Source organism: Gastrolobium bilobum, unplaced genomic scaffold (assembly GCF_033153095.1).
Source record: "Gastrolobium bilobum isolate Gb01-03AN ecotype WA unplaced genomic scaffold, APGP_CSIRO_Gbil_v1 utg1030, whole genome shotgun sequence".
NCBI classification, from domain to species: domain Eukaryota; kingdom Viridiplantae; phylum Streptophyta; class Magnoliopsida; order Fabales; family Fabaceae; genus Gastrolobium; species Gastrolobium bilobum.
Genome location: NW_026898359.1, coordinates 178,638 through 250,726, shown reverse-complemented (window position 1 = coordinate 250,726; position 72,089 = coordinate 178,638). Strand labels below are relative to the sequence as shown.

At 34.8% G+C, this 72,089-nt stretch overlaps 4 protein-coding genes and 1 pseudogene across 5 annotated transcripts; 4 read left to right on the top strand and 1 right to left on the bottom strand.

The window, feature by feature from the left end:
* The first annotated feature begins 930 nt into the window (after positions 1–930).
* Positions 931–4,652, top strand: LOC133315309 (uncharacterized). Of its 2 annotated transcripts, XM_061516907.1 has the most exons (5): positions 931–1,289; positions 1,367–1,627; positions 2,116–2,275; positions 2,472–2,652; positions 4,513–4,652. In XM_061516907.1, the coding sequence occupies exons 1-4, from the start codon at positions 1,074–1,076 to the stop codon at positions 2,648–2,650; spliced, it is 816 nt and encodes a 271-aa protein (XP_061372891.1). In that variant the 5' UTR covers positions 931–1,073; the 3' UTR covers positions 2,651–2,652; positions 4,513–4,652. The 2 variants fall into 2 exon arrangements, with proteins under 2 accessions (XP_061372891.1, XP_061372890.1); XM_061516906.1 differs by lacking the exon at positions 4,513–4,652 and having other exon boundaries at positions 932–1,289; positions 2,472–2,829.
* Positions 4,653–6,238: 1,586 nt separating this feature from the next.
* On the top strand, positions 6,239–8,087 carry LOC133315316 (leucine-rich repeat extensin-like protein 1). Its single transcript, XM_061516914.1, has one exon. The coding sequence runs from the start codon at positions 6,636–6,638 to the stop codon at positions 7,791–7,793; it is 1,158 nt and encodes a 385-aa protein (XP_061372898.1). The 5' UTR covers positions 6,239–6,635; the 3' UTR covers positions 7,794–8,087.
* Positions 8,088–25,954: 17,867 nt separating this feature from the next.
* On the top strand, positions 25,955–26,996 carry LOC133315322 (protein TILLER ANGLE CONTROL 1-like; annotated as a pseudogene).
* An 8,889-nt stretch (positions 26,997–35,885) lies between these two features.
* On the top strand, positions 35,886–43,187 carry LOC133315308 (cytochrome b5-like). The gene is made up of 4 exons (XM_061516904.1): positions 35,886–35,960; positions 36,109–36,203; positions 42,339–42,405; positions 42,525–43,187. Exons 2-4 carry the CDS (start codon positions 36,117–36,119, stop codon positions 42,800–42,802), a joined length of 432 nt encoding a protein of 143 aa, XP_061372888.1. The 5' UTR covers positions 35,886–35,960; positions 36,109–36,116; the 3' UTR covers positions 42,803–43,187.
* Positions 43,188–51,422: 8,235 nt separating this feature from the next.
* LOC133315299 (cytochrome P450 78A3-like) lies at positions 51,423–53,324 on the bottom strand. The gene is made up of 2 exons (XM_061516897.1): positions 52,266–53,324; positions 51,423–52,046 (listed from the first exon to the last, which is right to left on the bottom strand). Exons 1-2 carry the CDS (start codon positions 53,322–53,324, stop codon positions 51,423–51,425), a joined length of 1,683 nt encoding a protein of 560 aa, XP_061372881.1.
* Between the last annotated feature and the right edge of the window lie 18,765 nt (positions 53,325–72,089).

The window sequence follows — 72,089 nt, the reverse complement described above, 5'->3', positions numbered from 1 at the left end:
ACAAAAGAAAAAAAAAGGTGACTCGAAAGAATTCCATTTAATTAATCCTTTACATGTTACTTTTACTTTCTTTCTTTAAAAGGAGATATATTTACTATCAATTACTACCATTTAATTATCTATTTAATCATCATTGGAGATCAACATTTTTTCTTTTTCTAAATTTTTTTTTAACATTCTCTTTCTTTGGTTCAATGGTAATTAGATAGGTAGTGAGTTGGTAGTAAATTTTTTAGTAGTAAGAATATTACCCTCGTAAACTTAAGCTTATGAAAAAATCTATACATGTCAATATATTTATTATTAACTTTAATAATACGTAAATATTTATAATTTTAAATTATATTTTAAACTATTGATATGTAATCACTAATAAGATAATATATTTATATATTTAGTGAATATATAGTTTATAACTGATTTTAACAAGAAATTTTTTGTTTAAAAAAATGCTAACAGTACATTCTTTGACATTTTCTAAATAATTTCTATTATTAAATAATGCATTAAAAATATAGTATTAAAGAGTTTCTTATGATTAAGCGCACTTAAATTCTTTAGAATAACAGACCCAAATAAACTTAGAAAAGTAGAGATGTTTGAAATCTGTTGTTGAAAATAATTTTTTAATTTTCAGAACTAAAAAACAAAAAAAAACTTGTTTAAAGTTTGTAACTGTTTTTTTTATTTTTAGAATTAAATTTATAAAACATATTCGAGTTATTTTTAATTTATATTTTAATTTTAAATTTTTTTTTAAAAAAAAAATACTTATTTCATTAACTATTTTATAAATTTTAAGAAGAAGAAAAAAAAACAGAACACAATCCAAATATCCTACAACTCGACTTGACCTGGCCCAAATTTTTGGGGCATTGGGTGAGGTCATGTATGTTGTACGGTAAAGCAAAGAAAGCTCAGTGAACGGATTGTAACATCTGAAGGACAAGTTCCTTATCTTTTACTGTATAGGCTCTTCATCTTCAACCTCAACCTCAACCTCAACCCTGTCTTGCTTGCAGTACCTAATTTCTTCTCCTGATCCTGAGTGCTGCTGTCTCCTTCTAAATTCTATGCAGAGTATGGCCACCACGCTCTGTCTTCTAAAGCTTCCAATTCTTCCTAACAAGCCACGCCAATTATCCTCAAAAGTTGTTCCACTTCCTTCCATCTCTGCAAAATTGAATACCCCAAAAGAACACAAGTTCTTGGGTCATAATATCAATGCTCTCAAACCCGCTTCTCTTTCTCTCACAGCAATCACATTTCCATTCTTATTTGAACCCAAGGCAAGCATCTACCTCCCATTCTTTTCTTACATATTGCTGGGTTTTCTTTCTATCTCACAAAGCTGTTATTGGCACAGGATGCACTTGCTGTTGGTGGAGAGTTTGGGATATTGGAAGGAAGAACATTTGCTCTCATACACCCCATTGTGCTTGGATCTTTGTTCTTCTATACCTTGTGGGCAGGGTATTTGGGGTGGCAATGGCGGCGAGTAAGGACTATTCAGAACGAGATTAACGAACTCAAGAAACAAGTTAAACCTACACCAGTTACCCCAGACGGGAAACAAGTAGAAGCACCACCTTCACCGGTTGAACTCAAAATACAACAACTTACTGAGGTAGATTACCTTTCTGCATTAATCCATGCATGGTAGGAATGAAATTGACAAGGTGTGTGGAAACAATTTATGTCTTCATAGCCCTTCTCTGATTTCACTTCAACCAATGCGCACCCTTAAAATGAAAGCTACTTGAATTTGCAGAAGCAGAATGAGTGATGACCTCTCTTGTAAGTCTGCTTTATGCATTTGCAATGAGAGATTGAGAGCCTTTTTTAAAACATACAGAAATAATGTGATAGTCTGATGGGATGAAATTGATTTTTCCAATTATGAAATAGACCCTGGTTTATATCATTTGATGAGCAACTTAGCAGGTTTGTGATTTTATTTATTTATTTTTTCTAATCTTAGCACAAGCTTTCTGATCTGTGGTTTGTTCATTGATGCTGGATTATAATTGTAACCAAATAAAATACATGAAGCTACTCATCGAATGCTGAATTCTAATCTGACGAGTACCTAATTTATTAGCTAATCATATTCAGGATAGGAAAGAGCTGCTCAAAGGTTCATACAGGGATAGACATTTCAATGCAGGATCCTTGCTTCTAGGATTTGGGGTGCTTGAGGCAGTTGGTGGAGGGTTGAACACATGGTTTAGGACAGGAAAGCTATTTCCTGGTCCACATTTATTTGCTGGAGCAGGTAAAGATTATATTTGCATTTGATGAAGCAAAAATAAAGAGGGTAAAGTTAAAAGAATGTTCAATTTGAAGAACTTGGGAATATTTGTAGCTTTTGTAACAGGTTGAAAAAAACACTATAGCTTAAACAATGTAGCTTTGTGAATTAAATAGGAGGTATAGAAAATGATAATTCTTGTGTAATTTTTGCCCTCCAGCTATTACGGTCTTGTGGGCACTGGCAGCAGCTCTAGTACCACCAATGCAGAGAGGGAGTGAAACAGCCAGAAATCTCCACATTGCGCTGAATGCATTAAATGTTTTGCTCTTTGTGTGGCAGATTCCCACTGGAATTGAAATTGTATTCAAAGTGTTTGAGTTCACAAAATGGCCTTGAATGTAATATTCCCATCTCTAAGTTCCCTAGAATTTTGCTTTCAATTTAGCTTTCTGCTAACATCAAATAAAGCAAAATTTGGCATTTTCCATTTTCATTTGGCCATGTACCATATTTTTGTGCCAGTCAAGCTTTGCATGATTGTATTACACGATTCTTTTAGTATAATTTAGCATATAAATGATGTTCTTGCATTCAGATTATTTGAATGAGTGCTTGCAGCTTGTTATTTGGTGGGAAATATTTTAGAACTAGTGTTTGAAGTAATTAACAAAAACTGCAACTCCTCAAATTTCTGAAAATACAGGGTCCCTGATTTTATATGTTGAATAAGAATTTATGATGATTATATCCACTTCCTTCTTTCAGTGATTGTGTATCTTTACAAACAGATTGTTTATATTTTTATTTTTTGCTGAAGAAGTGTATAATATTATATAGAGGTAAGTACATGTTGACCAAGTATAACAGGTATTTGTATAAGCTTTCATATCTCTTGTAATGGGAACAGTGATCAAAATGTCATTGTTGATCAAGATTTTTACCCAAATGCCACGTGAACAGTGTTATTTTCCAATATGTCACGCAGGCAAGTTTGCTATAGTGCCCAGCAAACTCAGTTTGCTGATGTGGCACGTTTCTGGTTAACACCAAATTCGCTACTCCACGTAGCGAACTTGGTTGCAATTAATGCACCTGCACGCGCCCACCTGTCACGCCATGTGGCAGACATACAACGAAGTTCGCTGTAGTGGGCAGTGAACTATGTGTAACGGTTAGGAGGCCACGTGGCAGACATGCACCAAGTTCGTTCCAACGAACTTGGTGCAACGACTACATTTCCCAACCTATATAAACCCCCTCCCTCCCCCCCCCCCCCCTTCCCCTACCCCAACTCCTCTCCCTCTCACTCTCTCTCACTCTAACTCTTTCTCTTTCCTTTTTCCCTCTCATTCTCTATCTCTCGCTACCTTCAAAGTTATTTTTTTACAATTTTTTAGTGTTAGTTATTTGATATTACTTATTTATAGGATGAAATCTTAGGTTAGAAGATTAATTGTGACAATAGGATAGAATATGTATGTTAATGTTATTAGGTTTAGTATTTTATATTAATGCATTATTTAATAATTTTAGTTGTTTGATATTATTTATAGGTAGAAAACTTAGGTTTTAAAATTTTATATTAATGTTGTTAAATTTAGCATTTAACAATTTTTTTAGTTATACATTATTTAGTAATATTAATTGTCCATATTGTTTAGTTATAGGTTGAAAACTTAGGTTAGAAGAATTTTATATTAATGTTGTTAAAGTTTGTGTTTAATAAATTGTTGATTATGCATTATTTAGTTATAGGTTAGAAAATAGGTTAGAAATTTTTTATATTAATGTTGTTAAATTTTGTATTTAATAATTTTTTGATTATGCATTATTTAATAATATTAATTGCAATGACATTATTTAGTTATAGGTTGAAAACATAGGTTAGAAATTTTTTATATTAATGTTGTTAAAATTTGTATTTAATAACTTTGGGAAAAATGTGTATCATTTTAAATGATGTAAAATTGTGTCATTTTAAGTGAGAGAAAAAGATAGATAAAGGAGGAGAGAGAGTGAACAAAAAAATATAAAAGTGTGAGTTCCACTTCTTTGTGAGAGTGAAATGACAGAAGTTGTGTCATTTAAAAGGATAAACACTTTTCCCAATAACTTTTTGATTATGCATTATTTAATAATTTTAATTGCAATGACATTATTTAGTTATAGGTTGAAAACATAGGTTAGAAAATTTTTATATTAATGTTGTTAAAGTTTGTATTTAATAATTTTAATTTCTTGTATATTATTTTCTTCAGGTCATTATATTTGCAATGGGGCTCATGCGAAACATCTTCTTATCTCCTTCAACCATTTGATCGTTCGATTCGAAATATCTCCTCCCATTGTAATATAAAATGGCGATTAAATCATTGCTACTTTTACTCATTATGTCGTGAAATATGAAGTACAAATTATAAAGAACAAGCAGAAAAAACTAGGGTTCTTTGGGAAAAAATGCACCAGAATAACAAATTGCATGTGGGAGGGGGAAAGGGGTATAAATAGCACTGAGTTCGCTATACAGGCCAGCGAACTGTAACTGTCGACAGATAGTTCGCTGTCCCATGCAGCGAACTAGCAGCCAGCTGCCACGTGGCACATAGTTCGCTTGGACCCTCAACGAATTAGGTGCATGTCAGACACGTGGCACACCTAGTTCGCTGCATGTGGCAACGAACTTCTCCAATGTGTCAGCATTAATTGCAACCAAGTTCGCTACGTGGAATAGTGAATTTGGTTTCCACAAAAAACGTGCCACATCAGCAAACCGAATTCGCTGGGCACTATAGCAAACTTGTCTGCATGGTATATTGAGAAATAACACTGTTCGCATGACATTTAAGTAAAAAACTTGGTGAACAGTGACATTTTGGTCACTGTTCCTTGGTAATGTCATATTGTAATGTGACTAAGAAGAAAGTCCCGAGATTCTTTCCCTCTTTGCTCCGCTCTTACTTTTATCTTTAGATCTTTGTCGTTGATTCAAACTTGATGCTATGATCTCCTTTATATTTATGAAAATATTTATTTCCTGAATTTAAAACTTTATCAATCACAATAAAAAAATGCATAGAAATATATATGCAAGCATAATATATGAATAAATTTTGGGTTTATTTTTTCTGGAGTCAATGTAGTTAAATTATCTATATTGTGTCCAAAACGACGTCGTTTTGGGACGGAAATCGATGTGTTTTTGTAATTAAAATTTATTTCAGGTTTATAATAGTTCTTCTCATTATAATTTTTTAATTTTTCAGTCGAAAACTATAATTTGAAGAGAAATTTAATGAATGTAGATAATTTTTGTATATTCATTATAAAAATAGTAAAGGCATCAATTTTTGGTAGTTCTCCCAATTAAAAAAATATTAATGTTGACTTTCATGAGTTTTACGAATATTATATTTGCCGAGTTTCTCTAGAACGAATAAAAACGGCGTTTTTTTAATCATCGAATATGAAGACAGGGCTTCAGAAAAGTTTTGAATTGGAAGACACGACGACCTTGATTGAACATTTTCTGTCGAAAGTATTTTATATGGCGGGAACAAAGAATAATTCTACGCACTGGTTTGAAGCATTCTTAACGAAGGCTAATTAAAGAAAGAGAAGCAATGAACGATTGAAACTTTTGTGTATGTAGTCACCAATAAAGGACCCAACTCTGGTTAATAGATAAGTTCTTTTCTTCCCTATCGTTGAAATAGGATAGTTTCCAACACGGATAAAGGAAGCCCCATGAAGCATCTTGAAAAAGAACGAAGAGGAGGTAAAGGAAAGGCAGAAGAGAGCATCGCTACCTCACTACCTCAGCAAGCAAAGTAAGACACAAGACAAAGATAGTAAATGAAGGTGAGATGCACACGATGGGGCATATGATACTATATTGCCGCTCTTGATATACATACGCATGGTATAGTAGTAGATCAAGTTATTAACCGTAATGAATGCACTACAACTCTTTAAGGTAATGTCCCATTGAGTTTTCAGGTGAGCTCCGTAAATTTGATTCTCAAACAGGCAATTCTAAAAGTAAATTCTAAATTACTCTTCAATGGATACCAACCTTGCTCGTGTCAGCTGGAGGTGCCTATTGAATCTGATGCTTTCCCCATTTTGTTTTGTTCTCTTTATTTGCTTTACTGCTGGTCATGTTTCGCATGGTCTAATCAGAATTCCTTTTTTGTTTCAACCTGGTACAAGTTGTATTTTTCATATTTTGCTTTTTTGGCCATGCAACTAGGGATGAGATGAGATGAGATGAGAGGGATTTATAAATAACATTGCATCTATCATATATTTGTGTGTTCATTGTTGTTCTCCTCATCCTTATTTTCTCTACTTGTCTTCAAGGTTTGAGCAGTTCCCATAAACCATGTCAAACCCACCCCCAGTTCGTCCATGGTTCCGCTTAGCCTCCATTCGCACTGTCCCTGCTCCTGCCCCTGCACCTGCACCTGCCCCAGCTCCTGCTCCAGAGCCACGCCCTACTTTGGCTCTACCCGCATTTAGGACTGCTTCAGCACCACCATCACCTGAGTCTCAACGTCGAGAAGCCACAACAGAAACTAGTGCTCCTCCTCCACCACGCCCTACTTTGGCTCTACCCACATTTAGGACTGCTTCAGCACCACCATCACCTCAGTCTCAACCTCGAGAAGCCACAACAGAAACTAGTGCTCCTCCTCCACCACGCCTTGCCGCGGCTGAAAGATCATCTGCTCCTCCATCTCCTCCTCCTCCTCCTCAAAAAGTTCCTGCATCACTTCCAACTTCTCCACTCCAAAAAGAAGCAGTTTCATCTTCTCCCACTCTCAAACCAACCACTGCTACCTCCCCAGAAAAGAGTGTTCCAACCACCCAATCTCCAAAAACAATAAAACAAGCTGTTAGGAGCCCAATGAGCTCGCCAAAGATCAAACCCACTGCTCCACCTCCCTCTCCCTTGACCCTTCCACCTTCCCAGTTGAAGACTGAACCAAAGATACCAATGGAGGCAGAGCCAAAAAACGTGGTTGTTCAGAAGACCATCGAAAAGCCTATGCAGTGGCTCAATCGCAGTAGTGAAATCCAAAGTCATGGAAAACACGTTACCAGCAAAGAAAGTGAAACAACCAAGGAGAAAGGTACTCTTCACAGAAAGCTTTCGGATTCTGAGGACTCTGGCATGAGAGTTATAACAATTGCAGGGGAAAACAGAGGAGCTTATATGGAACTAATCCATAACCCAAAGAAAAATGAACCCAACTATCTTCACAAGAAGGGAAATTCAAATATCAAAGCATCAGATACTTCAAGTACTGATGAAGAAGGGAATACAAACAAGAAGGATAAGAATCACAAAGGTAGAACAACATCTTCGCTCCCAATGGCTGCGTATATGAACAGCAACGTACAGTGTGTCAACAACTCTCTATTGTACAACACTTCTTGCTCCCATCATGATCCAGGAGTGCGCCTCTCTCTCTCAAAGAAACCATTTGGTACAGGTTACCATCTCAAGGAACATGTTGATGGCCAGAAGAACAATTGATTCAAAGACAGTGTTTGAATTGAAGTTAGTTCTTTTGTGTTTCGGGCTTATGGTGTAGTAATATGGTATATCTATCGTATGGGGAGAAAATAAAAGGGGGCAGGGATTCTAATTCTTGTGCTTCACTTTTTTGTGGACCAAAGTTTAAGATTCTCCACTGCCCTTTTGGTGGAAAATAAATTGTATGGGTAATAATTACGCATAGCTTTAATTTAACCAAACACTACGTTTAGTTTTTGTATGAAAGAGATCCCGAATCAATCTTTTAGGATGGGGACTGGGGGGTTTGTGTAATGCTGATAGTACATTTTTATTTGCTCATTGACTCGGTGCTGTTTTGCAATACGTTTGTATCTCCAATGATGTTGTCTTGTTCGGATAAAAATTGTGTTTTGTTCAGCTTGATGTGATACTCAGAATGTAGCACTTCTATTCTTGACCTTTCATTTTGATCGCATTATTCTATTATCTTTTGCCAATTTTTGCAATCTCCCAGTGTTGGAAAGACAATACTTAAATTGGTTCTTGAAAAATACATAGAATAATATGTTGATACCCTAAAGATTTTTAGTATTAATTTAGTCTCTCAATTCATCTTCTAAAATTAATTCAGCTAAATTAATACTCTGAGTATGATTGATTAAATTAATGTTTGAAGTTTTAAAAAACCTACTTGATGTTGCCTATATGTTTCAAAGATCTATTTAAATATTTAATTAATCAAAATATGAACAGAGATTAGATTAAAAATTTAATTGCACAACAAAATTGGAAACGTAACTTACAAGCCAATGAGGCTAGATAACATTTTTTTTTTTTGACAAATATTGGACACACAAATCAACATGTTGAGGCTCAAGAATGGCTAAACTAAAATGGTGAACTTATAGATATCCACATGTGTTTGATATCCTAAAGTGGTGAAATGAACCCAGTGTTCTTTGAGTTGGTTAAATTCTGGAGTCTAACTCAGCTGCCACTAGACCAACAATTTCAAAATGGCGAGCAATTTAAAATTAAGCGATTAATAGACTGAAGAGACGCTTTTGATACTATTCTTACACACCCAAAAAAAAAAAAGTGGGATAAGATAAAAAAAAATCAGGCCAAGCTTGATCCAAACAAAAGTTGGATTGTGGAATGGGCCATTTTGTACAAAACTACATTATTTTCTTTTCTCGAAGCCCAAATTCGCTTGAGTTATAAAAAAATTGTAACCCGTCTAGGTTGGATTTTAGGGCCCGTTTGGTAGGAGGATTTTTTTTGTTTTCACGGAATTCCTTGGTTGGGTAAATAAGAATGCATCGTTTGGTACAGGCTTTTTAAAATTTTCCCGGGAATCTGATTTTCCGGTATTTTATTTTGTGTGTAAATTTTTTTAAAAAAACCATCCAGGAATACCATTCAAATGGTGGTATTCTAAGATTGCTATGGTAAGGGAAAATTTAATACAACTAAACATAGTATCAAGAAAATTAACCCAATATTCCCGAAAATATGTTAGTCTACCAAACAACTTTTTGATAACATTTCCAGAAAATTCATTTTCTCGTCATATTCTTGAAAATCGTGATTCCCGGATAAAAAAAAAATTCTCTTCTACCAAACGCCCCCTTAAGAATAAAACAATATCCTTCCCCTAAAACAATAGGGAGAAGAATTATTTTTATTATTTTCGGGTTCATATTATATTTGGTTACATATCTTTTGTTGCATGCACTTGAAACTCCAGGAATGAATTTCTTTTTCCAGTGAAAGTGAAAATAAAATTCTTGTCTTAAATCAATTATTTCAAAAATTTAAGTAAGCATTAATAATGCACAAATATATTTTACCTAATGAAACTTAATTTTATCTAGAAGAATCAAGAGATATTACAGTCAAACTCTACACCACTGATTAGTTCATACTTCATAATATTGAGTCATGACTTTAACTATTTTAGAAGGAAAAATTGTTTAAAGAAATTACGTGAATACTTTTATTTTCAACAAACCTAAAACCTGAGTTGCCGCGGGTTCTTATGCAGTCTTGTAGTTGTAGAGATATGCTAGCTAGTAGCTACATATAATGTTTGGATCACTCCTTACTGACTTTCTTATATTATTTTCTTACTTACATCTTGCTTACAGAGGTAAAACTTACACATGCATATTATTATTGTTGCAGCGGCCAGGAGAATTCAAATTAGAAGAGACTACCGTTCATATATTAATGGGCGACATTACGTCTTAATTAAAAAACGTACGAGTCTTTTCACTTATATATATGAGTAAACGTTTCTGCAATTACTATAAATAAGATTATCTACAACTACCATTTTATAACGATGTTCTTCCGAGAGAACATAGTTATAACATTAAAGTTATTTTCTTTTTTCTCTTCTCAGTTACTTTTCAGAACTTGTTTGCTGACGTGGAGAGAGAAAAAAAAACAACTTTAATGTTTTAACTATATTCTCCCGGGAGAACATAGTTATAAATGGTAGCTGTAGATAACCTTATCTAAAGTGGTTGTATAAATATTTTTTCCTATATATATATATATATATATATATATATATATATATATATATATATAACTAAGTAAAATTATTTCTGCAGCCGCTTTACGTACAACAACGACAGGTGTATGGTTACGATTCCTTATATTTAATGTTTTCATCCTTTATATGGTTATTATTTCTCGCATTTAATGCTTTTAAGTATATATATGACAAGTATTTGATTGCTCCACATACAACAATTGCAGAAATGTAAACTCTATATTATATATATATATATATATATATATATATATATATATATATATAGGGATGAGTTATTTTACCTATCATTTTTTGTTGTAAATAGTAATTATGTAGTCATTTATTAGTAATTATGTAGTCATTTATTTGTATTTATTTAGTCCGTTACTTGTATATTGGGCCAAGCCCATTAGGTCAAAATTAGGTCAAGAAGTCTCTATAAATAGAGACCCCTATGTACAGATTCAAATACAAATCAATAATATTTCATAACCCTTTTTCAAGTTGGTACCAGAGCTCTCGATCCTGAGGGCTCTGCTTCCGCGCCTATTGTCTTTTTTTTTTTACAAAACCCTAATTTCTTTGCCTCTTGCCGCCATCAGCCGCCACCGGAAAAAAATTTCCAGGGACCTTTTGGACCAAGGGGACCACTGTTGACCTTTTTTTTTTTTTTTGTTCTATCATTCTACGCAACGTTCCTCCGCCACAAACGACCCAAACACCTCTGACCGCCTTCAACCAGTTCTGTCTTCACCGTTTAGAACCCTTTCCGGTGACTTTTCAACCGCAACCACCCACAGACAGGTGCGCGCTCACCGGACGACCACATCGGAAAAATTTCAGCCGGAGAAGCCTTGCCACGCGCTCTCACGCGCCGCCTCTTTGTCCGAGAGTGAAGCCCACGCGCAGCTGCTTTCTCCGGCGCGTGGAGGTGCGTCCGGCGGTGTTTCTGGACCGGACCACCACCATTCTTCTCGTCTCCTTGTTCTCTTTCTGGATCTGTGTTGTTTTCTCCGATCGGACATCGTTTGGTATTTTTTCCGAATTTTTTGGCTTCTTAGAGCCTTTTTCGTTGACTGTTTTTTGTGCAGTATGGTCTCTTCTCAAAGGAGTTCCTTTACAAAGTTTTATGATGGTGCATCTTCTAAACCTAAGAGAGATGATCGATGGTGTTCTTATTGTAAAAGAATAGGTCATATCAAGGATTTATGCTTTCGCCTCCATGGAAAGCAAACTGTCTTAGAAAAGATGGCAAGGATGCGTGGTCAAGCGCATTTTACTTCCTTTGGAATAACTTCTGCACCTAATGAGACCCAACCTGCATTTCGTCTAGATGAGTTAGAACGGCTCCGAACCATCCTTGATTATCTGAGTAAGCCATCTGATACTAGTGCTTTGGCTTTGACTGGTATGAGCCCCAAAACTCATTCTTTTCTTTCTTCATGTAATGATTTTAAACATTCCTGGGTTGTTGATTCTGGTGCTACTGATCATATGGCTTGTTGTGCTGACTCCTTTGCTTCTTATCATCCTACCATTGGAACTCATACTATAGCCATAGCTGATGGCTCACATACATCAGTTGCGGGTTCTGGTGACATAAACTTACAACAGTCCTTACATCTTAAATATGCTCTTCATGTTCCTAAACTCTCCACAAATCTTCTTTCTATTCATAAAATTACAAAAGATCTGAATTGTATTGTAACCTTCTTCCCTACCCATTGTGTTTTTCAGGATCTCGCCACGGGGAAGACGATTGGTAATGCTAAAGAGCAAGGTGGGCTGTACTATCTGGTGTTACAATCTCCCGCAAATAAAGTAACAGATCACATCTTGATGTCTCATGGTCAATCAACTGCTGATTCTTTGATTTGGCTTCATCATAAGCGCTTGGGACATCCTCCATTTGGTTTACTCAAGTCTTTATTTCCGTCATTGTTTTTATCTAAGCCTGTTGAGTCTTTTCATTGTGATGTTTGTGAGTTTGCTAAGCATCATCGTGTGTCTTTTCCTTCTAGTAGTACTAAGAGTGTGGAACCTTTTGATCTTATTCATTCTGATGTTTGGGGTCCTTATAAAGTCCTTCATGCTTCTGGAAATAGATGGTTTGTTTCTTTTATTGATGATTGCACTCGTGTAACTTGGGTTTACTTAATGCATGAAAAGTCTGAGGCACCACATCTGTTCTTTCAATTTTATAAAATGGTTGAGACCCAATTTGGTAGAAAAATCAAGAGACTAAGAACAGATAATGGTACTGAATATGTTAATCACAGTTTTCCCAATTTATACGAAATCAAGGTATGATTCATGAACTTACTTGTGTAGACACCCCTCAACAAAATGAGGTTGTTGAAAGAAAAAATCGTCACCTTCTTGAAGTTGCTCGTGCCTTACTGTTTCAAACACATGTACCTAAATGCTATTGGGGAGATGCCATTCTTACTGCAACGTTCTTGATCAACCGTCTACCCACTCGGGTTCTCGATCATGTAAGTCCTATTCACTCCATGACTTCTTTTTTTCCTTCTGTTCCAACTTTGCAAAGTCTTCCTCCTCGAATGTTTGGGTGTGTTGTCTTTGTTCATATTCATAAACAGCATCGCAGTAAGTTGGATCCTAGGGCTCTTAAATGTGTCTTCCTTGGATATGCTCATGATAAGAAGGGCTACAAGTGTTATCACCCTGGTAGTCAGAATTTTTTTGTTTCTATGGATGTTACATTTCAGGAATCTGAGTCCTTTTTCCAAGGTCCTCATCTTCAGGGGAGAATAATTCACTAGAAGACTCATCACCTTCCTTCTTTGAATTTGAATCTTCAGTGTCTACTCCTTCACCTGAGTCAGTGTCTCTTCCTCTTGTTCCTGTTCCCAATGTGTCTATGTCTGATCCTCCTGTGACTGATCCTCCTATGACTGATACACAGCTCACATTGCCTCAGCAGCAACCTCAATCGTCTGAACCACTGGTAAGTCCTGAATCTCATATTTCTGATCATGATACTTCTGATGACTTACCCATTACTACTGATTCTGATGATTTACCCATTGCTCTTAGAAAACGAAAAAGATCATGTCCCAAGAAATCTTGTTCCTCTTGTACTCAATACCCTATCTCCCATTTTGTTTCCTCTGCTAATCTGTCTGTGCAGCACAAAAGCTTTGTTTCAGCACTAGACTCTATTGCAATCCCTAAATCAGTACATGAAGCCTTGAAAGATGGGAATTGGGCTCAAGCCATGTAAGAGGAGATGAATGCATTGGAGAAAAATAAAACATGGGAGGTTATTGATAGACCTACTGGAAAGAAAGCAGTAGGGTGCAGATGAGTTTATGCCCTTAAATATAATTCTGATGGAACTCTTGAGAGATACAAAGCTCGATTAGTTGCCAAAGGTTACTCTCAAACCTATGGCATTGATTATGAAGAAACATTTGCTCCAGTTGCAAAGATGAATACGGTGAGAGTTTTGTTATCCCTTTATGCCCATTACAATTGGGATATAAACCAATTTGATGTGAAAAATGCTTTCCTCAATGGTGAGTTAGAAGAAGAAGTCTACATGGAAATTTCGCCTGATTTTGATTCTGTGAAAGGAGAATATAAAGTTTGTAAATTAAAAAAGGCCTTGTATGAATTGAAGCAGTCACCTCGTGCCTGGTTTGGAAAGTTTACTAAGGTTATGATGACCTTAGGATATAAACAAAGTCAAGGAGATCACACTCTTTTTTTCAAGCACTCCCAAAATGGGAAGCTTACTGTGCTCCTTGTATATGTTGATGATATTATTATCACAGGTGATGATTTTGTGGAGAGACAGATTCTGCAAACACGGCTTGCCTCTGAGTTTGAAGTCAAAGACCTTGGGAAACTGAGATATTTCCTAGGGATAGAAGTAGCTCATTCGAGCAAAGGAATCTTTATCAGCCAGAGGAAATATGTTCTTGATCTTCTCAAAGAAACAGGAAAGCTCGGGTGTAAACCCTCTAATACTCCTATTGAGCAGAATCACAAGATGTGCTATGAAGAGGAGAGTCCTCCACTTGATAAAGGACAATATCAACGGCTAGTTGGGAAATTGATATATTTGGCCCATACTAGACCAGACTTAGCTTATGCTGTTAGTGTTGTCAGTCAGTTTATGCACGATCCAAAGGAGAAACATATGCAGGCAGTAGAGAGAATTCTTCAGTATCTGAAAGGTACTCCTGGTAAAGGGTTGTTATTCCGACGTGATGGCAATCTATCTTTAGAAGTCTACACAGATGTTGATTATGCTGGATCCGTGACTGACCGTCGTTCTACCACTGGTTATTGCATGTTTCTTTGTGGTAACTTGGTGACATGGAGAAGTAAGAAACAAGATGTGGTCGCCAGATCAAGTGCAGAAGCTGAATTTCGAGCTATGGCTCAAGGCATTTGTGAGTTACTGTGGCTGAAAATTGTACTTGATGATCTAAAAATAAAATGTGAGGGACCTATGAAGCTGCTATGTGATAATAAGTCTGCTATTTGTATAGCTCATAATCCAGTTCAACATGATCGGACTAAACATATTGAGGTCGACCGCCATTTCATCAAAGAGAAACTTGATAGCGGGTTGATTACCACTCCATACATTCCCACTGGGCGTCAATTAGCTGATCTATTGACAAAGGGGCTTCCTTCAGATAGATTTCAAGAACTTGCTAGCAAGCTGAGAATGATAAATATCTATTCCTCAGCTTGAGGGGGAGTGTTGTAAATAGTAATTATGTAGTCATTTATTAGTAATTATGTAGTCATTTATTTGTATTTATTTAGTCCGTTACTTGTATATTGGGCCAAGCCCATTAGGTCAAAATTAGGTCAAGAAGTCTCTATAAATAGAGACCCCTATGTACAGATTCAAATACAAATCAATAATATTTCATAACCCTTTTTCAAGTTTTTTTCTGCCTACCTTTGCCTACCACTGTAAAACACCATTAGATCAAAATCTTAACTAACATTTATCTTTCTCTCTCTTCTTAAGATTGTGATCTAACGGTGTTAGAGGGTGGTAGACAAAGGTAGACAGAAAAATGATAGATAGAATAACCTATCCCATATATATATATATATATATATAGGTAAAATCATTTCTACATCCGCTTTACGTACAGCAATGACAGATGTATGGTTATGATTCTCCACATTTAAAGCTTTCATCTTTTGTATGGTTATGATTTTCCGAATTTAATGCTTTCAAGTATATATATGGCTAGTATTTGATTGATGCACGTACAACAACTACAGAGATGTCAACCCCATATATATATATAGGGAAATGTTATATTTACAAACGTTTAATTTACAAACTCTTACAAACTATACTAAGTATGACCGGTCATACTTCAATCAAGAGTGTATGACCAGTCATAATTAGTGTAATTTGTAAAAAAATTTTGTAAAGGGATCCTTCCCCATATATATATATATATGTAGGAGAGAGATCATTTGACTGTAAAACTTATAAGTCTTACTCCTTATTCTAGCCATTGAGAAATATTTTTCCCATATATATATATATATATATATATATATATGTATATGAGCTTATCGTTTCTCAAGCTGTTTGAAATAATTTTATCTCCGGCTACTAAATTATAACCGTACAAAGATGGATCAATGGTGATAAAGGAAGAGAGAGAGAAAAGAATCATAACCATTCAAAGGTGAATTAATTAATTTAAGGAAATAAATAAATAAAACGACGTAATTTTTGGGTGGCCGGAGATAAACTTATCTCAAACTGTTTGAGAAATATTTTTCCCTATATATATATAGCTTTAATGTTTTTCTAAAGTGAATGTATACATTGACCGTAGAAAAAGCGAACCTTATATATATATATATATATATATATATATATATATATATATATATATATAACCGATTTAATCTGGATTAAATTTCAAGAATTTAATTTATTTAATTAGTTTAATAAGCCATTTGGTTTTAAAAATTTTGGTTCGAAAGATCGAACAATTTAAATGCATGGGTTGAAGTTGAATCGAAAGGAAAAGATAATTAGAGTCAGCATTTATCATCAAAGTGAAAACCAAGGAGGAAACAAAACACACAGAAGTACAGAACTAAGGCAAATCAAATATGTAAGTAACATTACCGCTATCATTTGGCTCTGCAATCAACCATATTAGAAGAGCATTGTCAAGGAAGAGCTCAACCACCAATTACAAACTTTATTAATAGCAGTTTGGGGAAAAGCACAACAGGTATAAGAATGAAGCTAAATAAATGCATTGGATTCCTTCAAAATGACTCCATTCCGCTTGTCTTCTACTTAAAAAATTAATGATTCCCCAGCAAAATTGCCTAAGCAGAGATCGGCCATTAAAAAGGAAATATTTCCTTATGTTTTCAAAGAGTAATAATAATTACATATACTTTTATTTGTGTGTGTGACTAATATGTATATATATATATATATATATATATATATATATATAGCTTTATTAATCTCATGTGACATAAGAGAAGCTCTCTTATGTCATAGAGATAGTTATGAGTGGGACCCACTCACTTAAAGAAAAAGAAAAAAAAGCAACACGGAAGTCGATGTATGTGTAGGAGAGAAAAATACTCTCCTACAGCATAAGATAATATTTTTCCATATATATATATATATATATATATATATATTTATATAATTGAATGACATTTGAGGTTTTATACTTTTATTGTTATTTTTCCAAACAAACTAAATTTAGCATATACATTCACGTATATATGTAACTGACATTTTTGCTTTTGAGATTAGGCCTGGAGCAATTATTTTCAAGCTTTCTGTGTGGGTCTTCCATGTTGTGAAAAGACTAGCATAAGCATTCGACAACATATTTGATACATCTATTTGATTGGGCTGATACATTCAAACTCCCTTTCATGTGGGTCTATAACAACTTCAAACTCTTTCATGTGGCTTTAACAAGAACAGATAATTGTTCTGAAACTTAAAATAATAATGCAGAATGGAGAAGGGGGGAATAAATGAGAGGGCAGGATTTTGCTTTTCAGTCTATGGCCACTGAGTCACCGACACCAACATAAACTGGATTCTTATGGACAATGAACCTAAATCTAATCAATGAAATAATCTATTGAGAAACATCAAGATGTTGTTCCTCCCCACTTGTTAATTTTCTAAACAGCAAGTCCTTAATCCTCACTCTTGGCTGACACGAATGCCGTGGTGAGGAAAAATGCAAAAACTTGGATCTGAATTCATCACTAGTCGACTAAATTAATTTCAGAATACTATGTTTGATTTTCTTGTGCATAGTCTTTAACTCGTTATTCAACTACTAGATTAGTAAAATTCATTTGTAAGCTGTGTTTGAATAAGCACTTCAACATTTATAACACATTGCATAACCCCAAAACAAAACTTACCGGTTAGAGGTCCAAACATATTAACATTAATTTATCTTTAACTTGGACTATGATGAGTGCACATGCTTAGGAATTTAGTTAGAACGAAGCAGAGGTACCCTATAAAGGGAAAGGGAAAGGAAAAGGTAAAAATGGATAATGAAAAAAAAAAGCTAGAAAGTGACACGGTACTTAATTTGGACAAACTCAACGATGGATGAACACTTGCTTGTGTACATTGTCTCTTTTACAAAATAGAGAATTGAACGATACTACATACATCAAAACATGGATGCAGGCAATCCTCTTTTCTGCAAAGCTGTTATAATAATTTCTCTATTTCAATACACTAATACTGCTCTCAGGGGTGGCCCTGCTCCTCCTTTATATATTAAACGGTTAAGTGTAGTTTGATGCATTTAGTCTACTACTATCTTTAAATTTCCATTAGATATTTTTTTCAATACACTGATAGCATCGAGGTTCGAACCTATAACTTTATGGTAATTATTCTGCCTCGAAGCATTAGCCCACTCCTGGCTCATACTTCACATGTTGATGATGGTCCTAGTTGTCGGAGTCAGCAGAAAGGCAACTGGGATCCCGCTCCCAGGTGAGCGGGCAGGGGGCAGCACCCTCAGGCCCGTAGAGGCTAGGTACTATCGTGGGCCTATGTTTTATTGTAATTTTCTTAGTAGTTTGGGTTTGGGCCCATGAATAGCTGTTGTTAGGGTTTTCTAATCCTATTTATATTTGCCTTGTAAACCGAGTGATTTGTAACGAGTGACAGTGGAGTGAATATAGTATAGACAAGCTGGACGTAGCCTAAATTGAGTGAACCAAGTAAATCGCTGTGTCTATTCTCTCTCTTTTCTTGTTCGTTTTCGATTTGTGTGTGGTCGATTTCCAACGCTCCTGAAGTTATGTAGAATTTGAAACATACCTCTCTTTAAGTTACATTCAAAAGGATCTGCTGGGTTTTTAACTTGATTGTGTGCTGGAGTTTCTAGTCCATCACCTCAAAAATTACCACAGTGAAGATTCATTTGTCCTTTCTCTCCATCAAAATGTTCTTTTTTCTGTTACACAAATTTGTAAGCTTGTAATCTGGAAGCACTCGTTATGACCCACTTGACCATATGCATATATATATATATATATGTGTTGTATACCCTTTCAGATAATCTGTTAGCTTTAACAAGAATCCAAAGCAATTTATTTGTTTTTAAGGCAACACACAGTAGTGCGATCCATGGAAAGACCATTGTGCAAGCTAGCTTTCCCAATTGGTGCTCAGCATTTACTCTGTGCTGCAACTAGACAATTAGCTATGAGTCAAAACACAGTACCATCATTAGGATCACGTCCATTTTTTCTTTGCCTATATGTTTTCCCTTGGCCAAGTCCTCTTGGAAACCTTCACCAGCTAAGCTTTCACTTTCACGGAACATTCTTGTGAATGTCTGATTTGCCCTTGTGTCCCTTATTCACTTAACTCTCTGGTCTGGTTAATATATATCTATTTTTAATTTCTTATGTATATTATTACATGAACCTATTCAAATTATGCTAAAATAAAGCTACAAAATACATTGCTGTGGCAGTAATGAGGAAGTCCTTGTTGAACTGTAGCTTCTTGTTGCTATTGGGCAACAACAAATAAGTGAGAGGATGAATAACTAAATCATGTTTCAATAGTCCATTCATGGATAAATAATGCTATCAAAATGCGCGCGACACATATTAGGAGAACATTCAATCTTGGTTCTTGGAGGACAAAAAGAAAACAAAACGAACTCGAAGAAAACTTTTGCTCTTTTGAATTATACCCGTATATTATCTAATTGTAGCTTTAACATTAGGTCTGCCTGTCATCTCTTCCTAGCTGAATTTCATTGGCCCAAATCTTAAAACATAATAAACAACTATCTGAGATAGCCAATCCAACTTGGTGATTTGATATTCAAATCTTATTAGAGTATTATAGATAAGGTGGAATTTATACAAAAACTGTTGGAAATCGACAATCACACAGAATCGAGAAAACAAAAAAGGAGATAAGAGTAGAGAGATTGACACGATGATTTACCCTGGTTCACCCAATATAGGCTACGTCCAGCTTGTCTGTACTATATTCACCTCACCGCCACTCGTTACAAGTTTCTCGGTTTACAAGGCAAATATATATAGGATTACAAGAAACCCTAACAGCAGCTATTCATGGGCCCAAGTCCAAACTGCTAAGAAAATTACAATAGAAACAGAGGCCTAAACATTACCTAGCCTCTACGGGCCGGGGGGCGCTGCCCCCCGGACCCCCGCCCGCTCACCTGGGAGCGGGACCCCAGTTGCCTTTCTGCTGACCCCGACAATTAGGGCCAACATCATCATGTGAAGTATGAGCCATACCCAACATTCTCCCACTTGGTGAATGCTTCACATGTTTCTTCAATCCCAATGCATCTGTACACCATTCAAACTTCTCCGAAGTCACTGCCTTGGTCAGAAAATCAGCATTGTTGACCTTTGTGTCAACCTTCTCCAGCAATACAACCTTGTCTTCAATCTTCTCTCTGATGAAGTGGTACTGTATGCCGATATGCTTGGTCCTCGCATGGAAACCTGGGTTCTTAGCCAAGAAAATGGCGCTCTGACTGTCAAACCCAACGATCATCTCTCCTTGTGCAAAGCCAAGCTCTTTGCACAACCTCCGTAACCAAATAGCTTCCTTAACAACATGTGTCAAGGCCATGTACTCAGCCTCTGTAGAAGATAAAGCAACAGTGCTCTGCCTCTTACTCATCCAACTGATAGCTCCGCCAAATGAAGAAACAACATATCCACTTGTAGATCTTCTACTATCAATGTCACCTCCCCAATCAGCATCCACAAAGCATCTCAGCTCTAACAATGTCTGTCCCCTTGAGCCCTTCACGCCTTCATAGCATAACCCAAGGTCAGACGTACCACGAAGATAGCGGAACACACGCTTCACAGCCGTCCAATGCTCATTTCCTGGCTTGGACATATACCTACTCAATACTCCCACTGCTTGAGCAATATCAGGTCGAGTACAAATCATGGCATACATCAGACTCCCTACTGCACTAGCATAAGGAACTGACGCCATCTCTTCTTTTTCTTCTTCAGTCTTGGGACACTGGTCAGCTGATAACTTAGAACCAGTAGACATGGGAGTCAACACAGGCTTGCAGTCAGTCATCTTGAATTTCTTCAGAACATCTTCTATGTACTTCTGCTGACTTAACCATAATCTTCGTTTGTCACGCTCCCTCTTAATCTGCATACCCAAGATCACATTTGCAGCGCCTAGATCTTTCATTTCAAACTGCTTTGCTAGCAGTCCTTTAACAGTGCTGTTCATTTTCAAACTGTTTCCAACGAGTAACATGTCGTCAACATACAAAGTTAGAATAACAAAGTCACCTTCTAACCTTTTCACATAAACACAGTGATCAGCATCACAACGGTCAAAGCCAAGCTTCAGCACATAAGTGTCGAACTTCATGTACCACATCCTTGGGGACTGCTTCAGGCCATACAGAGATTTATTCAGCTTGCAGACTAGCTCCTCTTTGCCTCTTGCAATGAACCCCTCTGGTTGCTTCATGAAAATAACCTCCTCCAAATCACCATGAAGAAAAGCTGTCTTCACATCCAGCTGCTCCACCTCTAGGTCATATGCAGCTGCTACAGACAAAACCAGTCTTATGGAATTTAACTTTGCAACAGGTGAAAATACCTCACCATAATCAACCCCTTCTGTCTGTGAATATCCCTTTGCAACCAATCGAGCCTTGTAGCGTTCAATCTCCTCATTGGCACCAACCTTCTTCTTGAACACCCACTTGCAACCAATTTCTTTTCGGTCTGCAGGTAGATTCACCAAACTCCAAGTTTGGTTTTTCATCAGAGACTTCATCTCTTCTTTCATAGCTTCCTCCCACTGTTTGGCATCCTCCGAGCTCCTCGCATGTTTTACAGTGCTCGGATCACCACCTGTAATACTAAATGCACAAACATCATCACTAGCACACATGATATAATTTTCAGGTGTATACCTCTCAGATGGTCTTCTTTCCCTCGTGGATCTCCTCAGCACTGGTGCTTCAACCTCAGCCTCAGTTTCAGAAAATTCATCCTCTACCTCATTATATTCAGCAGCTTCAGAATTCAAATTTTCCAATTCAACCTGTGAGTTTATTGTATCCTCTTTCAAACCCACATCCAACTCCACTGTCTGTGACTTTTCAGGAGCTTCAGGAAAAATCTGATTCAACTTAGATTCTCTGAATACAACGTCTCTGCTGTAAGTTACACTTCTAGTATCCGGATTCCACAACTTATAACCTTTGACGCCATCCTTGTACCCAATAAAGATACACTTTTCAGATTTACTGTCAAGCTTGTTTCTTTTCTCCTTGGGTACGTGCATATAAGCTTCACAGCCAAACACTCTGATATGAGATACGTCTGGCCTTTTTTTAAACAGTGCTTCATACGGAGTCTTCTCCTTCAAAGCTGATGTAGGAGATCTGTTCTTCAGATAACAAGCAGTAGCCACTGCCTCTGCCCAAAACTCAGTTGCCAAGCCTGCACCGCTCAGCATACTCCGTGCTTTCTCCATGAGAGATCGATTCAACCTCTCTGCCACCCCATTCTGTTGAGGTGAGTAGGGCGTAGTCTTCTGTCTTACAATCCCATTGCTCGCACAAAACTGGTCAAATTTTGTTGAACAGAACTCCCCTCCATTGTCAGTTCTCAGCACCTTGATTTTTTGATCAAATTGATTTTCCACCAAAGCCTTGAACTCGCAGAATTTATCGAACACTTCATCCTTGCTGCGCAAGAAATATAACCACACATATCTTGAAAAATCATCAGTAAAAGAAACATAATACCTTGATTTTCCATGTGATGCTACAGGTGTGGGGCCAAACACGTCGCTGTGTATCAAGTCCAGAACCCCCTCAGCTCTTCCTCCTATGGAATCAAAAGATACCCGATTTTGCTTCCCTTGCAGGCAATGCTCGCAAAATCCAAACCCCATAGAGCAGCTCGGAATTCCATCCACCAACTTCTTTGAGGTTAGAGTCTCCAGACCTTTTCCTCCAATATGCCCCAGCCTCCTATGCCATAACATAGCAGTGTCCTCCTCCGCCTGTTCTGAAACATAGCTTTCACCACTGAATACTGTGCTACCCAGCAGTTTCCACAATTTACCATGACGCTCTCCTCTTGCAATAACCAAAGCTCCTCGAGTTAGCTTGCAAGAATACTTGTCACTGCTAAAATTAATACCAGCATCTGCCATACTACCAACGGAGATCAGATTTCTGGTAAGCCCTGGAATATGCATCACACCCGGCAGATTCTTGACTGTCCCGTCACTCATCTTCAGCTTTACCTTCCCACGCCCCACAATTGCATGAGTCGTGTCATCTCCCATTCTAACTGTACTGCCAGAATACGATTCATAGGTGCAGAACCACTCCCTATGAGGTGTCATATGAAACGATGCTCCAGTGTCAATAATCCAATCATTACAGTCATTATGACTGTCAAACGCCATGTACATGTCCCCTGTACTATCATCATCATCCTTCTTTGTACCCGAAGCAGACGGTTGTGAATCATCCCGCTTCTCAGGACCTACACTTTTACTTCTGCAATTCCTTCTCAGATGTCCAACCTTTTTGCACCTCCAGCACCTCATTTCAGATTTATCAGATTTATCACGGAACTTTGATCGTCCCCTCGATCTTCCTCTGTGACCAGACTTTGATTTGTCATCACTCCTCCCTCTAGCAACCAGAGCCTCATTGTTGGTACCTTCAGAACCTACCCTTCTCATCTCCTCAGACAATAAGGCAGCAACAACCGTCTCAAATGACAGTTTATTAACACTAGTACCAATTGACACAATGATGTGCTCCCAAGAGTTGGGCAGTGAACACAACAAGGTGCAAGCTTTGTCTTCTTCGTCCAGGTTAATGTCTATAGACGAAAGTTGTGCACAAATAGTATTAAATTCATTTAAATGAGCAGAGAAAGAATCACCTTCGCTCATCCGCAGATTATACAGCCTCCTTCGCAGGAACAGCTTGTTCACGAGTGACTTGCTCTGATAGAGACTTCCCAGCTTCGTCCAGAGATCCTTCGCGGTCTTCTCAGAAGTTACGTTCACCAGAACGTTATCAGCCAGGCATAACCAGATCAGGCTTCGCGCCTTTCGATCGTCTCTGGTCCACGCCTTCAACTCCTTCGACTCGCCATCACCTGACGTTTCTTCACCGACAGGTTTTGTTGGTACGGACGGCTTATCATCTTCGATCACGTACCACACGTCCCTGTCAACGAGCAGAGCCTCCGTCTTCAGCTTCCATAACTCGAACCCTTTTCCTCCGAACTTTTCAACCTCGACCCGTGATTGGCCAGTCGACATCATCTCCAGATCAATTTCGCAGTTTTATCTATGCCAAGAAAAAACCCTAAATCGCGAAACCCCAATCTGTCACAGGAACCCTGGTCGCAGAACCAAAGCTCTGATACCAATTGTTGGAAATCGACAATCACACAGAATCGAGAAAACAAAAAAGGAGATAAGAGTAGAGAGATTGACACGATGATTTACCCTGGTTGACCCAATATAGGCTACGTCCAGCTTGTCTGTACTATATTCACCTCACCGCCACTCGTTACAAGTCTCTCGGTTTACAAGGCAAATATATATAGGATTACAAGAAACCCTAACAGCAGCTATTCATGGGCCCAAGCCCAAACTGCTAAGAAAATTACAATAGAAACAGAGGCCTAAACATTACCTAGCCTCTACGGGCCTGGGGGCACTGCCCCCCGGACCCCCGCCCGCTCACCTGGGAGCGGGACCCCAGTTGCCTTTCTGCTGACCCCGACAATTAGGGCCAACATCATCATGTGAAGTATGAGCCATACCCAACAAAAACAACATGACCTACATCTGTTGTGTAAGCTAAATTATAGATTATATAACAATTAAAATCTATCATTATCAATTATGTGATTTGAATAAAAAGCTACGTATGAACCCTAGTCAATGGACAATAAAAAGGTTTTCATATAAGAAGATAACAACAGCAAGCACTTCATCAATGTGACTATGCAACAACCAGCAATAACACATAGTCAGCTACTCAGACAACGCAGCGTTCAAACTTGCTACTAGATGCTACATTGTACATAGTACATACATATTACAATCAATGTTTTTTCTTCTTTTTTTTTTTGGTAAAGGGGTGATTTCATTCTTTTCACTTGTGGCACTTCTCTCATGTGGTGAATGGTGATTCATTAGTTGTACTGACCCAATTATTTCATTCAAAAGTGCACTGAGTGGACGTACAGATCAGGAGGAACTGGACCGATGCCAACTGATTGTTAGAAATGAACCAATTGCTGATCAAATTGTGGATATTTCAGGTCAAATGTACTATATATGGAGGCAAGAAATAAACTCATCAAGGACATTCAGCTTCTCCCCGTTTGAGTAATTGTAAAATTCCAATCCGGTTGTGACAGTGCAACTCGAAAGCGAACAAGTATACTGAGGATTAATAGCATATTTAGATTATACTATAGTTTGCTCACCTTTATATCCTAGATAAAGGGATGGATAAATTTACACACTATAATAAGTCTAAAAACTCTTCTATTCTTTATTAATTGTTAATTCTACTTGCATCTAACTATACTAATTTAACCAATAATATTAATGTAAAAGTAATTACATTTCCATTAAATCAAATAATGGTTTCCAAACTATAATCAAAAGTCAGCTATAAGCAGTGGCACATCATTTGAAGAATTTCGGCACATCGATCGTGCCAGAGAGACCCAACAAGCTGTGAACCCACAAACATGACATAACTAGAGGCCCACTCCAGGGGGTAGCGTGGCAAACCCCAAATCGATCACCCATGTAGGTCCCATATTTTTCTTTTTTATTCCTGTTCCAGTTCCCTTACAGTCTTCATTTCCTTAGCCTCTGGCCAACTTGCAGATAAGAGAAGGGAAACAATGAAGGTGATGGCGATCATGCATCTACCCATTTTGTTTCTCATGCATTCTGTTATTTATTTATTTATTTTATTCTATCTTGGAGACTGGAATTCCTAGAATATTAACCTGCATCAATTGTTAATTTGTAACAGATCTTCAACTGGGTGCACAAGAGGTTTCATCATAGCACTCTGAAGGGTTGACCTCTATAACTTCAAGCTTCTCTAATGTGCTCCAAATATGGAGCCTATAAAACAAATTTTCACGACGGTTGTTAATTCTTTTTCTTTCTTTTAGAGTTTCACGCCTTACATTTTTATGAATCTTTTGTGCTCTTTACTCAGATGGGTTCGTTTCAAACATGAAAAACACTGAACCTACAATAAACAATGCGGATAGTCAAGCTTTACTTAAACAAGTTGCCCTCGCTGATTTGCTTGGTGGTTGGAAAGATGGTATTCTGACCATTGGTACTCTCGGTTATGATCCCTTGAAGTCTTTCAACCAAAACAGAGAATACTTTGCTTTGGAAAGTGAAGAAGAACTAGATGAAGACGAGGGAGAGCATATCTTAGTTGAGAGTAGTGAACACGAGGAACTGAATCCATTGATGCACACTACATTCGAGCACAACTTTGAGGATGTAGTTAGTGCTAACCATGATGATGCCAATGCTAGCAAAGAGGAAGAAATGACAACCTTGAAGGAAGTTGTTCTGAGTCCACCTATGATTTCTCATGAAGTCATGGAATCAAACGAAGTAGAGACTGATGAAAAGAAGAAGAAAGTGGAAAGGATCACATTAGCTGATCTCTTCTTGGCCGATTCTGATGTTAACATAAAGTTAGAACCTGTCACCAAAGTGTTTTTTCAGTCAAGTGAAAAACCATGTCTTAAAGCAAAGCATGGACTGTCTTTCACAAAGAAGCTCATTCCCCGTGTTAAGGACAATCCACTTCCAATTAAAGATATTAAAAAAGTAAGTCAACGAGCTCGGCTAAGTCAGAATTCTATTTTCCTTAGAAGTAAGGGTGTTTTGTTAATATCTAGGAACATGTATATAGTCACAAAATATCAATTGAGGATTTGCATTATGAATTGATTTGATTAACTAATTTGTAATGTTGTAGCTGATAAAGAAGATGTTAAAGAGGAAGATCCATCCGGTCCTCGATGTTAAGAATCACAAACCCGAAGGCCAGAAAGCCAGTGCTGCAGCAGGAATCGATGATAATCACAAGCATGAAGCCAACGACACAACTTCTTTGCTTCCAATTTAAGGTACGGCATTTCCGAATTCTATTTTCCTGCTTTGCCAATTTTATATGTTCATTTGCTTGTTGTAGAAGGTTTAAGAAAAATCACAAACAGTAAAGTGTTTCCGTCTCGCAAAGTAGTGGCTTCATTATTCATTATGGTTTTTCTTTGTTTTCTCAACACACGACAAACAGATACGTTTTACTGTAATGGTAAAGTTATGGATGTCTACAGATCTCTTGCCCCTCAGTTTTTTTCTGTCTCCCTTGGAACACAAATGCGCGATGAATTCTTGAAAGTTTTCTCCTAGGATTTCCCACAAATTTGACCTATTAGAAGGGAAAGAATTTCAATTTTAACGCACTCTTTTGTATGTAAGTTCAGATATTTTATCTTTTCAACTTTTTTCTATAGATTATGTCACCTAATTATAACATTTTTTTTATACCAACATTAATTATCTCTTTGAGACGAGTAGGCTTTCCTGAATATCTCATAAGTTTCGGTTCTTTGAGCCTAATATAAGGATTGAGATTTTAAGCTCGTCTCCAAAATTACATTGACATTGGTGGGATAATTTATAGGTTTTCGGAATAGTAATAGTCAGAGGCGGAGACAAGGGGAGGCTAGGGTGGGCGGCCACCCCCCTCCCCCCCCAAAAAAATATAATGCAATTAAAGGCTAAAAGTGATACTATTGTTATGGTTAAATGTGCTTGGGTTTCTGGTTTGAGATCCAAGTTGAAATCTATATGCACTTCACTTAATGTGTGTGTTATGTATAACCTTTTTATGCATTTTCTTTTTTATTTTCATATGCTATGTTTTGGTTAATGAAAGCTTTGACCTTTTTGCTCTCTTTTCATTTGTATGGTTGTGTTTCTCTTTGTGTAGTGGTTTCATATAGAAAAAATGAGTTTGCTCTAACTTAAAAGATTCACTTTTTGGGACAATTTGATTACGGTCTTTTATTTTTTTAAAAAAAAATTAGTTAAAAATGTTGTTTTAGCTAAGACACTCTTTTTTTTTTTTTAAATTAGTGCTTTAAAGTTTAAACTATTTTTTATATTTGTTGGATCTGGCCAACAGTACATTTTTTAGTCTTTGAAATGTTTTTAAATGTTAATATTTTGGTAAAAAATTACTTAAATGAGTTCCATAAAAGTATGAGGTCAAAAGATAAAGAAAATATTGATATTATGCAAGACAAAAAATTAATTTTCGCCCCCTTTCCTCCGATCCTGACTCCGCCACTGGTAATAGTACACACATTCATTAATTAGTTGCATAAAAAAAAAAAAAGACAACTCCTTTAAAGTTCTTTAGACGAGTGACCGTTTTAAAAATCAATCTTTTGTTACTTCATACACTTTCTTCTTAAGCCACAAGAACTTCTCGATCGATTAAGCTACAGGCTTCGTACATTTATTTCCACCTACTAGTGTTCAGGGTGGATAGATATAGGGCTGATACCCCTCCTAATTCCCAAAAATCATTTTCCATATGATAGTAATCATTTATCATCTATGGGTCCCTCCAACAACAGAACTGAAAAATCCAAGCAAGAAGGCCAAAAGAACATATGTTTTAATTAATCTTAATAAAATGGTGATGATTGAACCAAATTTTTTTTTTTTTTTTTTTTTTTGCATCCTTTGTACATTTGGTTATTGTTACGTCACATTTGCATAAATAATCTTATTAATAAAAAAATTAATTAAACGTAAAAATTAAGTATAGCAAATAACTGCGTATCACTATAATTATTGTTATTATTTTGCCAAAGGTGCCAAAAGTTAGAATTACATTCTGCTAGGAGATAGGGAAGACTGCCTCCTTGCATGTAAAGGTGGCAAAATGGGTGGTCCGTCCTGCCCCGTCTCACCTCGCCATCAACTCGTTAAAAAATGAGCCAGTCTGTCCCGCTCCGTTTTTGAAAGTGGGCTCAAAAACTCAGTCCGCTCCGCTCCGTTTGGCAGGTTAGGTGGGTTGGCCCGCCAGCCCGACCCTATTTTACACTGACCCGCCTCGGCTCGTCATCAACCTGCCAAAAATTGAGCCCACCCGACCCTGTTTAGCGGATTGACCCGCTGAGCCGAGCCCGTTTTGCCGAGTCTGCTTGCATGCCCTCCGTTATGTAATTTCAGTTATAATAAAATAAACAATAATTTGAAGGGGGGAGAGAGAGAGAGAGTTTGCACTATAAGAAAATAAAGAACAATTCTGTTTAGTACAAGATATTCTATTTGGATGTATCTCGAACAAATATAGTTGGATGCCGCTAAAAGTAAAGTTCACATGGAGACTTACATTTGTGTCTGTTTATACTGTTTTCCAATCATTACCAGAAAAATTTTAATTTTCGATAGAAAATTTTAACAAATCAAAGATGAATATTTCGACAAAAAATATATTTCGTTAAAGTTTTTTTGACAGAATTAATATTCTGTTGAAATTTTTTGATTGAATCCATTTTTTGTCGAAATTTTGTGATGGAATTCTATTGATTTTTTGTTGATAACTGTTGAAAACTTCATTTTCAACAAATTTTTTATCATTTTCGATGAGATTTTTTCGTCCAAAAATTGAGCTTTTCTACTAATGATTATATGCATCATAAGCTTACTACCATTGTTCTAAAATAAATAAATAAAAAATTTCTTTTTATTTAAAGGAATACTCAGAGTGGGAAGCCCATCTTCATAACAGTGATTGATTAAAGAATTTATATGATTGCATAAAAACTTTATTCGTATGCAAATTTTCTTTCCTTAACTCCAAGAAAAGAGAATCATGTTCATTTGATGGTGATCATGCATCACTATGATTTTTTCCCATCTTCTTGAAAGTGCAACAGACCATCCAAATTAACAATACAAATTGCAGAAAATGGGGTTCCATCTTGTATTCCTATTCATATACTTTAACACATTATTTTTCATTTAAATTTTACTCTTTAATTTTTACAAGTAAAATTAATTTATATAAAAACGTATCATATGTACTCAAGTCATGTACAAAATAAATCGCCCAAATTAATGAAAAAGTGTAAAAAGATTCTCCTTATATTGTGTATTAACAGTAAAATTCTATTGGATTTGAATTGACTATCTCTTCTCTTGTTGCAGGCACAAGCTAGTGGTTGAGCTCTGGGAGTGTCTCTGTTTATTTGAAAATGTATTTTTGTTTATGATATACCTAAGAATATTAAATACTTAGGTTTTCTTCGTGTATTTATGAACAACGCATTGAACCGTGTGATTCTGTTTTGTGCTCTCCGTTTGTGTTGGCTTCAATTTGACAAGGAGTCATATGACTCAAATATCTGGCTGTGATTGATTTTCATGTGGGCCTGCGGCACTCCTCTATGCATTTTTTTGGGTAATCATTGGCTTTTAATGCATGCTAGCTGAGCATTACGTATTGTGGCGCAAAAAACAAACAAAAGCATCCAACTCTTAAGATTCTTGTTCATGACAACAAGAATTGTTTACGATCTTCTCACAATAAAACGCTTTAAAACAAGGTTTTTTTTTTTTTTATTTCTCTGAGGAAATCTAAGCGTCAAGAAGGCCAATACCAACAACGACCACAAGTTACATGAACGTACAATGTCAATACTAATATTGAAAAAGTTGATATAGAAACTTTAAAAATGAATTGATACAACTTCAGATATCAAAATTTTTAATCAGATAACTCGAGAGTAGAATCTCAAGTTGTACCTTCCAAGCGCTGAGCAAGGTTTAAAATTCGACTCAAAACTCACATATGTATATATGTCTTTCCAGTGCCAATTTCTTTTTTCATATGACCACCCATTTGAATCATATATTCTTCTCATTAACATATATAACAACCAAAATAGAATAAAAATATGTCATCTATATTAGTGGGTCTAATAAACTCTAAACCAAGAGCCATGAGGGCTTTAGGTTTTTGGTTTTAGATCTAAGCGCTGCATTAGCTTCATATTTGGGTCAATCAATGAGTTGGGTACGTCATGGCCTAATTATTGAGAACATGGGCCTAAACTCATAAATGCAGTTTTTGTTTAAAATTTAAAAATAATTAATTAAGTGAATTTGGCCAAATTTTGTGGTTGAAAATTTTATCTGCATGGGAAAATAATTAACGGTACTCTTATTTTATAATCAAGTGACAGTTGATAGGAGACTAATGTACGTAATGCCTATAAAAGGAATATAAATATAAATTTTTTGTGCTATAAAATCATGTAAAATTTTAATATATACGAGAAGACTTTTTAAAAAAAATAATTAAGTACTATAGTAGTTTTTATTTTATTTTATTTGACGCTAATGATATCTTTTAAACTTATAAATATATAAGCATGAACATGAAATCTGTAAGGTTGAAAAGGAATCTGATTCTTTCACGGCTCGCCGGAGAGGCGTGTGCGGACTCTTATCCCGTATGCACACCTCTACCTAAGTTCATTGAACTCCTACGGAAAGAGGGGGTGGGAACTGGTAAGAGTGTTTTACACGTGCTTTGCATGAAATAAATGAGGTTGAAGCCAAGTCAGCTCATTCTCACCCTATTCATTGGCTTACGTTTTCTGGAGCATCCCCTATTGATTGTGGGAGTAATTTGAGAATGATGTTGCACGTGTGTTGTTTTTACGTAACATTAATTCTCTGGTCTGAATATTTTATTTTTAAAAAAATTTGATGACCTTAATTACTTTTTTAGGACGAGCCACGGGGCGAGTAATTTCTAGATGTAGTTCTATACCGTAAGTGTATGAATCAAAACAAGTAATATAAAGCAAATGGTTGCGCTAATTAACTAGCTAGTCAAGTCCTCCATATATTGTATTTTCGGTCTCCAATACTACCAGATTATGTTGCAGACCTGATACCCTTATTTAATTTAGATCTCTAGGAAACAACCCAATGCATTGTTGTTCACGTTGGCTAGTTTGAGTATCTAGTCTTTTGTTTGTCTCATTATTTTGTTTTCTCTTGGGGCTTTGTGTCTTTCTGATATATAAAAAAAAAAAAAAAAAAAAAACCCTCGAATTATATGGTTGTGAATTTATTTATACGAATTAAAGGAATAATAAATTAAATGAAAAATACGAGTAAATAAAAGACAAGTGCTATTAGAATTACTATCATAAATTTAAGCCTGAGATTTCAATTTCACGTAGCATGCTCCCCTGACGGTGAATTTGGGAGTCAATATTAAGAGAAAAATGGAAGAAAGAGGAAGGTTATATGTGAGTTTTAAAAAATAAAGGAAGACCCAAGTGTGGTGGCTCAGTTGTTAGTATAGGGACTGAGTGGTGGGAGAGGATCTTGGTTCGAATCCCACCAACATCATCTGGGAAGGGGCATAAGTACCGTAATTCTTGGACTCGCACCTGACTCTGGATTAGTCCCATAGGCGCCTCAAAAGAGTCGAACCCGTAGGAATACCGGAAGATTCTAATTCGCCTCAAAGAGGTAATTAGGATCAGTTTCCAAAAAAATAAAATAAAAGAAGAAAATAGGGGATTTTTACAAAATCTTCGAATACTTTTCTCATTCTTAAAATCAAAATTCTCCAAATCTGGAGGATTTGAGAAGGAAAATAAAATAAATTGCTTACGTGCGCTTACTAGTAATTTTAATTTAGTTATAATGTGAAATAGACAGTTTTAGAGAGAAATAATAATTTTTAGAGAGACAAAATAATTTTTTAGAGGAAGAATCATTTTCTGAATGTGAAAATTACATAAATAATTTTTTTAAAAAATTTTAAATTTAATTTAATTCATAAAAGATAATAATTATATTAGTTTTTTAAGAAAATATAAAATTATAAAAAATATCTTATTAACTCTCTATTTTCTTTTTCCTTTGTTATATTTTTAACTCTTAAACAAGGAGAAAGTAATACCCTTTGTTTTTCTTCCCTTCTTTTCCCTCCCTCCTCCTTGGATCCCCTTCCTTTCCTTCCCCTCCAAACTCTCAAACCCTTTATATTCCCCTTATTAAGATTAATTTAAGAACTATAAATTACTCATGTAGTGTGTAAATTATAACTCCTTTGATTTCATCATTAACCTAGACTCTAAGGTACTTAAAAGCATATGTCTATGTCAATTAAGTCTATTTGTTTAAGTGTCCTATCATATCTCTAATTAAGGCTCTCTAAACAAATGCAAGAAGCAAGAGTTTATTTAAGGTTATATAGTGTGCGGACACATCTCTGATCCACCTCACTATATTATTTCAACATATGACTAATCTTAATCCTTCTTTCAAATTCATAAGGATCTCACATTCAACTGCTTTTGAGAATTATGTGATTTACCATCTAATGAATAAATATACAATAATAATCAATTATGAAAAAGCATTAAAAAGAAGATTGAAATAAATGATCAAATCCATAAAATAATCTGGAATAAAATAGATCTAAGCATTATACATGACTCAGATACTTTGAAACCTAGAATAAAAGATGGGAAAAGTATTTCTCCAGTCACTGGATATAAAGTTATCTCCAATGAGCTCAAAACGACGTCGTTTTGGGTTATAAGATTAAAAAATTATAATGATAAAAATTAATATAACCCTGCAATATATTATAATTACAAAGATACTTTGATTTTCACCCAAAACGACGTCGTTTTGGACTCACTGGAGATAATTTATCTTCATTGACTGAAGAAATCCTTTACCCATAGAAGATTTAGTTCATAGTTGAAAAGAAACAACAAAATAAAATTGGGATGCAAATCAATGAAGCAAGATTAAAGAAAGAAATATAGAAAGAAAATTCCTTTTTTCTTGGTCAAATGGCTTACACTCATTCTCGATAGTGCATCTTCTCCCCTTCTTGGATGAATGATGATTGAAGAGATAAGAATTGAATGATGATTCAATGTTGTCTCCCTCTTTCTTTGACCTCTGGAGCAATTCTTCTCTCAATAATCCTTTTTCGTCATCACTCAGTATGCAAAAGATTGCCCTTAAAATCATGCACCTTCATTTTTATAATGCGTCAGCGCTTAGGCACTAGTTATTGGGTGCCTGGGCACTAGAATACTTGAGACAAGTTGTTTTTTTTTTTTTTTTTTACGTTGTGCACATATAGGCGCAGTTAATGGGTACTCAAGCGCTAGGAAACCTAAGACACAAATACTTTTTTCGATGTTGGGCACTTGCGCTAGATACTTGGTGCCTCAACGCTAGGCTTTATTTTGCAATCGAAGCGCCTAGGTGTTGGGTAGTGAGCGCTCAGGCATTGGGACAAGCTGAAACTACATATATCTTCATATTTTGGGTATAATTTGGACTATAGTTATTTTGTTGATGTGACCGTAGTCTTATTAACTTCCATGAATAATTTGAGATCTAAATCCATCACTTATGATACGAGGATTGCTTGAAAGATGATTTATGTATAAATCTTATGAATTTTCTCCTAAAAAAATCACAAATAATATAATAAGTCCATCTCATCGTACTCTATCAATTTATGTGAAAAATAAGTCATTTATTATTCGAAATAATTAGGTAAACAAGTAATATATGTTAAAACAAGTGTAAGATAATCCTATAAAATAGAGTTATCATCGAGTCATCTGGTATCCCTATAATTCAAATAGTATAAGAGGCTTACAAATGTACGAAATTAATCTCAAAAATTGCTTACAAAAAATAATAAAATCTCAAATCGAAAGTCATAATTATTCAGTTTGACCAATTTCCTGAAGAATTCAACCCCTATTATTTTGACTATTTATCTGTAGTGCGACTTATATTATCCCTTGAGACAGCTTTCAGGATTGTGGTCTAAATAATTTTCTTTTGCTTTGTAATGATACTAATAATAATAAATATATACTTGCCACAAGCTGTAAATATTTTGGTTGAATCTCAAATTCGCCAATTAAATATAGGCTTCCTACTCTAATATTCAAAACATCCACTACACAAAACACTTCTTCTTAATATTCAAAACATCCACTACACGAAACAGACGTTAAAATAACGGCCTAATGTTATCATCGGGTCTATACTGTGTAATTAATGTAGGACCGGTCCTATATAGTATAGTTTGTAAATAAAAAAGTTTGTAAATATAACCTGCCCCCATATATATATATATAAATATTTTGTCCTTTTAAATGACTTAATTATGTTCTTTCACTCCTTTGTAATTATTTATTTCAAAAAATACATAGTTATAAACTTATAATATTAAAGTTGTATTTTTTTCACTTTCTACGTTAGTCGACAGTTTCTACAGAAAGAAAAAAAAATAATTTTAATATTATAATAATATATTTCCAGAAATATACCGTTATAAAAGGATAAAAAAATATAATTTAAGTTATTTAAAAGGACAAATTATTTTTAATATATATATATATATATATATATATATATAGGGTCAAGATCATTTTATACCAGTGTAAGTTACATTCTCAATCTTGTCCATTAATTCCACTTATATCTAACGACTCTAATTTTTTAGTATATATATATATATATATATATATATATATATATATATATTGGTACATAGTAAGTGTAATATTTAATGGTACAAGCGTTAGGACTTACGACTTATGGGGAAAAAATTTAGTGCCGAATATTGTTTTTATTAAAATGGGAATTTTTTTTCTTCTATTTTTACCTATATTCTTTTTTTATAATTTCAGTCCAAAAAAATTTCTCGTTTTAACGTGGGTGTACGTACAGCTGTTCCACCGAAAGTTTTCTCGTAATTACGACTATGTTCAGAGGCCGAAAGAGACACGTAGTTGGGATCCGATGTATAAATAATTACCAATTAGTGGGGATCGTAGTTGGAGGTTGAAGAGCAAAAGTTTGTGCCTACGAGAAAGAAAAAGAGAAACAACATCACAGGGAAAAGCCCATCTCCAGTGTAAGATTTTTTCTTCAATTTTTCCCATCAAGTTGTTTGCTTTTTTCCTTTTTCCCAGTGCTCAGCACTAATCTCGGTATTGAGCTTTCTTCTGTCTCTCTCTCTTCTGAATAATCTGACTCTGGGTGTGCCTGATTCTGTGTGGCAGAGTCAGCAATGGTTTCAAATTCCAAAACTTTTACTTTTGAGGAGGTGGCTAAGCACAACCACAAAAAGGATTGCTGGATTATTGTCCATGGAAAGGTCTGTTTTTTACTCTCTCTCTCTCTCTCTTATGGTCTTTCTTCAGTTGCTTCTTTATCTTTTTTCCTTAGTTGATCTGTTTTACTTTCTGTGTGTGCTAAATGCTTATTCAATTGCATGTGGTTGGGGCTGAGAAGTTATTCCAAATTTTCCCCGGTCATGGACTTAAAGGGGCCTGATTTGGGATCGTATATATTTAAGAAACATATGTATAAACCCTCAAGGAAATACTTCTGTCCAGAAGCCACTTGTTAAATCTCCAATAGAGTATATTAAGCTTATCAATTTTTATTATATGTAAGAACAAGTGTGCATAAATCCATTATAGATTTTTCATCAACATCAATTTCGGATTTAAACATATTTAACGAAAAGTGTGCTACCCTTATTATCTTTTTCTATAAGAATCTCTCTGACAGCTGACAACCTTTTAAATAGCAACATACTCAGTATCCCTGGTTAAACAATATTGTTGGAATCCGAATAATCTTCTCATTCATCAGAGACTAACTCACCCCCTTATGTGATAGAATATAATGAAATATTTTAAAAATACGATTCAGATATTATTTGTTACGATCAGTTTTGTTCTGGGTTGTTTCCTTCTCTTGCTGTTTCTAACATCAAAACTATGTAGCTGAAACTCTTGATTTAAATACTATCTTCTCCAGAGATCATCCTTTTTTATTCCTGTCCTTAAAGCCTAAGATGTCTTAAATTATATTGAAGACTCTGCCACACCACCACCTGGAACTATTCAGGATGGTACTGGTTCTTCCTTTCCCAATTACCAGCAAAGTAAAATATTTCCTCCCTGGTATCATCATAATCTGAAACATTCATGTGAACGGCAGCTGTATCATTGTTTCAATGCTTTTTACATAGACCATCTGTTTTCTAGAGAGAAATAGAATTTTCATCAATGGTTAATCTAGGCAACTTTAGGGGGGTGCCAATGTGATAAGATACCTATTTGAGAGTCTGATACAGACCAACCAGCAATTACACTAAACAAAACAAAACAGCAATTACACTAAACGTATACGATACCACCCCCAAGGGCAATTTAGGGAAAGCAATATAGCTGACTCAGCAAAACAGAATGGAAGCACGGGAGAGCAAGTTAGTTACGAAGGAATTGGTAAATATAGAGGAAGGGGTGCTTGTAGGAGGTATCTAGAATCTTAGTGGAATTACTTGGGCCCCTTGGGGATTGGGAGAGAGTGGAGCCTCTCCAATTGCTTCACACTATCTCTTACTTTATGCATTGTATTTCCTTTCCAGTAATGTATTTCTGTTGGCTATGTAATGAGTAGTTTGAGCTGCACAACTCTGTAATCTGCCATTGCATTTGTCTCTGTTATTAATCCTGAGATTAATACTGCTGTAATACGGGTTCAGACCAAGTTATATACATATAGATTTGTATTTCAGTTCCTATTTCCATTTTGTTTAGTGTAATTGCTGGTTGGTCTGTATCAAATTGGTATCAGAGCTATCCGATCCGGTAGCTTTGAACCACGCTGATAAAAATAAAAAAAATAAAATGGAAAACAGATCTGAAAATTGGAGGAAGAGCGAGTTGCAACTGGAATATAGATTTCAAGAATGGAAGAAAAGGGAGAGTCAAGTGGAGGAAAACCATAAGAAGATACTTAAGCTTCTTGATGAACTTCTTCAGAAGACCAAGCATCACTCACACAGAAGACAACCGGACAGAAAACGAGGCGGAACCAAGGAAACAAAGCGGCTACGTTCTAGTCCAGAAATGGAAATGCAGAGGGAGCTTGTGGTGGAGAAACACAAGGTGGACAGGGAGGAAATTCAGAGTGGATCTCAACAAGAGGCATTAGACGATCCTTATAAAGTGTTATACTCGCTTAAACAGAGCGGAACGATGGCTGAGTTCAAACGTGAGTTCGAGAAGGTGATCGGAGATCTGCGATTTGAGGATGAGGAGCTACTTAAAAGGGCTTGGCTCAAAGGCGTTAAGAGTAGCATCCGCGAAGAGTTGATGATGTACCCTGCCATCAGTTTGTCGGAGATGATCAAATTCTCCTTGAAGATAGAGAAGAGGAGCGTGTGGATGGAGGAAGGGCTGAGTGCAGTAGGGAAGGATGGAACGAGTGGGCTCAACAGAGGGGTTCAGGCCCAACATAGTAGCAACAGCCCATATGAGAGTAAAATTTGGGGGTTTTCTGTTTTGGGCTCTTTCAACCCAACGACATATACGCAGCCCAATTCACTTAATACTAAAAATGCTAGTTCCTATAACGTTAGGGTTGCAAATAAAGATAATTCAAAGGCGGCAGCGGCGAAGGTAACCGTAAACACCGTTAATCAAGCCTACGACGGTGGTCACACATCAGATAGCCAAGTGCACAACACTCGACGGCTCTCACAGGCGGAGCTCCGAGATCGTCTACAAGTGTTAATAGTTAAAGACGAAGACGAAGAAGAAGGAGGAGAACAAGTGACTAGCGCAACGGTGAACGGAGGTAAAGATCAGGAGAGGAAAGAAGAAGTAGAAACAGAGGTTGAAAAGAAGTCGCATAGTAAATCTATGTTAGGGAAATGGGAGATCATGGAAAAGAGTGAGGAAACTCAAAAGGAAGCTGTCATAGGAGGAGTACGTATGATTGAAGACTTTTTGGAAGTACAAAACAGAACAGAAATGATTGGCGTTAAGGAGATGGAAGCCAAGAAGAAAATGAAAATCCAAATGGAGAGGGTGATGATAGATGGCAACCTTTCACCATGTCATGTGGTGGAGGAGCAGAAGAAAAGAATGAGAGAAGAAAAGCTTGTAATGGCCATGAAGAGACCGACTGAGCCTCCATCATTAGGACCATCGAACCCATACGCTTGCATGGCAGCTGATGGCATCCCTGTGATTGAGATGCAGGTGGAAAAAAATGTTGCACCACCTCAAATCAAAAGTAGCGGCTACAAGGAGGAAGGAGCCAGCTTAATGAGGAAATTCCATACCTTGGGTCAATTTTTTGACCTAGAGGGCCAAACCCAAATAAGGAAGAAACAAAAATGGGTGTTTGAGATGAAAGAAAATGAAAAATTGCAAAGGCTGGGCTCTTCTTTTAATAACTCAAGAGGTCAGGCCCAACACCTAATACCCATCAATTGCTACCTGTCAAAGGACTTCTTTGGTCGTACAACTATGGGTACTCAAGAATATGGAGACCACGAAGGTGAGGCAATGATTTTCAACTATGGGTACACTTCTAAGGCATTTACGAAATCGATTGAGTTTAGAGACGATATACAATTTGGAAGAAGCAAAACTGCAGTATTTTTTAAAATGCCATGTACAAGTTTCCATACACACACAAATTATGTGATGTTGCCATGCTATTGCAAAACACGATCTGTTGCTGTTGGTTGTTTAAATAAGGATATTTCTAATAGTTTTAAGCATACTAATTTGGAAGTATATGAGAAGCATGTTCAAGATTTGAAAATGAATGTTGATCAGTGGTTGGAAGGTTGGCTTGAGGAGAAAAAAAATGGGGAAATGCTACAAAGATGGGAGAGCATGAAAGAATATTTAAGAGTTGCTAAGCATCATCTTGCAGAAGTTACAAACGAATGGGATAGGATTGAAGAACAAGCATGGGATCCCGGTGGAAATTGCCAAGCTTGGTGCATATGTAAGGTCCCACAATTCAAACAGTGGGATCCAGGAGGAGGGTTTTTATGGGTTGAACTGCACCTTGAGGACAAGGTGCTTAAAAGGGGTGGAGTATTGATACGATACCACCCCCAAGGGCAATTTAGGGAAAGCAATATAGCTGACTCAGCAAAACAGAATGGAAGCACGGGAGAGCAAGTTAGTTACGAAGGAATTGGTAAATATAGAGGAAGGGGTGCTTGTAGGAGGTATCTAGAATCTTAGTGGAATTACTTGGGCCCCTTGGGGATTGGGAGAGAGTGGAGCCTCTCCAATTGCTTCACACTATCTCTTACTTTATGCATTGTATTTCCTTTCCAGTAATGTATTTCTGTTGGCTATGTAATGAGTAGTTTGAGCTGCACAACTCTGTAATCTGCCATTGCATTTGTCTCTGTTATTAATCCTGAGATTAATACTGCTGTAATACGGGTTCAGACCAAGTTATATACATATAGATTTGTATTTCAGTTCCTATTTCCATTTTGTTTAGTGTAACTGCTGGTTGGTCTGTATCAGAGTCAAAACAAGAACGAAAAAGAAACTGAACTCAAGATTTTATATGATTCATTGATATCAGAATTATATGGACACACCTATTTATAGACTTTCTAGAACACTTGAAGATTATGATGAAGTAACAATTCTAACTAAACACTAACAGTTCTGCCACACCTAACTAACACTAACTACCCTTAATGCAGTTGCAGAATGTGTAACCTCCTAACAGCCTACTAAGCCCTGTTTTTCCCTCCTTGATCTCCTTATCATAACATTCCCTTCTCCTTCACAAAGGACCTTGTCCTCAAGGTCCAGAGGAAGAGCTGAAGATCCTCGTGGATGCCACATAAATTGTGAAGCAGCATAGTGAGCGTCTTTTCCAAAACTTGACTGATTGATGTCAAAATATCCAAAAGTTGGTTGAAAATTCTGGGTACCCAATTTAGAAGTCTGAATTTCAAAGGGCAAGGTTGTGCCCCCACTTGTTTTGTTGCTACAAAATGCAAAATTATATTGACCAAAAGCTGGGATAAGGGAAGCACCAAAAGCATGGGACCCCATTGCTTTTTCACCTCCAAAAATTATAGTGCTTTGCACCTTAAATGCATTCAGCATTGATCCAAAACTGCTCTTTTCATCAAATACACTCTTCGTGGAACTTAAAACAGAGGTGCTCATAGCACCAAAAACAAGGATACCTCTTGAACCAAAAAGTGACTGAGTTGATGCACCAATTTCTATTGGAATGGACGGCAACAGAGAACGCGGATCAACTGTTGCAATCCTCTCATGATTTTCTTGAATGACATGTAAATTTAATTGGTGAGAGAGCTGATGAGACGGGGGATGCGGACCTGCTGAATCACTTTGCTCATAGACTTGCACTGAAACTGGTTCTTAAGAAGATGGTTGAGTAAGTGGTTAGATGATCATTGGTCTCATAGCAAGCAAACAGTTATTAATATTTTGCAGCTGAGCAATAAGCCAAGCAAACTGTTTCTGGTTTTCATTGAACCCCTGCTCCATCTTCAACGTTAAAGAAGCAAGGTCTTTGGCAATTTTCTGCAAAGCGCTATCATCTTTGGAGAACTGCTGCATTTGTATGATAGCAACAGTGTTCATCATGAAAGCACCAATAATAGGATACGAGATCCTATTTGAGAGAGAAAACAAGAACGAAAAAGAAACTGAACTCAAGATTTCAAATCATTCATTGATATCAGAATTATCTTGACACATCTATTTATAGACTTTCTAGAACACTTTAAGATTATGATGAAGTAACTATTCTAACTAAACACTAACAGTTCTGCCACACCTAAATAACACTGACTACCCTTAATGCAGTTGCAGAATGTGTAACCTCCTAACAGCCTACTAAGCTCTGTTTTTCCCTCCTTGATCTCCTTATCATAACACAATGTTGTTAAGCATATAAGGTTGTACAAAAGCCACCCCACCATAAAGCGCATTTGAGAAAGAAATTTCTGATTGTCAATTGGCCAATAAAATTGTGCCGGTATTATATTATTACTTCTTTAACTCCCTATCAGACAACTGGATAGATTAAGTCTATGATATTATTAAAATGCAGTATGTAAAAAGTGTCATGTTTCAGTGCTTTGCACTCAAGAATAGGGCTATAAGACAGAAACTAATAAAATGGAATGAGATACGTATCCTTCGATTCTAGATGTCAAATATATGCTAAAGCTTCAAATTGAATTTTAGCCACTCTACACATCCTATTTCCCCTCTAAAATAGGCATCTAAATTTTATACATTTAAGCCACTAGGATTGGTCTAGTGGCAAGGGGGTTTCAGGAGTCTGTATGAGATAATAGAGATTCAAACCTAAGTTCCACCATTCTATCCAAATATTTTTTTATACATTTACAAATAGTATATGCGTCAAATTATTATACTTAATACGCATTCCATTGTAGCAGGTATATGATGTCACCCCATTTTTGGATGATCATCCAGGAGGTGATGAATCTTTGCTGTCGGCAGCAGGTAATCTATTCCTCCTAGCTGGTTGTGGTTAATATCAGTAATCTGCAAGTAAGAAAAAACTCTCTCAACTGGCGTGACCAGAGGGGTGGACTAAGAATCTTAATGTTGTCTTTTTACAGAGAAGGATGCCACCATTGATTTTGAAGATGTGGGTCACAGTGACTCTGCAAAAGAATTGATGCAAAAATACTATGTTGGGGAGGTTGACGACACCACTCTTCCAGCCAAAGTTAACCAGAGTCAGCCACGACCACCTACACAAGCACATGCCGATAGCAATCAATCTTCTGGATTTGTTGTAAAGATCCTGCAGTTCTTTTTGCCATTGCTGATGTTGGGCTTTGCATTTGCTCTGCAGTACTATAAAAAACAAAAGAAGCAAGTCAGCGACTCATGAAACCTGAACTTGGGCTAGAGCTTTAGTTTCATTAGGTTTGTCATTCATAACCTATAATTATATCAATGCAGTGTCTAAGTGTTATTTATTTATTAGACTTCGTGCTGAGGCAGTATTGTCTTGCGTGCCATTTGAATTCGTTAGGCCACCCAACAAGATGCAGGGCTCTTGATGTACTGCTCAGTCATCCTGGCTGTGTTCATTTAGACTCAACTGATTTAATATCTTTTATTTTAAACTTCTGTTTTTATTGGGGGGAAAAAGGAAAAGAAAACACGAATAAACTGGCTCTAAATCTAGTGATTGATATACAGATTATGCTATATTGTCAATGGTGGCGTCAACAGGTTTAGCCAATATATTTGGCTATTGAGGAAAATGGATGGAATAAAGAAAAACCAAATGGAATGGTATTATTTTATTTTATCTAATACTTTTTCTTCGAGAATGCGAAATAAAATTAAGGTATTATTTACTATTTCAATTACTTTTTAAAATACAATTATAATATTTTATAAAATACTTAAATAATGATATGATAATTTTTTTTTCATCTATCATTAAATATTTAAATATAACTTAGTAGCTCTATTAATGGCGCGGGTAATCAAAGTCATAAACACCCAGTACTGTGTATCTTTCTTGTTTGCGTTATTATATGGGGCTCTAAGCCTGTGCCATGAATATATGTATTTTTTTGGGGGTTTTGACAAAAAAAAAAGCAAATTTTAAAAAAATTCACCCGTTTAGTCCGTTGACCGAATGTTCTACCGGACTAATGCAGGAAGACGCGTTTCAGGTGGTTACGCATTTAGTCACGCACCTGACACATGCACGTTTCTGACAAATCTGAACACGTATGTATCAGGTGTGCGTTTCTGACTTTAACGCGACATGCATGCCTGAATATGACCTATCTTGGTATTGTGCTCGTCAGACTTGTCAGAAACACGCACCTGGTACAAACGTGTTCAGACACGTATTTGGTACAGACGTGTTCAGATTTGTCAGAAACGCGCATGTGTCAGTTGCGCGACTAAACGTGTAACCACCTGAAACGTGTCTTCTTGCATTAGTCTGGTAAAACGTTTGGTCAACGAACTAAACACGTAGATTTTTTTGAAATTTGTTTTTTTTTCGGTCAAAAACCCGTATTTTTTTGGGGCGAAATGGTTTTTTTCCGTTACTTCTATATGCATTATGTTAGACGCTAGATAACTTGCTTTTGATGAACACATCGATGCCTGTCAGCTGTCACACCCAATACCATAAATATAACCGTTGCAAGTAAGCCTAATCAATCGGAAACCAAGGACTCTTCACCTTGCGAGAAGCCAGTAACCGTAGAAGCTCTTCCACCCAAGAACGAATGGTTTTGATGATTGAAAATCTAGGAAAATTTCTTTCTCGACCTGTCCATATAAAACCACACTAGTGAAAATTATGTTTTTTTACTTTTCAAGTGCCATTTATAAGTTCCTTAACTGTATAATTCTTATCCCAAGTTTCTGAAAGTAATCAAAGTGGTTTGGTCCCCAGCTTGAGATAGAGGCTAGAATCGTCAAAGCTTATTTTAAGATTGGGTCCCCCCGCTCTACCATTTTTAGGTGCTAACCTAGTTGTACCTCTCTTTCTTTGTGAGATATAGGGGGCATTATTAAGTAGATGTAAATTCTGGTTGGCCCAAATAAATGAGTTGACAAACAGTTGCAACTCACAACCTACAAACCAATTTGTCCCCTTTGTTTTGTTTTCTATTTAATTGAATATTTGTTGTCGCGTTATAATCTCCACTTTATACGCATGAAATCTTTGTCGGTCGAAGGCAATTGCAACACAACCTCACCTTAATTTTTTGGTCATTAAGCATCTTTTATTTGTAAAGTTTAAAGCTACATTTTTTTATATGGAGTATAAAAAAATTTGATAGGATAAAGAATCATGTGTTTACTGTTGCCATCATCTGTTTTATAGGTTTCGGGTAACATTTTTTCATGCTTTTACGTTGATGAAAAAACTTTTACAAGTAGATTTAACTGTGTATTACCACATTTTTTCAATAAATTTGATAAATTATACAATTATTAAAAGAAAGTGTTATATTTACAAATTTTTGTTTACAAACTCAGTACTTTAGGGAATACACATTTAAGTGTTTGCACTTCCGGAATACATAAGTGAGTTTGTAAACAAATTTTTTGTAAATATAACTTGACCCATTTTTAATATAGTTAAATTCATTCAATAAAGTGCTAATATAATATTAGTACATTTATAATGACAAATTAAACGGTTTATTTATTCCTTTCGTTTGAACCACATCCGAGTTTGATTTATTTATTCAATTTTTAATCCATTTCATAAGCAAATTTGTAAGACCACTCCCTGGAAAATGAGTAGAGTAACAAATATTTCAAATCATTGAAGCAACAAATAAATCACAAATGTATGTCAACCTTATATTTGACCTAATACATTAGTGTTTTTTTTTATTATTATTATCAATGTTGCGAAATCGGCAAGTGTACCGATCATTTCAAGTAATAAAATGATAAGTAGAGTATCGTTTTCACGAGGATTGAGGCACCAAATTTATTATAACTATTCCTTTCTTGTCGGATTAAATAAATTGATTTAAAGAACAAATGTGATTTGTGGAAAACACGAACAATCTAGAAAGCATAAATAGTTTCCAAAATTCTTTTTTAAACTCAAGAACAAAAGATTAATGGTTGAGAAAATATTGCGGTGAAGAGACGCAAACACCTTTATGATCCCCACCTTGTAACCTGAATTAACGTTTACGTTTAATTTAACCATTGATCAAACGATTCACCATATTTTAAATGATTAGTTAAGCTCTAATTCTTTAGTAACTTTAACTTTATTAACCCTATTAGAATCCTAATCCCTTAGAAATTCCTTTTCAAGTTAAGCCTTTGAACCAGTGAATCCTTAATGTTTGCGGTTCATGTACCCTATCCCTAGTGCATACATGAATAGTTATTTTGCCTTTTGTCAAGAATTAGAATTTCAATATCCCTATTGAAAACCCTAACCCTCGCAATCCCAATAGAGTAATCGGTTCTAGAAGAATTATGAGATGAAGAACAAAGGAAAATAAACTCAATTGGAATAAACAAATGTAAAGTTAACCAAACTACAAGGGGTTCACATTAAGAGTTGTGACCCTTACCACAATAATAGAAGACTAGCCAGACATATTCATGTATGACAAATTAAATGTAAATGAAAATAAAACTCAGAACCTAATGAAAAAGAATAAGGTGATGATCCTCAGTCTTGATCGCCCGATTCTTCAAAAACTCCAAGAAGCTCTCAAGAATTCTCTATTCTCTGTTATCTTTCTTTTCTCTGTCGCCAAAAAGTCACTTACTCTATGTGTTTTTGATCTTCTTATTAGGTTTAGGAAAACCATCTTCCAAAATTACCCTCAATTCGGCCTTTCTCAGTACAATTCGCATCAGATAAAAAAAAATTAATATCACCCGCGCAAATCGCGCCAATTTGGCGCAAATCGCACGGAGAAATAGAGAGTAACTAGTCTTATGGCGCGGATCGCTCCATTCACCGCGCAGTTTGCGCGGGACATGCAATGTGGACTTATCTCTTTTTGCTTCTTTTCTATGTTTTTTGCTGTCAAAATATATAAATTGAGTGAGAGAATAATTGAAAAAGAATAATCAATATTTATAACATTTATGAACTATTTTCAACCATTTATGATTAATTTCTTGCTTCTTTTAACTTAGAAAACACCGTATGCTGGACACATATCAATCAATAACGTTCATTGTTTGCAAGAAGTATGCATGAATAGTGGTTTATAACTTCATATAATTCCTATTTGATTAGTCCGTTGAGTTTTGTCCAAATACACAAGGACAACGAAGACGATATAGTCCATAAGAAATGAGACCGAGATAGAAGCAAAGGCATTCCTATAAGTAATAGAAAAACATGAACTGTCAATAAAATACTAATTTTCCTCTACAAGCCATGCTGTTAAGTATAATTCATTTGGTGTGCAACTTAGCACAAATCGATCCACTAACCTGAGACTTGAGTATTTTTGCCTTGCTGTATTTGGTTTCGGGCTCCTAAAATGTCATATTTGCTGATACGAGTAACCTAAGATTTTTTTCTTGATTGAATATAACCTAATTTTGAATTGCTGCACTTGCCCGATTTTATACAGCTAAGTCCAGAATAATGCAAATACTTTGGAAAGTTAGTTCAAAGGCACACCTATTTTCAGTTCTTAGTAAATACCAATAATTCTGCTTATCTATATAATTCTAAAGATGAAAAGACAATATAGTCTCTCTGATTGGTACAGTTGTGCTAAGTTCCTCTTTCGTGTAAAAGAAAATCTTTTGGGCTAAAGTAGATCATCTTGGGTCAATCAAACCCAAATTATTGCACCAAGTGATATTGCTAAGAACTCACTGGTTTGATTATCTTCATTAATTGTGTCTCAAATCTGCTAGATTTTGGGGATATGCCAAATTAATTGGTCGGAGGGTTAATCAGATTAGATGCCGCGAATATTCAAGTTCACCGAACAAACACATAGGAAAGTAGTAAAGTCGGCATGGGACGATTATGTCCAAATCAGTAAGGGAATATTAGTACGGTCCATCTTGACCATAATTAATCTTTCTGATTAGGCTGAGTAAATATCCTTGTGTTCATTTTGTAATGCGTTTTTTCTAACACAATTTCAGTCCCAAACCATTAAATGTACAACTACACTCAGCACTAACGAAACCCTGAATTATTGGTGAACCTTCAAAATACATAGTTTTATCAGGAAATCACATCAATAATGTATAACTGTAGGCAACTTTGTTGTTAAATTAAAACTAGTTCATCTTCCTGATTTGTATATAAATTCCGTTGTGATCATAACATACTTGGCTCTACTTGTTTGTACTTCGATAGTTGATCCCAATGAAATATATATAGAATCGTAACGTTTAAATGTCACAACTCCAAAGAAAGAATCATTATCCTCTTCTTCGTGGCCTCAGTTAGACACAAATTTTTTATTTTATTTTGACATATAATTTAATCTTATAGTCCTTAAATTGAAACAGAACAGCTACACACGTATAGTTAGCAAACCAACTCGTATATACAAGCACCAAGTATATTTCCAGACGAGTAATCAGATTGAAATGGATTTGAAATACATTGGCATGTCGGAAACCATGTTAATTTTGTAAACTGCTTTTCTTTCTCCTTATCCAAACAAGGGAAGTCACCCTTTTGTTCCTAGTGCTAGGATTCGCTTTTGGGTCAGTGTCTCTGTCTAGTGAAATATATAGGCCAAGCCTAAACTAAGGGAGACCGAGGGTCATGTTAAGGCTTTACACGAGGCTAACTTTTTAATTGATGTATATATCATAATGAATTGTTGGGAAGTCTTTGTCGAATTCACTACGAGGAAAGGTCTAATTATCTGTTATTGTCATGGGCTCCATGTGTTACTTTCAACCGTCTTAATAACATGAGCCAAATGGGCAAAACAATTTAAGCACGGTACACGTAATGCCTAGCTGTTTAAACTTTGTTTGATGTCATCGATTACTCAATTTAAAAAGCCAGAAGTGAACCAAGATTAGCCAACACTGGATATGATTAATGATAACAATTAGTGATGGACATCTTATATTAGTTTGGCACATAATATTATTCATACATTTAAAGCAGATGCATTTTACTTGGGCTTTTAGAGGCTATAAAGCAGCCTTCTGAATAAGGCAAAGACGATTTTGATTATATTTCTTGCAAAAAAACAGTTATGAAAACAAAGTGCCGGTTGGTAATACATTCTTAAAACATAATTAACTGTTAATTAGACGATGACGCTTGCTAAACGCAATCCGTTTCATCTTCTGATCAGTACTTGCAAAATTTTAATCAATGTTTAAGCGAAAGATGATGTGACAATCAATATAATTAAACATTTATGCTTGGTGTTAAGTGTTTAGTTCCGATGTGTGTGCGCTTCTATATTATTTCAAGTACATAACTATCTAGAGGCTAGAGGCTAGAGCCCAAACCGTATGTATAAAGTAAATCGTAGTGAAAAGTATTTTTCTGTCTATAATCAATCAAGCCTTCTTTAAGCCCAATTCTGCTGATGAGAAAAGTTAGATTCTTGTCAACTAAACATCAAAATTCATTACATTCCTTATTCATGGTGTACTGTAGAGAGTAAATGGGGAATATTTTTATCAATAAAAAAGGAAAAAACAGGAGAGAAAAACTTTGCCAGACACAACAAAAACATCAATATCTTTTATCTTTGTCCTCCATAGAATTGGAGTTGTCCATTGCAATATTCATTTTGTTTCCGAAAAAATTAGAACATGATATTTAATGGACTTGGATTCTTAGCAAGGCAAGCCACCATGATTGGGCCCACCCAGTTAAGACCATAAACGTGCTTGTTCTGATAAACTATTAACTATGGAGTTCATATATGATAGGGAACTGTCTTGTTCCGAGTGTGTCACTTTGTCTAACAGAAAAAGTTTCTTATTAAAGTTGAAGAGATTTCGCATTCGTATCTAATCTCTCGACTATAGAGAAGAAAAAAGGTCAAAGAACAGATGATCTAAAGAAAAACAAAAAAAAGTGAAATTTAGCTTCATAAAGAAGAGAATATATGGTAGTTTAACAGGAAAAAAAATATTATAATAATTGCAAAATGCAAATATCTAGAAGCAAATCTATTTTTTTTTTAAAGAAAAAAAGTTACCCCTAATTCAGATGACTAAGAAAAATGTCTTGGTTGCCAAGACCATGATAATTGTTGACCTTGGTCAACATAATGGAAATGGAATTCACTTCCGATGGTTATAGCTAATGACTAGAAAACTTTCTGAAATGTCCTTGGTGGTCATCATTTATACACTCTTTTACCTATCATACCACTATGATAGTAACCAATTTCATTAAAATAGGAGCAAACCCGCTTCACATGACATTGATTTCATATTGTCCAAAAAAAAAAACCGAAGTATTGTAATAAATAGAACATTCCATTTTGTAGCTGCTAAATTTGTGTAAGATTGTACCTCTCTCCTGTCAATTACAAACATTAGTTTGAAATCAATACAAATCTACAATACCTCTCATTTGAAAATTTTACATACGATCAACCCAAGTTAGGTCAATTGGTTAAAGGAATTGTTCCCAACCATATCATCGATGCCCATATCAAAAGTAGTAGATTAATCTGTCCTTTCTACTATTTTTTTAACAAAAAAAAAAAAAATTACACACGGATCAGGGTGGTCCAATTTGTGAAAAAGAAAGAGGTTCTAATATAGACCGTCATACGTGGATGGAGGACAAGAAAACTACTGGTGTAACCCCCACCACTGTAATGGAGATGTGGTTGTGTGCAAGAGTGACCATAAACTAGAAAGCCAAGAGAACCATGTACTTTGTGAAGAGCAGATTAGAGCAAGGTTTGTGTTTGTGACTGACTGCATAGTGCCAATTTGACGGGTCCTACATAATAGATAGAGGCCCGTTCAGGGAATTGGATTTATATCATTGTACATACTTAAATAAATACGTGTGTGCGCTCGCCAAATGAAGGGCTCAGATTCCTAACTGATAACATTTGTTGGTGTCGTTTCTAAGCCTTTCCCATTTGTTAAAATAGACATCAAGGTGGTGTTTGGTTGGGAGTTTTTTTAGATGATATCTATGTTTCTCAAGTATGACTTTTAGAAATACCATGTTTGTTTCAAAGTTTTTCACCAAAAACCCATCTATCCAATTTGTCTGGATTTATGAAAAAGATAGATATCCGCACTGTTTAGAAACCCAATTTGAAAAATCGATTATCTGGCTTTTAATGCACTGTTGATTTCATAAAGTTACCTAATTTTCCCAGTAAAGTTTTTCCCCACCAAACAACTTTTTTTTACATTTTTCTACCTATCTCACTTTATCTATCTTTCCAATCATTTCTCTATCTATCTCATTTCCCTACCCTACTATTCCAAAAAAATTTCCTGAACCAAACGCCCCCAAAGGATTTAGCATCTAGGCATTTTATTGAGAGTTGCATATGTCTCGGATGAATAAAGGGTGTGCGTGGATTAGATTTTTTCCCTTGCGATGCTGATGAGTGCCAATTCTTCTGCTTTTGGATGTTAGATTCTTCTGCTTTTGGATGTTAGTTGCACGTTATTTATTTTTATTTTTAATTTTGATTAGGTTGTATTCAATTCAGACCGCACTTATCCACACATCACATGTTCCTCCACAGTTAAATTAAATCATCCCGTTAGTTAATTGGTATATATATTTTTTTTAATTAACACGGGATGACATATTGAAGTAAATTAAAAACTTGTATTAATTTAACTAGTATTACAATGGGAACAAGACACGTTGACACTTAACCATCAAATTAAAAAGGAGAAAACCTGAAGAGCCATAATAGAGATAGAGAAAACCTCGTTCATCATTTTGTGGCTACCATGGTTTTTTATATATCTATCACCAACTCACTTTTTTTCTGTCTTTTTTATTGTTATATTTTCTACCTCTCATTCTTTCTTGTTCCCTATTATAACCCACGCCTAGGGCGCACTTTAACGGTGAGAGGGTTAGCCATTTCGCAAGAGAGCCTCAGGACCTCTGATAGATCAACTTCGTTCTCATCAGACGGTAGCCATTCATACTCGTGTAAAAGCGACGCCACCCAAAAGCTCACTGTAACCAACCCCAGCATCTTCCCGGGGCATACCCTCCTACCCGACCCAAACGGAGCCAGCCTGAGATCCGACCCGAAAACTGAGAACTCGGTATCTCCTCCTTCTGCAGCGAGGAACCTCTCTGGCATAAATTCGAGCGGGTCCCTCCACACATGTGGGTCCCTGCAAATAGCCCACATGTTCACCATAGCAGTGGTCCCGGCAGGCACGTGATACCCATCAATGGTCGTATCGCTGATGGACAAGCGGGCCCACGACAGAAGTGGGCCAGGAGGGTGCAACCTCAACACTTCCTTCACCACCGCCGGAAGGTATACCATCGCCGCCACGTCATCCTCCGCGACGGCGCGTGACCTCCCAACAACCGCATCGAGCTCCGCTTGAACCTTGGACTGCACATCAGGATGAAGCACCATCCTCGCTAGTATCCACTCGATCAAAACTGCCACTGTGTCTGTCCCCCTAAATATCATTTCCTGCGCAAACGACAAAACATTTTGGTGTCTGTATTTTCACTAAATTATTTTGCAAAAAATACACACATTTTGTATTCATCTTATACGTATAAACACTAGCGTTCATATTGTAATTCCATATAAATCTCATTGCATAATAATCAAATGGATGTTTATGCAATTAAAGAAGAGTTAATTCATTCAAGTAATAAAATAAATAAATAAATAAATTATATTTACCCAAAGTACGGCGATCATATCGGAGTCGGATAATTGATCGGGTCCTTGGAGGGAGAGCAAGACGTCAACGAAATCCTGGTTGGTTTGGGTTTTATGGGTTCGGTGTTGGGCAATTATTCTAGTGACGAACCGGTTCACCTTGGGGACGAGATTGGAGCACCTGAACCGGATTTTTTGAGCATCGAAATGCGCAAGCCAAGGAAGATGGTCACCCCAATTAAATAAACCCAACAAGTCATACCCTTCATCCACTAAACCTCTAAGCTCTTCTATTTCACTGTTTGACTGGTGCAGCTTATACTGCTGTCCAAACACCGAGCACATCATGTTATTCAGCGACCCTTTCTTGAGCACTTCCCGAACACGTGAGCTCTGTTGACTGTTGTTTTTAAACATGTCAACCATTTGGGCGGCGATTATAGACCGCTGCAACTCGGAGGCTTTGATTTGCCTTGGGCAGAAGAGGTGAGTGGCGGCGATTCGCCTGAGGGTTCGCCAGTAAACACCGTAAGGGGCAAACCCGATTGCTCTGTTGAACATGAGGCTGTATGCAGATTCTTTGACGGGGCGATCAGCGAAGACGGAGCTGTTGAGAATCTCCTTAGCAACGTCAGGGTGGCACGTGACGATGGCACGGGTTTCGCCGAGGCTAAAGGCCATGAGCCTCTTTCCTCTGCATGCGATTGCGGCTGTCCCAATACGGTGGTGGGCAAGACAAGTCATGAGAGTCATGCTTCCAATCAAAGGCCACCCTTTGGGACCAGGAATCATAGTGTTTGCGTTGTTTTGCTCTAAGACAGAGCCAGAGGTACTACTACTAGTACTAGTACTAGCAGCAGTAGCTAGTGAAGGAAGTGATGGGAATTTTCTCAAGGTGGAATAGTAGTAATAGCTGTAGTACTTGCCCCAGGCAGGACCACCTGGGTGAGACCAGTAAAAGAAAGTCATGGTTAACCAGAGTAAGGCCATGATCATAAGAGACCATGCAAGGTTTTCTTGTGTGCATTTAGAGGCCAAAGCAACGATCCAGAGTTTATGATCAATGTCGGTCATCGTCATCGATCGTGGGGAATGAGAGAAAGGGTTGGGTTGGGTTGGGTTGGGTTTGGTTTTGTTGTAATAGATTGATTGTGGTTCCGTGAGAGAGAGGCAAATATTCATGGAGGTTTGTTGGGGAATATATAGGGGAGGGGAGAAGTGGGTGATACAGGAAAATCAAGAGAACGAAAAGTATAACCGTTATGTGCTCATACTATACAACACACTGTACTGTGTGCCATTGTGAAAATTACCATCTAACGTGGGGAATCATAACCATACAAAGGTGAATCAATAGTAAAAAAGAAGGAGAGAGAAAAATGATAAAATAAGTAGTTATGAAATCATAACCGTTGATTTACCTTTGTATGATTATGATTCCCCACATTATATAATTATGTGAATTTTCATATTAGAAAATCCATTTCCAATGTACCATAGACCGTATAACGGAACAAAAATTAAAATCTTACTTACTCTCACTATTCATTATTGCTAATAACGGAAAATAATGTATAATGCATTAATGCCAATTGATAAGCAGACTATTATTATAAATTAATTAGGCAATTTAAGTTGTGGGGCCAGCTATTATTGAAAATTTGCGGTTTTTAAAACAAACTTCAAGAGCTGCGCCGCCAAGTATAAGTGGGCAATATAGGTTAAATTCGACCCGCTATGTTGGATAGCATTGGTTGGCGTCAGGTTGGTTTGTCGCGTCAATTTTTTTTATTACTATTATATAGTATTTTATTTATTTTTAAATTTCGGTGATATCTAATTTTTTGTTATCTCAAAAATCTCTAAAAAAGATAAAAAAAAAAATTTTTATAATAAAAATAGTCTATATATGGATAAAAAAATAAGTTTGTAAAGAATGTCTAAATGAATATTAGCATATATTTAAACTTAAGATTGAAAAAAATTAAAAAATAAGTGATATAAAATAAATAATATTATAATATTAATAAAATATAATTTATTTTTACTTTTAACTATTTTTTATTTTTTAGACAGATTGATCCGCCAACCCTCTAACTCGCCATAAAACGGGGCTGTTTGAGGTTTTTAACTAACATTCAAGAGGTGGGGTCGAGCGGGCCAACCCACTTTTGGCGGGTCAAGGTGGGTCACCCGATTCACCCGTTTTGCCACTCCTACCGCCGCGTTTCTTTCGTGATCCGAGAGCACAAAAAGAAAAATAAAAGAAAATTGAGTGAAAAATATAAAAAAAGAATAGAATTTAAAAATAATATTTTTTACCAAAAAAAAAAGAGCACCAAAAATTTTGGTAGTCCGCAACATTTCAAAAATTTCTCGCCACGACTGTGGACGAAATCTGGGAATAAGTAAGATCCCACAGTTGGGGTCAAGTGGTAGGGGTGGCCGCACGCACCCTACTCGCTTTGGTGTGTTTACTGTTTACACCCAATCTGTTTTTAAACATTTTTCTTTGATTTTCAGCTAAAATTAAGTTGTTAATATCTTCTTCTTTTTTCATTTTTAAGATAGCACGAAGGATTAATGTTACCCGTATACATATTATCTTGTTCACGGAGACTTTTTATTATGTGATTCTACTTGGGGAATATATTGGATTGAGATTTCAAAGAATTTTAATGGATTGTTTTTAGACAAAAAAATTCGTTGGTATTCGATTGGGATTTTAATGGATTGAAAAAAAGTCATGTAGTATTCGATTAGAATTTTAAAAGATTATTTTCGAATCCGTCCAAATCTGTTGGTATTCAATCATGATTTTAAACAATCGTAGTATTCAAAAATTCGACGAATTTAATGGATTTTCTATTGGTGTGATTTTCGTGAGACTTTTTAGTGAAAAATATAAATACGATGCCTCTCTTACAATCTCACCCAAACTCCTAGGATTTCGTGAGATTCTTCTATTGCAGTGTTTTCTTCTTTCTTTGATAGGTTGACTGCTCGAAATTGAGTTCTGCCATGAGAGCTTCGTCAAAACTAAAAAAAAAACATATTTTTGAGCGACTTTCGTCACAAAATAACTCAAAAACAACAAATCAATAAGATTTTAATATAATCTATCTCAAAAATAACATATTTTTGAGCCATTTTTTAGAAATTTTGGAAGTTTAAAAAGTGATTTTTCAAGTTATGGGTCGCGGTTTTTCTTGGCACAAAAATGTGTGATTTTTGTATTAAAAACAACATAAAACAATGAAAAAATAACAGGAGAACTTTCGTATTATTTTCGTTTTATATCAATGAAATAATATCAATTTAAAGAAAGATGAAAACTTTCATAATATGAACCCTATATTTCGTAACAATACATTCATGAACGAAATTCCTTCACTGTAGGAAACGATTTCAAATAATTTTTGAGTCAATAGATAACTAAAAGCTTGTTTCTCAAAAGCCCCAAAGCAATTTAAGGTTTCAATGTATCGATTGAAATTTTTTTGAGAAATTTTATAAACTTTCATGTAATTAAACCCAAAATTTTCTTAATATTCAATGAAAATATGTATATGATATATGGTTAGAAAATTCCAAAAACCCCAAGGTTTTTAAGATCAATTGCAAAAATTTGCAAACGAAATTTTATCATGAACTTTAGGTTCTATATGCAAATTTAAAATTATTTTTATAATTAAAAAATTGGGTCTTATACTCATATATGCATAACTTTGATACCAAATGAAGAAGATGATTTTCAACCCATTAGATATGTGAAAAGTTGTTATTTAGTAATTTTGAATATTTGTTAAAAATTATATTTGGTTTTACTTTTTTTTATTAATTTCATTGTATTTCTTTGTTATTTTTTTTATGGGGAAGATTATACTTACAACCTATTTTTGTCTACAACCTTTTACAACCATATCTTAACCGTTGATTTTCGTCAATCAATGGTTATTATTTTCGCAAATCAAACTCATTAATTAATATTTAATTTGCAATGAATGATAACCGTTGATTGACGGAAATCAATGGTTAAGATATGATTGTAAAATGTTGTAAACAAAAATAGGTTGTAAGTATAACCTTTCCCTTTTGTATTGACTCTTGTAATTTTGAATGTTTGTTAAAAATTCATATGGTTTTGTAAAATCTTATAAATCCATATTGTCCTTTCAAATCTTATGAAATCTGTTAAAATTCTTTAAAATCCAATCCTATGATTGTAAAAGAAGTCTTTTAAAAAAGTCTACAAAGTTTCTCCAATTCTAAAATGTCTTTTAAAATCTGTAAGATTTTTTATCTCAATTTTTTTTTTTTAAATTCTAATCCAATACACCCCTTTTAGTGTCACAAAAAATTTATTTAATACATCTATGCTATAATTCTCTTACATTATATATATTGGAGGAAGGTTATATGTACAAATATTTTATTTATAAATTCTTATAAATACATTATGTCTGACCGGTAATACACTCTTGAGTAGAGTATTACCGGTCAAACATAGTATAATTTGTAAAAAAAAAATTGTCAATATAATTCTATTCTATATATTGATATATACTGATGTAAAAAATCGATAATATACAACAAATATATTTCAACAATTTTTTACTGTTTAGTTGATACTAATCTAAATTGAGATCGCAACTTTTGGGATTTGGGAGAAACATTTTTTTTTTATATTATACATTGGTTTATTGAATATTCAACTAATTTGATTCAAGTCCTATATGATTATATAGGTGGCAAAGCTCTCCTTATCAAGTTTTAATGCAATTGCATTCACAAAAATTTGAACTCAAAATTACTAATTAAGCTAAAGTAATTTCTCATTAGTTGATCTAAGTGTTTGGTGATAAAATAAAGCAAGAGATTTGGGAGAACAACTCTGATCATGCCTAAGAGGTAAGTGTCTAGGAATTTTTCTCCTTCAACACGTACACACACACAGGATTGAGGGGCATTATCCCGTTAATCAAGTCTTCAAGTAGGTATGTCCCGCCGAGTGGATGGATCTCTCTTGGCTTTGGACCAAATTAACGGTCCAAAAGAGATGACATCTTTCGATTATAATTTTGTAAACATAATTTTTTTTTTCTTCTTCTTATTCTCCACGTTTGTTCTCTTTCCTTACGTATACTACTATCAACCTATGCTACAAATCTTAACATTATGAACATTTAAATTGCTTTCAGCCGCAATCATTCGTTATCAACATGAAATCACAAAGTGAGGGTCATTGACCCTTTCTTGATATAATATTGTGAATTTGATTTTGATGTTTAGTGTAAATAATTATATACTTAAATTTAATGATTATTAATGTATTACTTATAAATATGACATATCCTATAATTATTAACAAAGTCAATTTGATAAATAAAATATGAATACAAAATTAAATAATATGGTATATATAAAAATATTTTTATACTAACAACAGATTAATAATGTGCATGAAAACCTTCTCGGACTCAATTTTTTTTTAATTTTAGTTCCCGGAAATAGAAATGAATAAAAAACTCGTTTGGTAAAACGGATTTATTTTTTGTACCCGGGATGAACCGGTTAATTTTTATGCTGAGGAACAGAAAAAAGAATCAATTTTTTTTTTTTTGTTTCCGGTCAAAAATAAGAAACATTTGTCTCTCTCAATCACTCTCTACCTCTACCATCATCACCACCACCACCATTATCCCAACACGACTACCGCCACCATCATCGTCATTACCGCCATCACCACTGCCTCCACCCATCACTGCCATCATGCCACTGTCACCGCCGCCGCCACCACCATCATCGTCACCACCACCGCCACTAGTCACCACAACCATCATTGCAACCACTGCTGCCACCACCATCGTCACCGACCACCATCGTCACCGACCACCACTACCATCGTTGTAGCCACTATCGTCACGACCACCACCATGCCATAACAACGTCACCGCAACCACCACCATCATCATCACAACCATTGCCACCATCACCATCACCACCACTACCACCACCACCGCAGCCACTGTCATCACCACAGCCACAACCACTATTGCCACCACTACCACCACCACCATCGTCGTAGCCACTGTTGTCACCATCGCCATCACTACCTCCGCCACCGCCACTATTCCACCATCATCTCCACCGCTGCGGCAACCACTGTTGTCACTACCACCACCACCACCACCCCCACTACCATCACCATGTCACCACCATTTCTACCACGCTGCCATCACCACCACCATCGTCGCAGCCACTGCTGTCACCATCGCCATCACTACGTCTGCCACTGCCACTATTCCACCATTACCACCACCGCCGCCGCAACCACTGTTGTCACCAACACTACCATCACCACGTCACCACCATTTCTATCACGTTGCCATCACCATCACCACCACTACCACCACCCTCATCAACATCGTCGCAGCCACTGTTGTCACCATTATCACCACCGCCACCATTACCACCACCACCGCCAAAGTCACTATCGTCACCACCACCACCTTGCTGCCATCATTACCACCAATGCTGCCACAACCACTGCCGTCACCACCATCACCATGCCTTCACCACCATCATGCCGCCACCATTGCCGCCACCACCACCATATAGAAAAAAACTGATGATCCGAAATTTTTTATGTTTAATAGGAATTATTTTTTATTATATTTTTTTGTTGTGTTATCAAACACGATTCTCATTCTCGGAATATAAATAGAACATGTTATCAAACACATTTTTTTTCGGAAACTGTTCCAAGGCACAGAAATATAAAAGTTTTGTTTCTTTTCAGAAACAGCAAGAGAACAGAATGGTTGTCATCAAGGGCGGACCTATATAGGGGGCGTGCATGGGCGGCCGCCCCCCTCTAAAATCTGAAAAAAATGTCTACATCCCCAAAAAAATACATAGTATATTTCATTTTTCATAACTGGTGGGTTACTTTAGCAAAACTAGCATTGATTTCATCTTGTTGATGATCGGTACAGTCTTTTTGTTCAAAGCTTTCGACTTCACTTTCTGAGTCTCCTTTTTTTGCTTCATTTGATACCCAAAATCTGTTAGCATGAGAAAGAAGCTTGATATCCATTTTCCTGTTGTGAGTATTTTGACTTTCTCTTTGTAAAGTTTTGATCTTTTTGTAGTTTCATGCTGTTTGAATGCTCAAAAACCAACATAAAGTGAAAGAAAAAATGGGTATAAAATAATTATAGTTTGCAATAATTTTTTGGAATTTATTTGTTTAGCTTATGGTGCTTGATAACAGAAGTATATGGGTCTGTAGTGATGTGGGCATTATGGAACTTTATGATGTTAGTTTTAGACTTTTAGGTGCTCGCCTAATTTGGGTTCAACAAGCTTCCCCCTCTTTTTGAATTTATTTTAGTTATGTGATTATATTTGTTATTAAAATTATTTAATGGGTGCATCTCTTGAGACCGTTGTACATGTTTTTTGGTTTAAGATTGTGATTCTTCTACTTTTCATTGTTGACATGGCACATGGCAATGAAGTTGGATTTGTTAAATTTTTGCCCCCCTTCATATAATTTTCTGGGTCCGCCACTGGTTGTCATGCACACCCTAAGCTAAGGGGAATCATTTTCTTCTGTTCCAGGAAGAGATTTATCTCCAGCTTTAAAAATATAACTATGTATTCCCGATAGTATATAGTTTATTTTTAAAGTTGCAAAAAAATTTCTCTCTCCTTAGAATTGTCGGCTGACATGGCAGAAAGAAAAAAAAGTAATTTTCCAATTACAACTATGTGATTCCAAGAGCACATAGTTGTTGTTTTTTTTGTTGTAGATGACTCTCTCCTGTAAGAGTAGAAAAACAAAACTCTTAATTTAAAGGACTTTATTAATCTCATGTTATATGAGACACCTTCTCTCCTACCATAGACACTACCATATGGTGGGCTCATTCACTTATAAAAAAAGAGCAACACGGAAAACAATCGATAGGTTTGTAGGAACGAAACTACTCTCCAACAACATGAATGTAGTTTTTTCCCAAGTTAAAAAAGTCTAATATTATCGTTATTTTTTTAAATGTAATGAGAACAACATCTGCAGTTAAAAAGAGAGAGAGAGATGCAGCGTTTACCAAAAAAAAAAAAGAGATGCAGCTATTAATCTTTCGAGGTTTAGATTTGATGTATATTTACTTGATTTTTTTTATGAGTAAAGTCTTTTTGGATCCCTAATAGAAAAATATGGTACTCATTATAACAAAAAAAATTAACTTTTGGTCCCTCTACAATTCAAATTCTTTGAAAATGTGGTCTCTCAAAAATTCAATGAAAACTCAATTTAGTACCTAAAAAAGTATTAATATGGGTATTTTTTTGTAAATGATAAAAGTGGAGACCGTGTTTTTTTATGGACCAAAATGGGTTTTGCTCTTTTTTATTTTTATTTTTGATATATTGATGAAAATTAAACATATAACCTAATATATCCTATCTAAATCTCTTACCAATAGATCAATCCTAATGGTTTTATTAAATCGCTAGAAGGAGGGTTTGAACCTTTTACCAGATTTAATCTGATTCCACGACGGTAGGACTCCTATAAAAGGTGATTTACGTATACCATTTTCTGGCTAGAAGTCAAATTTTGGTTAAGGAAAATAAATTTTTATCACTTGAATCAATTGTTACTGAAATATGCCTCATCTAATATCATCGATTATTGTAATCACATGAACTTCATTAGATTCTATTATCTGTGTTGGCATGATTAAGGGTAATTCTACATTACATTCTTCTCCTCTATCATTAACAATTATTTCCTAATATTTTATAAAAAAAGTTTATCAAAAATTTCGTTTAGAAGCTTAATCAAATTGTATCTCAAAGCAAAGATTCATATATTTTAAGAAGCAAATAATTTCAATATTTTGCAGAGGACTTTTATGTCAAAGCAATTTGAGTCATCATGACATTGTGAGTGACGTTATGATAATTCTGATAAAACCCTATTTAAGCAAGATTTTATTGTCTTGAATTATATTCTTTTGTTTAAAATTAGGATTTCATAAAGTTATTGGTATGTAAATTTGAAAATAGATTCTCTCATGTATTATTTAACATGACTATGTCACATGAGATGGATCTAAATCATTAATGAACAAATCAACGGTGATAATTTTATAGTTTTTTTATCTAATATTTTTTCTCTTTTTTTTTTATCATCGATTCACTTTTGTATGATTAAAATCTTACTATATAATATTATCATGTTAAAGAGCGGTTAAACAACCGTGGAGTTATAAGAAGATGAAAGGTTTATGTCTTCACCACTTATCGTTTCATTCTTACCGGGGCAATTCTAAAAATGATTCCCTTCATTTCCACCCCTTGACTAGCAATGTTGTTAAAATCGAGATTTTAAGTAAGACCGAAAAATGATTAAATCATCGTAAAACATAAAATTGTAATGTAAAAAAATCGTCAAAAATCGTAAAAACGTAAAAGCGTTTGGAATATTTGTAAAATCATTTTGATAAAAAAAATCGTAAAAACGTAAAATTGTAGTGATAAATCGAGATTTTAACAACTATGTCCTTGAGGACTCACCACTTGAGCGTTTAATGGAATTTTTTTAAAAATAAAAATAAGGAGGTATTCTCCCTTAACCACTTTTTTTAGTTATTTTATCCTTGGAATTATGGTAGTAAAGCTAGTTCTTTATTTTTCTTGTAGTGATTGTTAGGGCACACTCTATTAATCAATGTGTCACCCTTTGAAATTATCTATATCATGTCTACCTAAGTTGATTATGTTTCATGACTTAAATAATATATATGATTTTAATGCTCAATTTGATTTTTTTATTTTCGTTATTTGAGTATTTATTGCTAGTATTAATGCGTTTTATGATTTTTGCCAGAAATAGATTCATTTGTTGTTGATGTATTTGATTGAAAATTTAGTACATATTATTGCTTGTTGTGATAAACACCTTATATAATCTTAACAAAATATAGGAATAGGTGATGTTGATAGAGTGGTTTTATTTTAAATTCCGTTGTTTTATTTGAAATTGGAGCTTATTTTGAGATGGAACTCAAGTGTCTATAGGGAAAGGAAATGAATTCGGTAGCGTTTTCCAGTTAGTATCTTGCTTCCCCTAATGTATTCAATGAATTCGCTAGTTATTGACATGCTAGTTTTTATTATTATTATTATCTATCTCAGTATATTACATTAGAGTTGGCTCATGATTAGTTAAATTTCTTACTTTATTTTCTCTTAATGAATGACATACGTCATTCTCAATTTTTTCGAATTTGAAATTTATTTTTTAAATTGATTATGCGTATCTTTATATAATTTTCAATTTTTTAAATTCTACTTGAATTAATTATCCGATTTTTTAACAATTTAAATTACTTTTTGTTTTTATAGTTTATATTTTATCTGAAATTCAAAATACTCATATAATACAAAGTTATTATTAAATCCTAATTAGTCTCTTTATTCCTAAAATTCCAATGTCCAAATAATATTAGCTTTATGTGTGCAATTCCTCACAAGTCACAGAATGATATTCTCTTACGTACCGTTATATTATTTTTGCGATTTGACGTATTTGATAACTAAGTAATACAATATACATGACTATATGGATATGGTTATATTTATAAATTTTTTATTTACAAACTCTTACGAATAACATTATGTACTCTCGAAAATATACTAAATTACATTAGGTACTTTTAAAAGTATATAGTATAATTTATAAAAAATTATAAAAAATTTATAAACGAATACATTAAGTCAAACTCTTCTAATATTTGCACATATATTTTTACACCAAACTTTTACACATTCTATTTTAAATAAACACATAGGGATCGGATAAGACCCAAATATTATTTGTACACCTTTTATTCAAAATTTCACAAAAAAGTGCAAATTCACAAAACTCCTTGTATGTGATTTATGTTTCTCTCTCTCTATTGGTATTAAGTGTATGGTTTGATTAAACTTTTAAACGTAAACGTCTGTTTTAATCTTTAAAACTTCTATGTGAAATCACACCGGTTCTTCATTTATAAATACATAAAGATAAAATTGACATTAAATTAGTTATTTATTTTACATTTTTGCTACCAAATTGAGCCTTAAATTATTGTTCTTGGTCATTTAAAGATGAAATTGATAATATTAATTATCTATGCATATGCAATTGAATGTTATTGATAAATAGATAAACAATATGATATTTTTTTTTTTTTTTGATAACAACAATATGATATTATTAGTGGTGATAATTTTCAACACAAGTTGTTGAATCATAATACCTATCATATATCGTTTGGCCCATTTTTTGTATCGTGAACCGTAAGATACAAAAATATAATAAAAAATAACTTAAGAATATATTAAAATATTTATTAATTATTTTCTTTATTAATACAAATTTTTTTTATATATTTTTTAGCTTAAATCACAAATCATATGTTTACGTTCTTTTCCTTATTAATAATAAGTTTTTAGATTTTTTTTTAAAATCTAAATCTAAATCCAAACTTTATTTTTTATATTAAAATTATAAATTTTAATTTAATTTTCGTATCGTATGATACACGATACGTATTGTATCGTATGATACGATACAAACCTTTTTTTTGTAATATAAAGGGGCATAGCCCCACATGAAACAAGAAAAAGAAACTAAACAGGAACTGTGAAAAAGTACAAACAGAAAAGAAACAGCAAAACAAAAACACCAGAATCAGATCCTCCAAGAAACAACCAGCTTCATGACCAAGATCCAGCAGATTAGTAGCTAAGAGGTTAATAAGTTCACTACGAGGGGACAAGATTGAGGTAAGACCATGTGGATCATCCATTGCCTTCTTCGCAATCCAATCCGCTCAGAAGTTGCAATTCCTCAGGATGTGATTCAAAAGAACAGTCCAATATTTCCCGAGAAAGACTCGAATCTTAGCTACCATAGGTAGCTTTCTAGTGTCATTACCAGAGCTGGTAAGTAAGCTTATAGCTTGTATATGATGGATAAATCATTTCCCAAATGAAAAATGTTTTTAATTAACCCATCCATAAAGCCAAATTAAAAAAAAAAAAACGAGCATCATTCTCCCATGACCAAAGAGGAGAACATTTTCAATGCTACCATCGTATCGAGCACTAGGTACTATGGTAGTTCAAAATGAAATTATAAACTATGTATTCTAGGGAATACATAGTTATGATATTAAAGTTTTTTTCTCTCTCTTTAAGAAACGTTTTAGCTGATGTGGAGCATTGCTATTGGTGAGTTATACATACAACTGTAGTATATTAGATTTTTCGACCAAAGAAAGGGTAAGGATAGGACACATCACTAGCCATGTGGCTTGTGTAAATGAATATCAGAATCAATTATATATATTACTACAAAGAAAACAAAAACCTTGTCTTTTACGTCATGTGTAACAAGTAGCGCAATATTAGTTGCTTGTGAATTCAATTTGAATTGCAATATATGGAAATAAATTTGTGTTAACTTTTCCCACCACTTTCTACATACATTAGATAAGGATCCATCATAGGTTTGCAAGGGTCCAGTTCGACAGACTGACAGAGTAACAAGGTAGTGCATCCCAAGAGACTCCATGTTTGAAAGCTCCAAAATCTCACTTTGTGATTTAGCCACTAAAACACCAAGTCTTGGTCATTAAAGTTGTCTAGAATCACCTTAGGATCAGAATCCACCAATCAAATACCATTGGGAAGCTTTTTGTTAGTAGCGCCATTTTTGGAAAATCTTGAAGAAGGATAGCTTTGGTTTCACACTTGCTTGGGAAGTCTTCCATTGGTTCTTCTAAGTATTTCTTTGTGAGAAACCTAACATTCATTCTAGTTTTCATGGTGATTCAAATAACTAGGGTTTTGAATGAATAGTGACTAGCATGAGTTATGACTTGAAATGAGCTTGAGTCCCTTTGGAAGAAATTATAAGGAAGCGTGTTTAATGAAGAAAAAGTAATGAAACCACCATTATATCATTTTCGAAATTTCATTCAAGAATAAAGTAAAGGTTTCTTGCCACACCAAAAAAAAAGTAAAGGTTTCTTGTAGTTTAAGTCTTAAAATTGAACAATGGTGGTGATTATGGTTTGTTTGATGATATAGTGGTGAATCTAGTGGTGTTCAAGTGGAGGAACACTCATTGGATTAACCTATGGACCAAAACCTTGATTCTTGAATGTGTTAAGAATATGGTAAGTCATCAAATTCTTAGTTCTTGATGAAATGATAATTACTAGCTTTATCTTGATGTGCATTATGTATGTTGATTGCATTTTCACCTATGATTAGGTCGTTCTAGTAGGAAGTTAGTGTATTGATACTTTGAGCAATTATCAAGTGTTGAGGAGATTGCTTGGACTTGAAGTAATTATTTGAAAAAAATGACTACAAGAGGTAAATCTTTGTTTCTTGGGGTTTTTATCCCTCTTGGTTTATCCACCATGGTCCAATAGAGCTATGGTTATATGTGTTTAGATGATTGTTGGTATGTTAGTTGTATGGTATAATTGCATTCATATAGAGTTGTTGTGTCATTGGTGAGTGAACCATTAGACAAGCACTAGGGGTCGAACGTGTGATTTAATTGTTTAGTTCTTTAGTCGATTGGAACATGAACTTTCTTTGGGAATTTCATTTATTGAGGGACAGCCCATGGAAATTTGCTACTCTTGGGAGGCATCCCACCGGAGTAAGCATGGTGTTGAACATGTTCACTGAGCACGGATCCAAGGATTCAAGGTTGACTGGCTGCATGGATCCACATTAAATTATCCTCTAAATGTATGTTGCTTTTATGCCATGTGTACTAATCTTTCATGCAAGAAGTGGACTCATGGGTGAAGAAATTCTTCAAGAACCTTGGATTTATTAAGATGTTTATCTCACCCCCATTTGGAGATCATATTTTAGGTGCTCCAGCTGAACAAGGTGAAATCTCATTGGGCAAGAGGCCCCTGTACAGTGTTAGAGACTCTTATTGATGCACTTAAGTCACCATAAATTATTATAATTGCAGACGTTCCAGTTTTAAAGCTTTTTATGGATTTTAATAATTGCAGACGTTCCAGTTTGCATTACTTAATGTTTTGTTTATGGTTATTTCTGTTTTGTATCAATTTTTAAAACCATTAATGGTCCTTTGTTGTCAGTTACTTTTTGTATTGCCTTTAAAAGGCTGGTTAGAAGGATGTGAGGGAAGACTTTTGATGATTGAAGAATGATAATATAGCAGAAAACTTCTGCATTTTCCTGAAAGCCTAATTTTCATATAATTTTGCATCACTTATGCTTTTGGGGAGACTTGATATATTAATTATATGTACTTTGGAGATTTGATCATGTGATGTATATATGCTTTTGAGAAGTATTATGTATAGACATGCATTTTGTAAAATATGGCATGTGCGATAGGAATAAAAAATTGGGTATTTTTACCAAAAAATTTTTTGGGCATTATAGTTCTCAGTCAACAGGAAATATCACTTCTCCCAGGCACAATTTATGATGTGAGGCTCATTTATAATAATAATTTTTTTTTTACTGTAATGTCTTTGTAGGAAGGAGGTGAGTTCCATAGACATGAGAAACTCAACCCCCAATAAAATTAGAGGGATGTTACTTACTCTCTTTTTTTAATCTTGCAAGCTTGGTTTACCCAAAAAAATAAATAAAAAATCTTGCAAGCTTGACGGAAGCTCATTCGTTATTATATATTTTATTATTTCTCTCCCTCTTTGATGTTTATGCATTAGCGTCTTTTTGTTTGCTTTCAATGTTCATTTCTCTCATCCATTGTCTCAATCTTCGTTCTTACCAAAAAAAAATAGGGTCATAAAAGGAATATAAATATAAATAAAAATTTAAATTTAATATATAGTAATACAAATTTAAATCAATTCTCATCCTTTAAAAATATTTTCATCGAGTACCTAAATATTTTTTAAGAAAAAGAGAATTATCCTGTTATTGGGAATCAAAGCAAGCTTGTGACTTGTGCGGATTATTTATGGTATGATCTATGAAGCACCTAAACTTAGTGCTTGGCGATGTCTGTGTCCATTAATAAAATGCAACATAACCAATCCTTAGTTACAAGGAAAGAGTCAAGAGGAAACTTAGTATATGGATTTGATTACCTTAATCTTTGAAAGTTGGCGTTGAATCAAAACAAAATCATAGTTTAGTGAGCTTGCCTTGCTACGGACCTAAACCTAACCCACTTGGCTGTCAACAACTGAGTTGACACGATGATTGGATTCGATTCCATGCTCTCAATTCTGACTTACTTTTGTGGGTTGTGATCGACGACTGACATTCCTTGACCAAGAATGACACTTGCTCGTCATTTTTATTACATTATTTTTATGAATTTAATATATATTATTATATTGTAAGATAAAAAAATTATTTATTACACACATATAAGAGTAAATTGAATTTATATATATTTTTTCTTTATATGGACTTCATATATTTTTATATATATAAAGAAAATAATTTTATTCCATGTAACATGAGAAATATCGAACTTAATTTTTATATTATTTTATTTTTTAAACAATAAATAGGAGTAATATATATTTTAACGAACTTTCTTTTTATTTTTCCCCTCAAACAAAAAGATTGCGAGGAATGGTATCAAGAAAATGGTGTAAAAAAAATATCCTTTAGGTCCTATTTCTCCGCACACACTTTTATCAGAAAATGGATCTTTGAGTGACGAATATGTTCAACAATTGGGATCCGTGGTCCTTTGCTTTTTAAGGGTTTTTAAGCCTTGCACTAGGAATTGATGATAGAACACACCTCCTATGTTTGCCACTTTCTTTTTGACTGTATATAAAAATTAGTCATAATATATCGAAGCACAAGAAAAAGGAGGCAATATTTCCTATATGTGAAATTGGGTCCTACACTTACAGATCTCCATGTTCATATTCTTCTGAAATATCATTACTTCTAAAAGATTTAATCACTTTAATTTTATACCTTTGCAAAAGTTAGCAACTTGTGTTACAGTCAGTCCGAATTTCTATTTGAAAATTCTTATTTTTAGCTTTTTTTGTCTTCTTACAAGTAGTTTAATCAAATATAATTTTACAAAAATTCTTAATATAAAAGAGATTTTTGTTGTAATGAATAAAAAAAGTAAAATATAAAAACTGCTAAGAGGAGTATTTTTTAAGATATATATATTTTCAGTTCATCCTTATTTTAAATTTACATTTATCAATTTTACTTTTTATCCTAATAATTTATCATAATAACAAATTATTTTATCTTGTCTCATTTAAAATCCTCAGAATACATTTAAGGAGCATTTGGTACATGAGAATTTTTTTTTTAGCTAAGAATCGTGATTCCCATTAATATGGTAAAAAGGTGAATTTTTTGGAAATGTTATCAAAAAATTGTTTGGTAGACCAAAACATTCTCGTGAATGTTAAGTCAATTTTCTGATCTTATATTTAGTTGATTGTAAAATATTACTAGGAATATATGATAATTTTACAAAAGTTACCTTACCCATCATTTTCATTCAAAAAATTTTCAATTTAAAATTAAAATAAAATTTTAGTTATAGGGTCCTCCACATTTTTGGGACAAAAGTCTATGGCATAATTCTAATGCTTATGGTAGTATGCTCCATTGCTTCTGGTCTTTCTTTTGGGCGTGATGCAAAGACTGCTATGGAAACTCTTTGCTTTTTCTGGTTCTAGCTTGGTTTTGGTATTGTGGAGATTACCCTCTTTCTGCTACCACAATGTCTGTGAGCATGCTAATAAAAAAAAAACTTCTGGTGCCTTTATAGCTGCAGTTTTTGCCATGCCGGGTTTTGAAATTTTGGCATGAGGCATTTTTCCATTGTTATAGTTTCATCTTCATTCAAGGCAAGGTTTGATGCTCCACCATAAGATGTTGATGCATTGGGTTCAACTGCTATGCAAACCGATTATGTTTTGAGAATAATTTTAATGGTGCATGCAGGGAGCACTTCCAGCTGCAATGACTTAATTACTACCAATGACATAGTGGTAAGTGTATTTTTGTTCCAAAAATGTTGAAAAATATTCTTAATTGGTGGGAATTCGAAAAATACCACTCTCTATTTTTCGGTAGTATTTTGGTTCAACTTTTACATACAAAATGAAATTCCAGAAAAATCACTTTTCCGATTTTTTTTTTTAAAATATGCTACTAAATATGGTTTTATTAGAAACTCACACTCATTTTTCTGGGTTTCTCAAAATAATCCTTTTACCAAACACACCCTTATGCTTTTTTATATATATATATATTTTAGCTTAAAAAAATATTTTAAACATGCTCTAAATATATCTTGTCGGTAACTTTAAATTTTGGCAAATTAAATGCTACAATAACATCCTTTTATGAACATCCAAATTAAGCCGCATTTAACTTCATTCATTGAAATAAATTAATTGTGGACAATGTGAATATTGACATACTAGAGTGTAAGTGAAAGCCGCTTCCCCCACTAAAAAACCAACAAAAAAAGGGGTGCTTACTGCTTACACCAAATGAGAACCAGCTTTGTAAAGGAGTACTTTAGCATGGAGCATAACCAAAGTGCAACCAACTGCATATAAAAATATAAGCATTATCTATAGCTCATAATATTCTTTTTTCCGTTCCAAAGATTTGATTCGAGATGCAAAATGAATATTATTAATCATTAAATTAGACCTCATGCAACTTGCCTGCTTGATATTCACCACCAATTGACACATGATTCTATTAAAGATCTTTCTTCTTTACATATATATTTATTCTTACAGCTATTTAATTGGTTGGTTTCAGCAACCCTGTCCCATTTATTAAATCTTCCTAAGCACGGCATGCGCATAGGTTACCTCTGCATATTTGTATGGTGTAATCAGATCAACAACTTTAGTAGTTTGTTGTCCTTTTCATTTTAACAAACACACATTTCCTTTTGAAAGTTTTTTATAATGCAAGATTTGTACAACCACATCAAGCTAGTGTTATTATATTGTAAAGGCACAATACATTAACAGACTAACTTGGATATGGATATCTTCACTAAGGATGAAAGGAACAATTTATGTTGATTAACAGAGTTGATTATAATATCAAAAAAAAAAACAGAGTTGATTATTGGTTAGACAGGAATCGCATCCTGGTTTCAATGTGTTAATTACTAAACGAAGATTAAGGAGCTAACAAACTCTCTTTATCTTTTAACTTTAATTTCTTTTCGGTACTGGATGAGGATGAAAGAGATATTCTCCATATCTATAGAATTAAAACTTTTATGAATTTTCCAAGTCCAGGATGAAAAATATATATACATAAATCTGCTTGTGCATGCATGTAATAGATTATCTATATTAATTAACAACGGAGGTTTCCTGCAAATTTCTTGTGACCTGCTTGGTACTGTATATGTGAATAGAGATTTATTAATTAAAATAGCATAACATGGAACATTTGTCATTTTTTTAATGCTTAATTATAATTTGATTGGTCATGATTGGGATCTTTGAAAAACTTGAATAAAATAAAATAAAAATTGAACAGGGAAGAAGAGTCAATGGGAAGTTCAGGAGAAAAAAGTATAGAAAGAGGAGGAAAGGGACATGCATCAAGACAAGAACATCGCAGTTGAGATGGGAACGAAGGAGGCCAAATTTCGAATCTTATTTTAAGTCGCTATTGTAATCCGCAGATTTGGTCTTTTATGATGCAACCCGCCAAATATGTCCCTTCCAGCTTTAATTGATCCATCTATACAAATCACATTATTTTACATCCCTATAAGTTCTATTCGTATTTATCGACTCATGTGATTAATATATATATATATATAAATCAATTAAGATTATTGGTAAACTTATTATTTTTACAGGGTGTAAATTGATATTATCCTATATATATATATATATATGTGTGTGTGTGTGTGTGGTGTTAAAAATTGTGTTTATAGCTCATTATTTAGATATTATTTTTTTCTAGTAAGCAAATACATCCCCATTTATGTACCTTAAAGACAATTTTAGTTTAAAATTGCCTTACTTATGTGTACTGTAGTGAATTAACAAGCAAGTAGCGTATTTTAGTTATCACTTTTTAAAAAGTGAGATAAAATAGACGCGAAATGCAGTGCACAAACTAGTAACAATTGTCCTCTTTTTATATTGAAACAGGGCAATAGGCAAGTGGGTATTGGCAGTCTCGTTGTTGTTTCTCCCACTTAATTTATTACTTGAAAAATAGTGACATTTCGACTTATTTTTATGTTGTGAAACTTCGACGGCAACTTCCCGTTTGAGCAAAGTCATAATATGCTTAGTACCACTGCATATTCCTGATAATTCTACGGTAATATCTTCATGCCATTTCGTCATGATTAGGAGGGCTCTTTGGTACGAGGTATTTTTTAGAATTTTTTGGGAACTGAGTGTGATAATCATATTTACTCATATTTGGTACAAGTTTTTTAAAATTTTCCGGAAATCTGATTTTTCTGAAATTTTATTTTATGTGTAAATTTTTTTGAAAATACCATCCAAGAGGTGGTATTTCTGGATTTCTATGGCAAAATTTTTTTTAATACAACTAAACATAACATTAAGAAAATTAATCTAATATTCTCGAGAATATTTTAGTCTACCAACCATTTTTTTGCTAACATTTTCAGAAAACTCATCTACCTATCATATTCTTGAAAATCGTGATTCTCGGATAAAAAAAAAATCTCCTCTACTAAACAAAGGCATCTATATTTCTCTAACATTTTAATTATTG

What these genes read in the sequence shown, in the direction of transcription:
- LOC133315316 (XM_061516914.1), top strand. Translation starts at nt 6,636, where the DNA reads ATGTCAAACCCACCCCCAGTTCGTCCATGGTTCCGCTTAGCCTCCATT.
- LOC133315299 (XM_061516897.1), bottom strand. Translation starts at nt 53,324, where the DNA reads ATGACGATGACCGACATTGATCATAAACTCTGGATCGTTGCTTTGGCC. An exon ending in ATATGATCGCCGTACTTTGG is followed by an intron (nt 52,047 to 52,265) that starts GTAAATATAATT and finishes TCGTTTGCGCAG; the next exon opens with GAAATGATATTTAGGGGGAC.
- LOC133315309 (XM_061516907.1), top strand. Translation starts at nt 1,074, where the DNA reads ATGCAGAGTATGGCCACCACGCTCTGTCTTCTAAAGCTTCCAATTCTT. An exon ending in CATTCTTATTTGAACCCAAG is followed by an intron (nt 1,290 to 1,366) that starts GCAAGCATCTAC and finishes TTATTGGCACAG; the next exon opens with GATGCACTTGCTGTTGGTGG. An exon ending in ACATTTATTTGCTGGAGCAG is followed by an intron (nt 2,276 to 2,471) that starts GTAAAGATTATA and finishes TTTGCCCTCCAG; the next exon opens with CTATTACGGTCTTGTGGGCA.
- LOC133315308 (XM_061516904.1), top strand. Translation starts at nt 36,117, where the DNA reads ATGGTTTCAAATTCCAAAACTTTTACTTTTGAGGAGGTGGCTAAGCAC. An exon ending in GGATTATTGTCCATGGAAAG is followed by an intron (nt 36,204 to 42,338) that starts GTCTGTTTTTTA and finishes CCATTGTAGCAG; the next exon opens with GTATATGATGTCACCCCATT. An exon ending in ATCTTTGCTGTCGGCAGCAG is followed by an intron (nt 42,406 to 42,524) that starts GTAATCTATTCC and finishes GTCTTTTTACAG; the next exon opens with AGAAGGATGCCACCATTGAT.